This window comes from Cupressus sempervirens, chromosome 9, assembly GCF_028749045.1.
Source record: "Cupressus sempervirens isolate cs-2001-9-10 chromosome 9, ASM2874904v1, whole genome shotgun sequence".
Lineage (NCBI taxonomy): Eukaryota > Viridiplantae > Streptophyta > Pinopsida > Cupressales > Cupressaceae > Cupressus > Cupressus sempervirens.
This window is the reverse complement of record NC_143126.1, coordinates 434872469-434944557: the sequence shown is the minus strand read 5'-3', so window position 1 is coordinate 434944557 and position 72089 is coordinate 434872469. Positions and strand designations below refer to the sequence as shown.

At 34.7% G+C, this 72089-nt stretch overlaps 1 protein-coding gene across 1 annotated transcript; it reads right to left on the bottom strand.

Moving 5' to 3' along the window:
- Window positions 1-23252: 23252 nt before the first annotated feature.
- LOC149539159 (nucleolar-like protein) lies at window positions 23253-67637 on the bottom strand. Its single transcript, XM_089800489.1, has 4 exons — window positions 67209-67637; window positions 66845-67068; window positions 23917-24038; window positions 23253-23793 (listed from the first exon to the last, which is right to left on the bottom strand). The coding sequence occupies exons 1-4, from the start codon at window positions 67331-67333 to the stop codon at window positions 23689-23691; spliced, it is 576 nt and encodes a 191-aa protein (XP_089656615.1). The 5' UTR covers window positions 67334-67637; the 3' UTR covers window positions 23253-23688.
- Window positions 67638-72089: the final 4452 nt, after the last annotated feature.

The following is a 72089-nucleotide window of genomic DNA, read 5'->3' as shown; positions in this document are numbered from 1 at the left end:
CAAATAATGAACTAGAATTGGTAATCGAGATACTATTTAATGAAGCAAAGGACAAAGGATTTGAAAGATTTGGAACATATGAAGAGAATTATAAGAAAGTAATTATGGAAGAAAAGATAAAGAAGCAAGAAACAAATTATAGAATGAAATCACGTGAGATAAACATGATCAGCAAAAGAACAAGCCAAAAGAACATGAAGTCAAACTGATGGAAGATCATAAGAAAGTACACTAAGACAAGTGGTAGAAACATAATTAGTTATGAGGCAACCAACAAGAAAACTAGAAAAAAATATTGAGCAGTTGGTACAGGGAAGAAGTATGGAAGTATTGGAGACATATCAAACTACAAATTTGGAAAGTAGAGTGAAGAAGAAAAGTTAGTATTTGAAGAAGCTAGTGTATTCTATACACAAATTTTCATATTATCCAAGTAAGTTAGAAGGAAAATTTCCAACAAAATTGTACAATGGAATCCTAGTCAAGTGGCAGAATGCAAATAAACTAGAAAAAGATAGGTTAGAGAGAATATTGCATTTAGTAAAGCCAAATCTATCAATTGAAGAGATAAATAAACTACTGAACAAACATGAGAAGAAATTTTCAGTCAACTATTGAAAGGCCAAAATCATTGCAGGTGTGGTTAAAGATGTTGAAGAAGATAGTAAAAGAATGTGGAATATCATCTTTCATATCACAGGTACTACTATAGGGGAAGAACCATTGATTGGAATAATCTATGATTTAAATGAGAAGCTTAGTGAACATTGACCTTACAGGTGAAGATAGCACTCTAGAGAGTGAGTATGAAGGTATAGTAAGCACAGAATCAGAAGACAAATAGTGAGAAGAAATTGGAGCAAATAAAGAAATAAGTAAAAAGTGTGAAGGAAAGAAGTGTGAGATGCTTAAGGAGTAAGCAAGGAACAAGGAAGGAAAGTTGAAGCAAAAACAAAAGATATTGATAAAGCTACTGTATTGGAGTAATGACCTCTAAGCAGGAACAAGGTAAAAAAGTGAGAAGTATATGAAGACGGCATTAATATTTAGAAGAGCATGTTGCAAGAACATTGCAAGATATGACACAAATCACTGAAGCTAGGAGAAATCAATGCTAGAGCTAAATTTAAGATATTAAAGAGACCATGTGTTGAATTACATCATGAAGATGGGAAGCTTTATGAAAGAAGACTACAAGAAGGGTGAACCCACAATAATAGGTTCCACTTTTATGGGACGAAGGAAATTGAAAAAAATTGCAAATTTCACATGTATTTATCATATGTTGGCCTGAACATATGAATTATGTTCGCACGAACATAATTAAAATATATGTTCGCCTGAACATATTTCATATATATAGGGTATGTTCTGGTGAACATACCTCATAAATATGTTCGCCCGAACATAATTTATGGCAATTTCACTTTCAAAACCGTTGTTTTCCAATTTTACTGTTCAATTTTACAATGAGTGAATTTGATTGGACACCGAAGTGAATGTATTGGATTGGTAGGCCAACCGCATTATTTTTTGTCATCTTCCTCTAGATTCTCGTCATTGTGCTATTTCAGGTATGTTTATATGTTATTATTTGATTTTTTTTTTTTTTTGTGTTTTTTATGTTTTTAAAGCATATTTTCATGTTAATTTAATATTTTTATTATTTACTTATGTTACTTAATTCTATTAATTTTAACATTTATAATTTTTTTGTAAATGTTAGTTATATATTAGACAAATACTAATATAACATTAGAAAACAAATTTAGAAAAAAAATAGTGTTAAACTAGATAAATATTTAAAAAATGTTAATTTAGAATATCAGAACATTAGAAAAAACATTATGTAAAAAATATTAGAAAAAACATTGCATTTAAATATTAGTTTTTATTAGAAAAACATTAGAAAAAATATTACATTTAAATATTAGAAAAACATTAGAAAATATATTTAAAAATATTAGTTTGGAAAATATTAGAAAAATATTAGGAAAAAAATTAGAAAGTATTTTTTTAAATGTTAGTCTTGAAAATTAGAAAATATTTTTTAAAAATTATAAAATATTAAAAAAACAATAGTGTAGAATTATTAGAAAAACATAATACTAAGTGAAATATTTAAAAAACAATAGTGTACTAGTAACATAGAATATTAGAAAATAAAATTTAGAAAAATATTAGTTCTTTTAGAAAAAATATTAGTTTAATTAGAAACAAATTTTTTAGAAAAATATTAGTTTTATTATAAAAAATTAGAAAAATCAAATTTAGAAAAATATTAGTTTTATTAGAAAAATGTTAGAAAAATATTACATTTAAATATTAGAAAAACATTAGAAAATATATTTAAAAATAGTTCGAAAAATATTAGAAAACTATGAGAAAATATTAGAAAAAACATTAGAAAATATTAGAAAAAAATAAGAAAATATTAGAAAATATTTTTAAAATTATTAGTTTTTAAAATTAGAAAATATTAAAAAACAATAGTGTAGAATTATTAGAAAAACATTACTAAGTGAAATATTAAAAAAATGTTAATCTACAATGTTAGAAAAATAAATTAGTATTATAACATTAGGAAATATTAATTAGTAAATTTAACATTAAAGAAAATAAATTAGTATATAACATTACAAAATATTAGAAAAAACATTTTATATTAGAAAAACATTATAAAATATTTGAAAAACTTTACAAAATATTAGAAAAAACATTAAACTTGAAATATTAGAAAAAAATAATAATAATAATTAATGTAGAAAATTAAAAAATATTAGAACGGGCTATTTCTATAACTCTAACACTAACTATAACCCTAAAAAATAACACTAACCACAACCGTAACCCTAACTCTAACTCTAACCCTAACTTGAAAACTCTTTAACCCTAATCTAACCCTGGAGTTTTGTAACTGAAACGAGCTAATGTAACCCTAGAACCATAACCCTAATGTAATCCTAACTAAAAACTAAAACCCTTAGATCTAACTCAAACCCTAGAATCTAAATCAAACCCTAATCATGAACGTTAATCTAATTGAAAACCCTAATCTAATCGTAAGTCTAGAAATCAAATCGTAACCAAAACCTAATCTAACTCAAACCCTTTAAGCTTTAAATGATGGTTCCCTATATCTAAATCAAACCCTAATCTAAGGTAACCCTAGAAATCAAACCCTAACCAAACCTTAACTCAAACTATAATCTAATCGTAACTAAAAACTAAAACCCTTTAATCTAATCCTAAATGAAAACTCAAACCCTAATCTAATTCAAACCCTAATTTCTAAATGAAATCCTAGAATCAAACCCTAATCTAACACAAACCCTGGAATCTAACTATAACCCTATAAATCAAACCCTAACCAAACTGTAATATAAATCAAAGCCTAATCACATGTATGTACCCTAATCTTTAACTCAAACCCTAATCTAGAAATCAAACCATGTAATAAAACCCTAATCTAATTTCCTAATTGAAAACTCAAACCCTAATATTTACTCAAACCCTAATTTCTTTAAATCAAACCCTAGAATCATGAACCCTAATCTAATTGTAACTCTAGAAATCAAATGCTAACCAAACCCTAATCTTTAACTCAAACCCTTTAATCTAAATTGAAAACCCTTTAAATCAAACCCTAACTCAAACAAAGCAAGTAGTTTGTATGTAACCATAACCCCAACCAAACCCTTTAATCTAGAACTCAGACCCTAATCTAAATTATTTGAACCCTAATCAAACCCTAATCTTTAACTCAAATCCTAATCTTAATCATAACCCTAATCTAACTAGATAACCCTAACCTAACTATAACCATAACTGAAATCCTAATCTTTAAACCCTAACTCAAATTAAAACCCTAATCTAACTCAAGTTACCCTAACTCAAACTGTAATGAAATCCTAATCAAACCTTAATCTAACACAAACCCTAATCTAACACAAACTCTAATCTAACCACGTAAGTTCCCTATAAATCAAACCCTAACCAAACCCTTAGATCTCTATTTATCAAACGCTAGAATCATGAGGTAATCTTTAACTTGAAAACCCTTTAATCTAAATCATTTGAATCATAAACAAACCCTTTATCTAATCCTAACTAAAAACTCAAACCCTAATTTTTATAAAGTTCGAGTGAACCAGGTAATCCTTAAATCAAACCCTAATCTAGAATTGTAGTTCCCTAGATCTAAATCAAACCCTACCCAAAAGTTAGGTAATCTAACTCAAACCCTAATCTAAATCATTTTCAAAACCTAATCAAACCCTAATCTTTAACTCAAATCCCAAACTAGAATCGTAACCCTATTAATTTGTAACAGAGATAACCCTAACCTAACCCTAGAATCATAGCTAAAACCCTAATCTAACCCAAGTTTAGAACTCAAATTGAAAGCCTAATCTAACTCAAACCCTAATGAGAAAACCCTAATTTATTATATCCTAACTTCAAACTCAAACTTTAATTTAAGTTCTCAAACTAGATAATGTAATCCTAACTGAAAACTCAAACCCTTAGATCTAGAAATGAAACCCTTTAATCTAACTCAAACTCTAATGTAAGATTTCAAGTAACTAAGAACTCAAACCCTAATCTTTAACTCAAACTCTAATGTAATCTAGAACTAAAAACTCAAACCCTTTAATCTAAATAAAATCTTAATCAAACCCTAATTTAATTTATTAAACCCTAATCTAACTCAAATCCTAACGAGAAAACCCTAATTTATTATATCCTAACTTCAAACTCAAACCCTAATCCAAGTTCTCAAACTAGAGAATGTAATCCTAACTGAAAACTCAAACCCTTAGATCTAGAAATGAAACCCTTTAATCTAACTCAAGCTCTAATGTAAGATTTTAGGTAACTAAAAACTCAAACCCTAATCTTTAACTCAAACTCTAATGTAATCTTAAACTAAAAACTCAAACCCTTTAATCTAAATGAAATCCTAATCAAACCCTGGTCTAACTCATTGAACCCTAATCTAACCATTTAACCCTAGAAATCAAACCTAACTCTAACTCTAACTCTCATGTATGATCACATAAATTTTATTGATACATGTTACAGATTATCTAGACATGTGATGTACGTGATTACATATAGATCTTTTAATTTATATAAAAAATTGTGTGTACTAGACTTCGAGAGATATGTACATTATATACATTATATATAATTTACAATATATATTAGCTCCATCATTGTACAGATATGACTTCACCCAATCAACTTGCTCATCATTTTGAGGGCACTGATGAGGCTCCTATTGTGACTCTTGTTGTGGCTCTTGTTACAACTCATGATGTGGTTCTTGCTGCGGCACCTGATGCAGTTTCTGTCGCAGCTCCTCGTGCAGTTTGTCATGTTGCCCTTGGTGGGGCTCGTGGTGGGGTTCGTGTTATGGCTTGTCATAGGGCTCGTGGTGGGGCTCATGTTGCAACTTGCTATGGCTCCTAGGGTGGCTCTAGGTGGTGTAGGTCCTGGCGTGGCTCCTAGTGCAGCTCCTGTTAGAGGTCCTACACCTGCAGCTCCTACTGGAGGTCCTATTGTGCCACTTCCACACATCGATGTCGATGCATTATTTTCATTTGCAGAATAGGAGGTTGCTAGATTATAGAAGTCTATATTTTCCTTTGATGATGGTCTATATAAAGACATATGTGCTACCATATGTAAGAGTTTACGGGACCTGACTACTAGATTTAGAGCTCAGCATTCATTTATACTTGACATTTAGCTGCCATATCTAGGGAGCTTAAAGATAAGATTTTAGGAGATGCATCTTTTGATGACGTCAAGAGGGTGGTCCCCAAAGAAGTCATCAAATAATATCTCTTTCCATCATATGAGGGTACACAGGGTAGGGTGAGAGGTTATCAAGTTATGCGATGCAAAGATCCTTTCATTGCTAGTATGATCTATCCTCATTTTTTAGCCACACATGGTCATTATCCTAATAACGACCAGATACCTCTTTATTTTGCATAGTAGTTGTATATTGAGTTCTGCATAGGGCTCAATGTCAACTACTTAGACATTTTAGATTATTGTGGACAGGGGCGTGGTTGGATCACAGATCATGACCAGTATCATAGCGCATAGTGTCTGCCACCTCTAGATGTGAGATAGTTTGTTGGATAGACTTCCTCCAGTGACTCCAACACTAGCACCTATTGCAAATAGATTTGGCATTGCTTCCCAGAGGGAAGCAATTGACAGTATTGGACACATTGCATCTGCGGCTACTAGTATCAAATCTAATTCTCTCGGTCATTATATTCACACTCAACAAAGCCATCGAGGTCGACCATCTTCAGAGGCATCTAGTAGCACTTCAAGCACCTCCCATGATGAGCATATAGAGTTGTTGGACTACTAGTACCAGGCGATGTTTGTTCTCTTTTAGGACAACACACACATATGGATGTAGCATTGTATTTTTTGGAGAGCCTATTGTAGAGTATCAGTTATATTTTTGATACACAGGGGATGCCAGTTTACTTAATGATGGACACCATTAGACACCATCAAAGAGTTGTAGTTCTATAGGAACAGACCACACCAATAACAGTCATTAGACAGCATAGCTCATAGCATTCTGCACTAGGCTCATGACACTCTACAAATGACTCGAGCATATGAATTGGAGATGTTAGGTACATAGCTGAAGACCTTGATGATTTTGGTGAGTAGTTACAAGGGCTATCTGAGATTGATACTAGTCCAAGCATGGGATTTTTGTCATACATGGACATTTTATTCCAACCGGCACTGATTCTACACCATTACCCAGCCAGTTACACAATCCACTTCACTCATCATTACTAGCAGTTGGAGATTGTGGTGTTGAGGGTGGTTCAGTAAGTGTCAGAGTTTTAGGAGATGATGCTAGAGTATTAGGACACACTAATGTTTTAGATAGTAGAGGTGCATCGATAGATGATACGATGGAGTCTATTAATCATCCTCCACCTCCAGAGACCCAGGTATGTATGTATATATATATATATATATATATATATATATATATAATTTATTTTAAAATTTAAATATATGAAATTTAAAATTTTAGTTCAAATAGATATTTAATTTAAGAACTATAATAAATCATGTAGGCACAAGTCGCCAAGCACATGATTACGTCTAGTGTTGGGTCAGGGCATGTATGTTAGAGAGATGATTCTATTGAGGCATCCAATAGTGCTCAAGTACAATTTTTAAATAGTTTGTAAATTTATTCATGTTTCAAACTAGATATATGCACTCGTATTTAATTTGAATGTACACACACACACATATGTTTGTGTGTGTATTTGCAAGGCTCGGTTGATGCACCTCGGCCACAGGATGTACAGGAGACTTGATCAGAGGGTCATTTTATTTGTATGTGTCTTGAAGGGTCCCTCTAGTAGTAGTAGATTTATATATTTTTTGATGCATTTATATATTGGAGACTTTGTATATATTCTAGAGACTTACATACACGTGCATTTTAGTACCTCGATGGCATATACATGTTACACTATTTATTTGACTATTTAGTACTTCAATCGTTGGATGGTCACATGTATGTGACTTTTTATATTTTGCTACATACATGTTTATTCAAGACTTATAGTTTTCATATGTATGCATTTCAGTAGAGATATTAGATGTATCTACGTTTATTCTTGAGACGTACATGTATGTGTATTTTTTTGTATTTTAGTATAACATTCTTCATGAATTAGATTATAAATTTTATATTTTAGATTTTATTGTGATCATTATAAGATAATCAAATTAACTTCTCTTTACCTACTTCAATAGTTAAATATTCAAAGAAGTTCCAAATTGTTCTATGAACCTAATTTATAATTTTGAAAAATAATAATAATGTATAGGGTGATTGAATTGAATTAATATAGGTGCTTAAAACTACCAAATTAACCCAAATGATTTAGATTAAAAATTTAAAACATTATATTTATTTGTAATCATTATAAAATAAACAATTAGTAGGACTAAAGATACATATTTGGTAAATCAGTTAGTAGGAATAAAGATACAAATTTGCTAAATCAATTAGTAGGACTAGAAAGATACATATTTGTTAAATTATCAATTAGTAGGGCTAAAGATAAATATTAGTTTTATGTGGATAAAAATATGCTAACTAGGTAAGCCAATACATTTTTTAAAAAAAATTTACAAAATATAATATTAATAAACTAAGAGTATGACCCTATAATAAACTAACATTAATATATAGTTTGTTAATAAATTAATGACAACTAAGAGTATGATTTTACAATTTTAAAAACACATTTAATTCAAGATAAAATTCAATAGTTTGAAAAGAAGTTGATAAAAGAATTGAGATAACATATTAAATTATCTTTGATACATATCTATCTAATGATTGTGTAAGTTCCAACTAACTTACATAGATCAAGTCTATTTAGATCAAGTTATTATTAAATTTCATCGATGGTAATTAATAGTATTAACTTATATAGTTTTTTAAAAAACTAATGATAACTAAGAGTGTGATCGTACAATTAAAAACACATTTAATTCAAGATGAAATTCAATAGTTTGAAAAGAAGTTGATATTTTAGAATTCTAACATATTAAATTATCTTTGATACATATCTATCTAATGATTGTGTAAGTTCCAACTAACTTGTATTGCCTATTTATATCAAGTTGTTATTATTAAATTCATCCATGATAACTAATACTATTAATTTATATAGTTTTTTAATAAACTAATGATAACTAAGAGTATGATCGTACAATTAAAAACACATTTAATTCAAGATGAAACTCAATAGTTTGAAAAGAAGTTGATATTTAAGAATTCTAACATATTAAATTATTTTTTATACATATCTATCTAATGATTGTGTAAGTTCCAACTAACTTTTATTGCCTACTTATATCAAGTTGTTATTATTAAATTCATCCATAGTAATTAATATTATTAATTTATATAGTTTTTTAATAAACTAATGATAACTAAGAGTATGATCGTACAATTAAAAACACATTTAATTCAAGATGAAATTCAATAGTTTGAAAAGAAGTTGATATTTAAGAATTCTAACATATTAAATTGTCTTTGATACATATCTATCTAATGATTGTGTAAGTTCCAACTAACTTGTATTGCCTATTTATATCAAGTTTTTATTATTAAATTCATCCATGGTAATTAATATTATTAAAATGTATACATTTAAAAACACATTAATAAAATAATAAACTAAGAGTTATGACCCTGTATATTAAACTAACTTTAAATTAATTCAAATTATTATAAAATAAATCTCAAAGTTCAGTTCAACCATGATGTACACTTATAACATGTAGTATCTTCTCATGATCTTCACTGTCTAGTCTCCACTTGCGATGTACATGCTTGAATTTGACTGGATGTAGACAAAGCTCGGTAGCAATGACCAGGTGGTTGCATTGTAAAACCTTGTTGTCAAGTTGATAATAAACAAAGTGTATTCCATGTTGAACTATTTTGTCTTGCTTCAAATATGTTTCCTCTATCACAACAGAACCTACACCACAAATTTAAATATTTTAAAATTTGATAGATATAAAGTTACCTAGATATATATAAATTCATGTATGTACATGCACACATGTATGTATAATACCTATGGCGAACAACATTTTATCACTTTCTTTAGGATCATATAACTTTGTCCTCTCTGCATTACATTGCAATAAATAATAACTGACACCTTCATGGTTTCCAGGCTCAACAAACACTTTTAAGACATCTCCTGCATAACAAGTATGCATACATGTGTACAGTATATATAAGATAGTTCAAATTGATTATTAAATAACAAGTTGAGATTAATTTTTATGATACTTACCCACTATTACCAATTCAAAGATATGATTATAATCATCAGAAATCAATGGAATATCATCAAAAGTTTCATCATCTTTATCAAACGTATCGATAACATCAAGTGGTACCGAAATCCATGCACCTGTATATCCATGTGTTTGATTGATGCATTTTTTATAGTCTTCATCAATGCAACCATCACAAAAACATAAGTATTCTCTTGTCTTCAATGTCCAATTGCAATTATTTGTACTCATGACTAAATGTATGGAACGTGTCTTTTCTATCCTCTTGCAACCATGCATGTTTTTTCTATTAACACCTGAAAGTTTATTAAATTGAAAATATGGACAAATTAAATTTAAACTTCAACAAATTGAAAGATAAAACTTAATAATAAAATTTAATAGCTTAATTACATAAAATTTAAATAGATGTACACATCCATACCTGTTATCTCCCAAAAGACTCTATATGGTACCTGTTGACTCGTTGTTGATGATGTCCCGACCTCATCTAATGCAAAATGTGTTTTACATCATTCAAAAATATTTTGTGCATCATTTACATGAACTCCCTCATAATTCATTTGATACTTTTGCAGAGAACATTTGATGCAAGCTCCAACACCATCATGTTCACCTTTTCCATGGCCACTCTCAAAGAAATTTTGCATGTGTTTTATATTCTCATTGCGATGATATCTACATAATGCATAAAATGGTCTAGATGATTTAAACTGTGTGACACATCCATCAGACCAAACATAATATTTATCAACATTTATTTCTCTTTCTTTCAAATAAGAAAAGAACATATTAAAGCAATGTTCTACATGGTGAATGTCATGTTCTTTATCATCACTTACATAAAAATGATATTCCTTTTTAATTACTCGTGTTTGAACTATACTCTAAACACCATCCAAATCTAACTGTGCATGTCTATAACAAACATGTACCATAAATAGTGACTTGCTTAGAAAAGAAATAATCTGATTGAATTTCTTTCTAATGAACAAAGGAATAGTTCTCTACAAAATCAACAACTGATACAATCGTTCCGAGTGGGAAATTATCTCTCAAAGTTTGAAATTTTTGTGCTTGCCACTTTGCAAAAAATACGTGACAAATATAAGGTTGAATCAAATTCTAAAATTTGTCTATAAATGTTACAATAGGTAACTCCTCTTCAACATATTCCAACCTTTTTGTCTCTTTCCCCAACTTTGTTTCATTCTTCACATACTTGTAACTTTTGCAATTCAATGTTTTTGTTATATCAATATTTTCAATTTCCAAAGGAAATAGAGCCAATTCACCACATGTTTCACATAATCCTTCGATACAATTTATTTGACCAGCTGGATCATCTATTTTGTCACATAGAATGGATGATATAAACTCACTTCTCCTACTAGGAGTAGCATGAAAACCATATGTGTCTTCTAAAAACTTTCAAAATACCTGATAGTGGAGATCAAACTCAATATGATGACTACAACAACATGTTTCAAACACTTTGTTTGACCTCACAAAGTATGGCTTCAATTTTTCAAACAACGTTGCCTAACTTTTACATTAGGATTTTCACTACAAAACGACACATATAACTCATGTGTTGTGTCCAACAAATGTTTAGTATGATGTTCATATTGACCAGATGCAATCCTATGCCTGATAACATCTCTACTGTTTAATGAAGTACGAGTGTTATCAATCCAAAATGATATGACTAAAAATTTTAATACCTCTTCAATCTTGTTAGAATGAGGTGCTCTACACATGATTGCCCAATTGCCCTCCATAGTATTGTAATCCAGAATTAATCTTCTCTTAACATATTCTCTCATTGTTTTCCTGCTAAAACCCATTTTAGACGAAATTGAAGATATTTTTCTATTTTGGGTCATATTCTTATGTACAATAGACATCAACATCACTTTTCTTGCCATGGACTTATCTTTAGTTCGAGAGTGTTTTCGTATGTTTCTCAAACCTTGTTTAACATTTTCAATCGCATTAGTTTGCATTTTAGAAAATCTTCTCTTCTTTGATGTTTTGTCTACACCTAACAATTTCAATGCCTCTAGCAACTTCTTTTGTGTAAGCAAAAGTGAAAGCAACTAAGCTTGTTCAAGTGTTTCAGTGTTATCAAATTTAGTCATAATTTCTCTTATCTTCTTATTCATTGACCTTTTCTTAGACAAACTTAAGGGTTGAGTAGTAGCTGCAAGTCTTCTCAACCTATCCACATCCGTTTTAAGTAAATAATCTAAATTTTTATGAGAAATACCTTTTTTTACAAATTGGGCAATATTTATGAGTTTGTCCATACCAGTTCTTGCACCTGATCCTAACCTTTCTCTGATCTTTGTTACTAGAATTTCTATAGGGAACAATCTTGAGCCTTCTCCAACATTCATTTTTTGAGATTCTACAGGGAAAGATTCTAACCCTTCTTCGACTTCTATTATTTGAAACTCTGTAGGGAGTGATCTTGAACCTTCTTCAACATTCATTGTTTGAGATTCCATAGGGAGTGTTCCTGACCTTTCTCCCATATGCACTTCTTCTACTTCTATTGAGCCTTCTTCAATATTTCGTTCCCCTTGTTGATTGTCTACAACAAATTTATAAATAAATCAAATTAGATAATAAAAAAATAAGATTGAAACATAATTAAATTCAAGACCATAAATGATTAATATTATATATAATTAAAGACCTTGTTTAATTTGATGATAACGTGCCATAGTCTTCTGAAGATTTATTTGTTCTGCTTCATCAAATCTCTTCCTTGCATATTTGTTTTGCCTTCCTTTCTTGTTTCCCATTAAAAAATCATAAAAATAAAAAATTTACCATTGCCTTGATAAATTTCACGCACTAACTATATAAAAATGTCACAATAAAAAAACGCATGGCTTCACTATTGAAAAATTGACCTCTCTACAAGTGACGTCAGCATGTTTTTTAATTTTTTCCCATGCTCAGGCGAAAATGTCAAATCAAGTTTCCGACAGACAAAAAACTTAGACCCACAAGTTCGCCCAAACATACATTCACGCAAACACCTTTTACATGTTCAAGCGAACATCATGTTTATGTTCATACGAACATTCAAATTTACAAAATTTCCACCTTCTTTTCTATAAAAAAATTAAAATTAAAATTGGCTCTTTTGACACCAAAATTTGAAAATGAATGATCTCCTACTATAAAAAAAATGTCAATTTGTACTGCTTGGAGCATTCTGACGACTATAATTGTAATACATATTATATTAATTAAGACTTTCAAATATGAGTTCAACTCATTATAGGTTCATTACCAATTGAACATCAACTGACTTCGACACTTTGGGAAAATTAGTAAATTAGGTCAAAAAATTGAAAAATATCTAAGAAATAGGTTATTGAGATAGCTTTCTATTCAAAAAAATTATATTTTTGATAAATTGAGTTCAAGTTATCTATGTCAAAATGAACATATGTCTGAATTACGATCGGTGTCAGTTTAAAACTTCATAAACTATACAATATTCAACCAAATTGAATCAAACCAAATGCATCCTCTAGATGTTAATGTTAAAAATCCAATGCCGAAAGAATTACCTCATTATCTTTTCTAGAAAAAAAGTTATGTGTGTCAAGTGGACTGTCACTCTTTAAAAATATTGAATTTTAATATGTACCACTTTTTGAGGGAGAAGAAAAAATTGACTTAAATAATTATTTTTTAAATTAAATGATATGGTTACAAAGTAGGAACAGAGTACTAGAAATCACTAGTTTATGTCATCTTGAAATTATTCATAGTTTTAGAGATATAGTCACCCAAATCTAAGGTTTGTTTCAAAAATATTGATTTCGGTGTCAAAATTGATCAAAAAGTGGAACCCATTATTGTGGGATCACCAAAAAATAGAAGATTTACTAAGAAGAATGGAGGACAAGCAAAGAAAGAAGATAGTTAAGAGAATGTTGAATGCATTATCTCAACTACTACCAAAAATCAAAGTTGATAAGGAGATAGGAAGTGGAAGACAGTTGTAGACATTTTTTGGAAATAAAAGAAGATGATCAATCTACGGAGGAGGAATTGATTGCAAAGTTACAATAAAGAATCGATAAGGACAGATTGACTAGAGTGATTAACTTCTTATCAGAAAAATAGAACAACTTGAATAATGCAATAGCAGAAGGATTAAAAGATATGCAGACAATTCTAATGATGACAAGTGACATTGATGAGAATTCTTACAAGTTATCATTCTATATGAATCTCGTGCAATAGAAAATGGAGTTGAATGAAGTACTCTTGGATGAATTATTCACGGGAACAACTACAAATACACTTGAGAAGATAATCAAGGTCAAAGGTCACATCACAAGTATATCAAATTTACAAGACAAATAGAATTCCACAATGGTGAGTATAACAAGTGCAATGAAATACATAGATTTTGCGAAGTAAAGGATGCAGTAATAATGATGTCTTTGGCACTTTGTCAGAGGGGGAGAAGTTTGGAGAAGTTGGGTGAAGTTTAGGAGAAGTTTGGCAATCAAAGCAGGAAATATGAAGGTTATGATGAAAGGGAAGAAAACAGCAAAAAGAAAGCAATTAGGAGTGTTAAGGTGAACTCGTACAAACAGAGTACTAACATTATTTCTATACACAGAGTTTTTCCACCAATGTCAAAGGGGGAGATTGTTACTAAGGACAAAACCCTATATACTCTTGTTGGCATGGTTTTGCTAATGTTGTCATTGTTGGTCAAGACTTCATGTTATGTTGTATAATGAGATTGTTAGTGGAGTAATAAATGTTATTGGTAACATATCAAAACATAGCATATCAATGAACCTAAAGATGGAAAAGAGATCAAGAGAAGTGTGTGGAAAATTCTAGAACAAGAAGCCCTAATTAGATTATTAACTGGAAAAAATAAAGAGAGAATGGAGAAAGGAAGAGGAAATGCAGTATTATTGTAAGCAATTATTGGCAAAGAGACAATGAGCTATCAAAAGGGGAACAATGGGTTATCAAAAGAGGATTAGTGAGTTAATGTAGTGGACCTATCGAGCAAGAGAAAAGCAAGTACATGTCAATTTCTTATTGTCTATACCTAATTAGTTGATCAACAATATTATAAAATCCTTTAACAAGGTAGTCTTTAACGAGACTTTTGAAGTCCTATTTTGAACTCATTATAACATTGCATTAGTAGGACTAAATCTCTTAACAAAGTAGCATTTAATAGGATTCTTGATACTCTTATCAAGGTATTAGACAATTTTAACCAAAGTGTAGTCATTTAGAAGATGCCATTATTGTAAGGCTCTTAACCAGGCACCTTGTTACTACAGTTCTTGGCAACATGTCCAAGTTTTGTACAAACAATACACCTCTTTATAGTGTCTCTCTTCCTCATGTGATTTTTACACAATTTGCTCCAATGTGTACAAATTCACCACAGTAGTGACATCTACAACGTGTGTCGTAATCCCAACCAAATATTATTTTCACAATTTGTTATGTTGGGTTCCACTTCTTGGTCTTGCATTCTGAAGATTTTTGTCCTTGTTTGTTGCAATTGAAACACTTTCCCTCAAACTTAGTTTTCTCTTTGTATTCACTTCCTCTGTGTCCTGGCTTGTTGCAACTGTAACACTTTCCACTGAATTTTGATTTACCATTGCTCCAACATTTGTTTGATGTATGACCTATCTTTCCACAATGATGGCAAGTAGGTCTTTTATTCTTTTGAGCTCTGTTGGGACTCAAAATTGAAGCCCTAATTTTGAGTACCATTCTAAAAATCAAGCCCTATAAGTGCATTTCAATGCATGTGTAATTGGCTATATGTTTAAGGCCTAAGAGGTGTTTAATGTTTCTAACACCTTGTATTTAGCATATCCATGTGTTCTATGGAGATAATTTTCCATTCTGAGTCATTCTGTGAAGTTTTGTTTTGAGAAATGTTCAGATCTGCATTTTTGCCTGAGTGTCAAACAACAATAGGAGGCCTAGTTTTCAATTGAATATCTCACACCCAGTAATGTTTCATTACTCACCACTTTGGGAATGTTTAGTATGCATATCAAAGAACCTATGTTTCAAATTTTAAGTCATTTTGACATGTTTTGACTAGGTTTTAAATCCCACAAAGTCAGTTGTTTATTGTTGTCATGTTGATGTAAATTGTTTAGAATTCTAGGAGGCCATGTTTGACCAGTTATTACTTTGACCCAGTTGACTAAAATGAGAAAATTCCTTTTGCATTGCATCCTAGAGGTCAAATACTTGTTATGTTTCAATTTTGAGCTTATGTTGAATCTGTTTGATCATTTTTCAAATGTGATTCCATGTGCAATTTCTAAAGTTTTACGAGTGTCAAGAAGTGCAGATTGATCGGTACCCCAGTTCGGAATGTCATAAATTTGAATATGTGATAGGTGAGATCAAAGGTATAGTATCGTTGTCTTTCTACTCTAAAAATTCTTTAAGTGTGTCAGTTTGCAAGTCTTGACAAATCTATCTATACACTTTCCCTGGTCCATTCTATTTGTGAAAATCACTTTTATGCTAGTGTTTCTAGTTCTGCAAATCCAAGTAACCCACTTTGGCTGCTCGCCATTTTTGCCCTATTATTTGTCATGAGCCTAAATCATAGATTTATACTCTCCTCATGATAGTGATCAATTTGACCTATTTTCAAAGCCAAAATCGAACGTGATTTATTGTTTTCTTACATGCTTGCTTGCAAGCAGTTCTAAGAAGGCAACTTTGACAGTCATTATCTTTTGACCCAAATGTCCTCGTGAGACAAGATCTAACACGGTAATAGAATGCAGAACAAAGAGTTAGCATGTTGAACCTTAAGACTCGGTCAGGTGTTTTGGTCAGTTTTTAAGACTAGTCAAAGGACCCCTGGGCACAAAAATGATAAGTTGTAGAGAAGTTAGAAAATGAATTTTAAAGCATTATTCAGTGATTGAATTCGATCCTAATTAGTGCCAAGTGTTCATTAGATCAGTTCGAGGTATCAGTTGTTTGAAACAAAAAAAATTTAGTCATACCCACTTTGGGACCTAACTAATTTTGTCAGATTAGTGAGTTGTCAGAGATTGAAGGTGTTTCTGAAGGAGGTTATAACAATTCTTTTCATTCTGATGTTTTGGCATTATCATTGCAAATTAGATTGATATATGGTATCAATAAAAGACATAAAAGGAGATGATTCTTAGTTTGGCATTTTGCTTCCTTTTACGCCATCATGCACTAGAGATCATCTTTTATATAAAAGGTTGTGAGCAAAAGGGTTTTATATCATTCTTATTATTTTAAAAACAAGATGGTGCCAAGTTTGATAATGATATTTGAGATGGGGATGCTCAAATTTTGAGGTCTCCAATACCAAAGAGAGCTAGATTGTAAAGAGGTAGTGGTACAAATGAAAAGCATTAGCAAGCCCAAGCCCGTGGCATCCCCATCTCCTATGGCGCCAACACCCCAGGAGACCAACCATTGTGCAAGTTTTAAATTTGAGTAAGAGTGCATAGCATTATATCATTGTTTATGAAAGACATTTTATCAATTTGAAAATGTAGCAGAATCTTCTAATTATAAGTCGCCTTCATCAAATTTAAATGTGTGTTGGGGAATGTTGGGAGCACCATTTTTTGTTTTACACTAGAAGTGGCAGATTGGATCTCTTGAACCGTTAGAGCTTTTGCATTTGATTGGATTCAATGTTTAGTTGAAGGTCACTCAGTTGTGGCAGAGAGGAGTCAGAAAGCATTGAATTTGCAAAAGTGGTAGTTGTGCAAGGCGTTGATTATGGAGTAGTCCATGGCGTAAAAAAAAGGGGGGGCTGATGCAATTTGAAGGAGATGTCATTAGCATTTCTTGAAAGTAGAGCATGCAATGAGTTCCTTACATCTATGCTACACCTGAATGGAGCCTGATAAGAGGGAGATGTCAGTCTACTCGGAAGATCTTATTCTTCATTTTCTTTTCTTCAGCGGCATTTTCAAGATGGTTTCTCCTTTCAACCATGTAGTCACATGCACCCTTGGACCCAGTCAAGCTCGGATGCTGGTGAGTGGGATGTAAATCTTTGATGTTTAAAGGCAGCAGCAATAAGCAGGAAAATGGTCTACGGCACATTCAAAGTGAAGATGTGAAGGGGTCTTACGCTGCGCAAGGGAAACTCAGCTGCGGCAGGAAGGAAAGAAAACATGTGTCAAGCAGCGTCCACAAGGAAGACTTAACATACTCCAGTCTGAAATGTAGGAGGATGGATATGCTACAAGTTTAAAAGAAACCATAGCATGGGAGGGCACGCAAGAGCATTTTATGTTGATATTCGCTCAATCTTAGTCCCACATTCACCAACAAGCGAATGATTATAGTGTTTATATTCAAAAACACGAAGTGTCTAAAAGAGTTATAGTCTTTTGGAAGATGCATGTTTCAAACTCATGTGTGGCCTATGGCCAGTTTTAGAAGTACGCAATGAAAGTTTGACCGTTCACACACATGACGAGATGCTGATGTGGATCCACCCGACAAGTTGTAATTAGACACGTGGCAACCAAGGACCATCTAGAAAGTGACACATGGTAGAGGCTTTTGGGCTTGGCACGGATTTTGAGGTGGCCACATCAGCAAGGAGCAACAAGTGGTGCGACATCGCTGTTGCTAGTGACGTAGCGGACCCAAGATTTCCTGGTGACATAGCGACACAATCAAGAGCCACCACATGGCAAAGGGCCCATTCAAATGTGGCAAAACAAGGACCAATATGGTGGTGCCACGTGGCACCCGAGTGGCAGAAGTACTAACAGAATATGTGATCGGGCAAGAATGGGCAAATTAGAATGTGACACATGTCACAGCATGGTCAAACCACCACATGGCAAAGGGCCCATTCAAATGTGGCAAAACAAGGACCAATATGGTGGTGCCAGGTGGCACCCGAGTGGCAGAAGTACTAACAGAATATGTGATCGGGCAAGAATGGGCAAATTAGAATGTGACACGTCACAGCATGGTCAAACCTAGTTTGACCCAGATGGAAAGTGAGGGAAATTTTTCAAAATGCAAATTTTCAAATATTTTATTATTTTCCTTCAAAAAATCACGTACAAACATATTTTAAATCACGAAAGTTCTTTCATAGAGTTTTAACTTTGACATAAATTTAAATATTTGCTAAAATGCAGTCTTTAAGGTCATAACAGGAACTTGGTTTTCAATTTGATCCTTTGGGCATTTCCAATAAATAAACATAGGACTATTATATATCATCAAAACCGGGAGAGAACGAACTTTCTATTTTTGGAGATTGTTTTTGTACAGGAAGTAGTGTGTTAGAGTTATTCAAGGTTTTGTACCAGATGCTCATCTTTCAACCTCGTTCAGTTAGAGTAGTTCAGATTTGATTTCAGATGAAATGATGAACTAGGTGAATGCTAAAGGTAGTAAAAATGCAATTAGGAATGAATTTCCTCACCTCCAAGTTAGTTTTAATAATGATTTATCAACATTTTAGATGCATGTCTGATGGTTCTTTTTAGAATAGGGTTTCTCGTCAGTTAGAGGAGATGTTTGCAGTTGGTTACAGAACAATGATGAGATTCTGTTTTGATTTCAGCTATAGAAAAATGAGAGATGCTTTGCAACAGAAGGCAATGAAGACTCAAGTGGACACATGTCGCTTCCAAATCAGATCCGAGATTACATTCCTTTCCTATATCTTTCTCTTTCTCATCCATTTTAAGGGTTGGTAGTTTTCACTGTGAGACCATAGATTCTAGTGTTTGATATGTTCCAGTTTTGAACATTTTTCACTACTGTGATACCATTTCCTTCAGCATTTTCTCTTGTAATGAATAGCAAGTAATAAGAATACAAATAGTTCTAATCTGTTAGGTAGTTTTATGATTCAATTTTATGCATCTTATTATATTTGTTTCAAGGAAATAAATAAAAGTGCAGCAGCAAGTTAATCTACTATCTGAGTTTGGTCTCTTGTTCATGCTATTTGTGATCTTTTGTGATATATGTACAAGGTGCATATTGTCGAGTTGCAATATGTTTCAGATCGTATATGTTGATATTGTTTGCTTGTGATTCAAGAAGTCATGTAAATGCTTAGTTTATCATCATAGGGTTGTAGATCTCATGAAGGGATAGGTCGAGTATGAGATTCAAAAAGATGCAGATGTTTGATTCACAAGGTGAATGGATAGATCAGGAAGTCCTGATATATGGGATATGTCAATGACTTTCAAGAATGTGTGTTAGGGGTTTGTGGGATTGCCCAATAGATAAGGCACTGATCAACTACAGGATCAAAGTGTTATGTTGTTCATGTGTTGGTTTTGCTGAAAATCAACATCATTAATCAAATATCTTTTCCCTTTAATGTTGAAGGAACTGAAAATGACGCCCTCACTCAACTTATCGATTGCTTAGGTCATGTTAGATTCTTATCTCTGATATTTGCATAAGTACAGAAGATATAAGGGTTCTATCTGCTTTGTTTTAGATTCAGTTGTATGCTTTTTAGAACACTAGTACCATATGAAGAATCTAATAGGTCCACCCGCCTAGGTTTTGCAGAGCCTGAAATAGAAGAAGGGTCTAGCCTTATAGTTGGCCCGGTGTCTGAAAGGATATGTTGTAGATGTGAAATAGCTGCCCCTAGATGTATTATGTTCTCATCAGGATAATTTGAAACCATGACATTTCAAAACACCAACAAACTCCTTGCTGAGATGATTCACCTTCATCTATATGTCCTAATCCAATTTTACCTTTATGTCTATATTGATTTTGCTCATTCAATTGATTCATGCTTTCTTGAGATTTCATTATCTCATTGGTTTGTTTTTCAATGTTGAGATCATTCTGCAGTCTTTCATTCTTTGTTCTTAAGTTCATAAGCTCTTGATTTGCATCATTGAGTTGATCAATAAAATTTGTTTGTTGAAGGGATAGCTGATGGATTTCATTGTCCTTTTTTTCTATCTTTTTAGTAAACAATCACCTCTACTTTGGCTTTGTCCATTTGTTCCAAGTTTTCACACATCCTAACTGATTGAATTTCTTGCTCTCTTTTCAATTTTTTGACTTCTTCTTGAAGAGTGAGATTCTTATCAAGTAGGTCTTTGATTGCTTCATCAACTTCATTTGAACTTTTCTCCTAGCACAAGTCTTCATTTCTTTCATCACTGTAGAAATTGTCATTTAACTGTACTGCTAGTTCCTTCTTTGCAAGGATTAAGAGAGATGCTCTTTTGCTTTCTTGAGTTGTCCAATGGCCAATTTCAAATCCAACTTCTCATTCTCAATAGCTTTTTCTAGCCTGTATACCTCCATTGTCTCTAATCACATGGTTTATTAGGTAGTCCTTTTTTAATTTTTTTAAAGTTTAGTTTAGAATTCGTATCTAGTAGAATTAGGGTGGAGATCCCAATCCCCTCTTTAAGTCATAATTATCTAAATATAAGGATGTTGTTCCAACTAAAAATTTCCAATTGTTGCCAAGGGGTAGTCAAAATGTTGTACTCTATTTAATAGTTGAGTTTATTAGGCTTTCGATTCTATGTAGGGAACCGATTCTCATCTTGTTACTGTTTTCAAATTCATAATCTATTTCTATTTTTATTATAATGCACTTCAAACCTTGTACCGTTTATTAAAAAAAAAATATTAACTAATCATTTCATGTTTATAGATTGCTCTAATTATAAAAATAAGTGTTGCGTTGAAATTGTTTTGTGATTTTGTTATAGTTGTCTAAGATGCTATTATCAATGATGTGATAAGAACACACTACGATAGCTTCTGATTAGCTTCTGATCTAACTATATAACCCTGTCATTTAAAATTTCATTAAAGTTTCAAAAAGAACATGTTTAAAAACTATCTTTAAGGCTTATGGGATTTTCACTTTATATTGGCAGTTAAGCAATTTTATCAGTAGTCAAAACATTTAAAAGTCAATATGCTCATATATTTCAAATATTGTATAGGATGTAGAATCTTCTGAACTTTAAGAACGACTTAATCGTCCAAGTAAATCATTGAACATAAATCATAAGGCACAACGTCCAATAGCAAGTGAAAACTATTTTACTTAATCAAATCGACCAAGTGTAGAAATGAAGCTTGTCATCGTACAAAAGTCTAATTTCTAGACAGTAACATGTTAGTTTCTTGTACACCATCATCATCCTTTCAATCAATATCAATGCATAAATTAGTCTCTTCTTCAAGAGGTTTGACAAAAACAGAAATACCACGTACTTCAAACAGTAATCAATCATCACTCCTGCCAAATGAACATGGACATAGGTAACCCCAGTTACACCCCAACCCTTCGCATATAGATCAGCTCCATCCTCACCTCATCCACATGTATGCTTTTAGATCAATTCCACTCACATCTTGTCCATATGTATACAATTCACTGGAAAATTCACCATGTAAAAATTATCTCAAGTCTTAAAACTCGCAAATTGGTAAAAACAAAACAGACCCATTTTTTTACCCGAAGACTCCACAATAGCTCAAAATTACTGCCTCAATATTGGGCTAGTTTTCAGCATGGCCTCGCTACAAGTTCATCCATACAACATGCAGAAACTCACCCACAAATGAATAACTAGGCTCCAGTTGCACCTCGTGGATTTTTTAAGTGTGAAATTAGTAATAGGATGCCACCTCTCCGTATGTATACATTCATTAAATGCTTGAAAGTATCTGGGAGTAGTGTAGTACCTTGCTGGTCAATATAAGATGAGTCAAGTTGTTTGTGCACCTTAGGTCAATCTGTTTGACTGCCAGCCTTCTAAAAGTTATGATTGAACTGTTAAGTTATTAGTAGAATGTCTGAAATATAGGTGTTAACCAGATCCTTCTCAAAATATAAAGATGGGTTAAACCCAGCCACACTCTTATATAAACTCACATATCAACAGGTGTCAAATAACTTGATATGGCATCAATTATGTAACTAACTATTTATTAGATGGTCATGGTCATTTGCCAACCTTTGAGCTAATATTTGAATGGCATAAGCCCTGCAGTCTCGAGATTGTAAGCTTTGTAGAAATTCAGATTTTGTCAGCCCCTCAAAATTATTACAAGCATTTAAATGAGTTCATAAGCATATCCTCATCAAAACACTTTGCATCTAGTATAATTATAAATGTTTATAGACATTAATAATTGCACAAAACTAATTTACCTGAGGTAAAGCAGATTTGATAGTTGCAAGTTAAAGCTTGTTTCAGCTAATAAACGGACAAAAGCTTGTTAGTGATGCACACAAAAATGACAATAAAAATTTGAAAAATATGTAGGGGTTCAAACACTGAATCCTATATCTTGTTGGTAATTGATGAACTAAGAAATTGGACAACCATATCACAGCCAATCGTGAAGATCTCAGTTTAACAAGACTGGGCAATTCCATATCTGACAAATATATGGTTCCAATTACACCATTCATTTCTCTGATACCCTACCAATACAAATGGAATCAAGTTGAGAGATACATTACACGTGACAACCATTGTGGTTGGGGTTGACTCACTCATGATGCCTCCAAATGTCAAAATTTTCCTAAGAATCACTTGAAGATCATCTCAAGAAAGAGGTTGAATAGATCAAAGACAAACTTTACTGACAGACATGTCCCACAAAGTGGATAATCATCTATTGGTAGCATCCTGGGACCTACCAAATAGAATGAACATTAAATATCAAATATTTGCATGGCGGTATGCTCGCTGCTTAGGGAACATACAACTTTCCATTCGCATTAAATCTTTTGCACAGTTTCTCGAGAGCTGCCAGTGAGTGTTGCATTGCATTTAGCTTCATGTCCCTTGACATGGCCTGCAAAAATATAAAATCATAACTTAATGAAGTTTATCGGGGGAAGGAAACAATATAGAAGGCCAAAACATTAAAAACCAGAAGCATTCCATGTCGAGGACATCTTGTTATCCGGCATTATACCTTGTAGTCATTCCCATACTTTGAGATCAACCTACTAACATAGACACGTTGCATGGTTGTGAGTGTTTGTAAAGGTGCAGTTTTCCCATCCCTTCGTCTCTTTCCAAGTGCAGATTTTAAATCTGGAGAGTACAAGTATTTATCAAAGCAACAACACCATAAAAACTTTAGAAAGCAACAAACTAACAATTTGTAAGCATTGTATTTCATTCAATAGTTTCCCACAGCATAAAAACAGCTGAATAAAAGCTGAAGCAAGACAAGAAGAGGAATAACAAGCTACTAATACAACTAAAACCATTTTCGCAATGGAGATAACAGATCATTTCCACTGCATAATAAAACAACTGAATAAAAGCTGAAGTGGGAAAGGAACGGAAATAGCAGGCTACTAATACAAGTAAAACCATTCTTGTTATAGAAATTTCCTTTTTTGTCATAGAAATTTCAGATCAAATATAGAAAAATCTCATCCTACTTAACCAAGCAATATATTTTTTTTAATTCCATACTAACATAATCAATTATAAGACAGCTAGATCCAGTCATTTGATAATGGAGGACAGAATTCCAAATGCTGTCACAGTTCCCCGAATAAATGAAAAGAGACTCAAATACCTACTTATGGAAGGGTTACCAAAATCTATTCGGAACCTAGTAAGTGACTTTAATCTTACCATTGTCCAAGATACAATCTTATAAGCCCTATGACATGATACCACTAAATTGAGGGATAAAGACTACTCTAAAAAAGACAGGAATAAATGAACATTTCCTCCTAGAGATGACCATGAAGAACATTGAACAGAAAATTTATGCAACAGTGCAACGAAAATTGGGCGCACGTACATGTTTGTAAGCAAGAAAAGCCTCAAAAGAAAGATTTGTGTTTCAAGTGCAAAGAGAAATGGAAGCCAAGATCTAAGTCGCCAATTCAGGTTCGCACTCAGATTCAGATTTGAGGGTATAGTTTGCATGATTGGTCAAATAAAATTGGGGGTTGGGTTCGTTGGTAGTACAAAAACATGTGTTTGTCTGTCTGTGTGTACATTTAATTATTATATTAATATACAATTATATGAAACATAAATTTATACATGATTTATTAAAAATGAATATGTAGATTAATTAATAATTTTTCTAAAATATGAAACATGTTAATACAAAATATTCAGATATAACTATTAAGCATATCGTGTTCCAAATTGTACCTAAAAAACTATTTGCTTTCCCAAGGGTGGGCATAAATGAGCTGGTGCAAGGATAGGGTGCATAGGAATCCCATTGAATGGGCGTATGATGGGATTAGCACGTATTCCTAGAAATTAGGTGCATTTTCTAAGAAATAGATGCATTATGTCAGTGAACACAGTCTATCAATACGATTAAGACCAAATCCTAGCCTAAAACAAATACCAGGAATTAGCTGACTTCTCTCTACCAGAATTGATTTAAAAGTTTCTGTAGCTAATTTCCAAGCACACGATATGTCACCTGAAGACCAGAAGACAAACTTTATAAATAGAAATTCAAAAATGTTTCAAAAATCTTGGCTGGTTCTCCCAGGTTTCTCTGGACAAACATACAAATCAAATACAAGATCCTACATGCACCCACAATTTGCCATCTACAAACCCAAACCCTTGTATCCTCAAGATCTAGAAGTAAATTGTCCAGCCAATATCAACAGTAAAAAAATTAATATATCAAATTGATACCTCTCCAGAAAACCCATTAAGGTTCCTCTGGCCAATAAGGAAGTGTCTTTGTAGTACATTGTAAAGATGTGTATCATGCTCCTAGTTCTCATCTTAATATATAAGTTCTCGCTTTAACATCAACAGTATACCTGTGACATTATTCAAATGAAGGATATAAGGATGACCAACGAGCAAGGATTAGTTCAAGCCCTCGCCTTGAAAGACGTGGATAATATTGACATTGCTTAGGGACAAGCAAATTTGGGAGGGGTAAATTGTCGTGCCCCACCTAAGGTTAATACAAATCACAGCCTTTATAAAACAAATCACAACTTTTATAGAACTGTAGAAACTACAATCCCAACCTTTCTTAAATAATAACCTGGGTGATTGGAATCGATAGGAGGGCAATCCAATGTCGAGGACATATTATTCTAAGCAGGACCACTAGCTTGAAAGAGGATAACAAATAATATGATGAGCCAACCTGGGAAACTCAGTATAGTATAAGGCTTACTCAGAATGACAACAAACAAAATATGTTGTGATTATAAAAAGAGGGAGACTACGGCTGGGTAAACATAATGAAATGTCCAGCTTTAGCTAAGAATATTAATTAATTACTCCAGAGTAGCAATTGAAAAGAAAGAGGGGGCAATTACAACAGATACGTATTTTTAAAGCTAAAAGACCTTGTCTGTCCACCATGATGGAATTTATGGACAGAAACACCACTTAAAAGAGGAATCAAGTGCAGGAAAGAGAAGCATTTTAAGACAAACAAGGGCAGAATCTAATCCAATATTATCGATCAAGACATCAAGGGAACTAATCTGAAAAGCATCAGTGCTCATAAGAGAAGACCAGCACATCATTTATCAATGATCGGGATCAGATCAGGAATTGTTATCGATTATAAGCATTAGCAGTCCTGTTCATTGTGGTTTGGATGAAAATGTGTTTAATACATATCTTTATTATATGCAGCAAGATAAGTTTTAAATGCACAATTCCTTACATTTATAGGCAACAATTCAAATCATGTATGTGATACATAACACCAGCCATATTAGATATAAGCAATTATCTGGAATTCACGTCTATTCATCAAATGGCAGCAATCAATCATGGCAAGCTAGAGGATATACAAGGAGGGAGAAACTAATACAAGCTTCCTCACTGAGTACACTGCCTCATGATGGATGGCGGAAGGCACATGAGGCCGAGAGGGATGGTATATGTACTCTTGGGCCTATGGTAAAGGATCGCTTCAAGCTATTGTCGGTTCCCCTCCAACATTTGCATGGATTGATTGTTGGGATGGATTCAAGAGTGTCTCAATCATAGGGAAGCGAATAAGGTGGCCAGAATAGGTACACAACCTCATAAAGGATGAATGGTGGAAGGCCACATGCAGCCAGTCGGGGTGGTATATCTGCTCTTGGGCCAAGGGTAGAGGGGATCACTTCAGGCACCTTATCATGTTCCTTCGTTAATTTTTAACCAGAATTTAAGATAAAGAGCACAAAACAAATAATGAACACAAAACAAAGAACACAAGTATCCTGGGACATCCCTCCAACTAGAGAGTGAAAAATCGAGTCTCAATAATATCAGTTTTATTAATAGATATTCAGCAGTCTGAATTACAGTTCACACAAAACTAGCTTGGACGTATAAACTTCTCTTCCTCTGCGAGCCAAGAACCCTTCAAGGTTGGACTCTATTTATATACAAACCACTGACTCTTCATTGTCTTGAAACCAAGGGTTTGCATGTCAATTGAAGAAAGTGCTGCAATAAACAAAGAGTCTTCCATGAGATATGAAAAGACTGTCGTTAAAAGTGAAAACGTCTACCAATATAGAAATACATCAACACTGACTATGTTGCTTTAATTTCAACAGCATACGAAGCAGCGATACAAAACATAGATGAGTTAACATTCATTTATTCAATCTAAATTTAGGAAAGAAAGATAGCTGCTGATGTGATAACATCAACACTCCCTCTTGCTAGGGAGGTATCTTTCCAGATATCCCTGTCATTGAATATCTCAACATGGGTGCCCACAATGGGTACATCATGGAGTCACACACTTGACATCCACCATGGCTATTCCCATGTGTGGAAAGAAATATATACACAAGTGTCCATCACAAAATTGTTCAACATGATGTCCTCATGAAGTCTCTCAACATGATATCCACCATGGCTACTCACTTGAATGGAAAGAGCAGCATCTCTTCAAGGGTTTTCACCTCATATTTCTCCATCTCAGAGAAATATGTATTATAGCAACATCTCTCAAGGGCTTTTCACCTCATATTTCTGTCTCAGAGAAATATGCATTTCAGTAACATCTCCCAAGGTCTTTCACCTCATATTTCTCCGTCTCAGAGAAATATGCATTTTAGCACATAGTAAGGATCACTGGTGTTCACTCTCCCCCTGAGCAAGAGCAGCATTCTTCACAACCCCAAGCTTGTCTCAAAAAATCTACAAATTTCACCTAAGAGAGGCTTGATGAGAATGTCAATTGTTCATTCATCAGTGCAAATTTGAAAGTGAATCAAAGTTGACTCAAATGATTGACCAAACAATCCTGCAAGGAGCTTTTGAAGCCATACTGCTACACATGCTGCAATATATTATGCTACTGCAGTGCTTTGTGGCACAAATGTATGCTTCCTGCCACACAAGGAAATCACGGCACTCTCCAAACTCAAACAACATCCAGATGTGATTTTGCTATCAGTTACACTCCCCCTCTTGATCCCTGCATAGTGACTATACTTGTCAAATCAGTACAGATTCGTCAACTGCAGTAACTCCTTGTAAAGGCACAACATAATACTTTTCACAGCAAGGCCATACACTCAACAAATGCCTTCACGAATTCATAGACAGCTTGAACCACATAATATTAAAGTGTCAGGCTTCAGGATAGCACGGCTGTTCTGGGAGATCGGATTCAAACTTGCTATTACTATAGAGTCAAGTCCATAGTCATTCTTGATCAATCAAACAAACCATCCATCTATTACAGTCGGCAGCCGGCCGGCCACTGGAAAGGAGTTCATAGGGCCCTGTCCGTATGGTGTTTACCATCCGCCTGCCCTGCCTTTCCATAGTTGTAGGGTGTTATCCTTTCTGTCGAGAGAGAAGGCAGGTGGGAGCAGGCCCCTATCAAATCAACCAACCTTTTTGGACTATTCTATAGCTATAGATGGGTCAATTGAGATATTGATGCACTCAACTGCCCCCATATATTTAGTGGTTGACTGCATCAATGCTATTACTCAGCAATAGACTCATTTCAGCAACCGACTTCGCAACCCCCTATCTAATCATGGGTGATGGGTAACTGTATTCCATTCATGATCAGGGGCCAGATAGATATATAGGCGATTGATCATAGTTTGATTTCTGCGATCTCCTCCCCCAGCTAGTTGCAGGTAGGCCTATTAAATATATACCTTCAGGAGAAGTAAATATATATATGACTCTCTCTATTCTTATATATACATATTAAGGTTATAATATTAGATAAGTCATAATGTTTATGATATCAAAATTCAGATTTAAGTTTGCATATTTATATATATTAAGGTTATTAATATTATATAAGTCATAATGTTTATGATATCAAAATTCAGATATATTTTTTGTGTGTCTATGTGTATATATATGTGCACAGTTATAATCAATTTGGAGATCGATTTAAATGATTGATTAAGATGTGTTGATAAAAAAGTTAAACAACTTGTATACATGCCCACATAGGGACATGAACCTGTAGAGTCATGACCCTACGGGGCATGTACCCTTTCACATAAGTACTTGATATAATATTTGCCAATGGGACTGGGCATCAATTACAATCAGCAATACTCAGTCTACATTGGGAGATCTCACGGCCTCAAATATAATACGATCTGATCAACATAACTTGTCTGATCCATATTCTTTATCTGACAGTTATATACAGCAGTAACAAATCAAATCAGAACTGTCTGATCTCATACATTGAATCAGACATCAGACATTCAGCCTAAGATTCATATATCAGACATCCAGTCTGAGATTTATATATCAGACATTTCTGACATCTTCAGTTAAACAACAGTAATTAGAGAAATTAGAATCTCTATCAGAGGTCCTATATACAATAACATGGTATCAGAGCCATCCTGATAGAGAAACTCATTCTTAAGAATTATTAAATCTCAGAATTATCAAAATCAGACTTTCTATATAACCTTAATTCAAAATGGTGAATCATGTAAGACTAGATGATAGGCTTGAAAGAGCCTCAAATTTTACATCATGGAAAATCACAGTAATGATTGTACTATGTGAAATGGAGTTAGACGAGTTAATAGAGGAAAATAAATCTATGCCAGAAAATGACCCAGACAAAACAACTTGGAAAAGATGCAATAACAAAGCCATGAAGATCATCATAGATTCAGTTAAAGATCACATTCTTCCATCTATAGCAAATCTTAAAACAGTCTTTGGGATGTTCTCTACTATAAAGCATATTTTCAAAATTAATAACACAAGCAGATTGCTAACATTGAAGCAAGATTTACTATACATCAAGATGAATAATGGAGAAACTATTACGTCGTATCTCCTAATAATCTCAGAATTGAAAGATCAACTTGCGACCATTGGAAATCAAGTAGATGACGAAGAACTCAAGATTATAGCACTAAAAAGACTACCACTCTCTTAGAGAAATTTATTCGTGGACTGAGTTCTCAACCAGAACTTCCTAAGTTTGAACTACTCAAAAATGAATGCACTCAAGAAGAGTCAAGATTAATTACAAGAGGAATCATTTCAAATCAAGAGGGAGAAATTCAAGCTCTTCAAATCAGTACCAATAATAAGGGAAAAAGAAAGAGAATTCATCAAAATAACAAGGATTTAAACAAATCATACAAGAAAAGAGACTGGTCCAAAGTACAATGCTTCAAATGTGACAAATTCGGTCACACTCATTACATCTGTCCGGAATGGGAGAAAATTCAAGCAGCCCTAGTGGAAGTTAAGGATGAAAAGAATGAAGACCTTGCATTTTAAGTTGTTGAACAAAGAGACATAGTGGATAAATTCAAATGAGAATCCCAAAGTGAGGAATCAGAGGGAGAGTGATACATTTCCAAAGTTTATGACATATGCAATGTTGTACTCAGACCTAAAGATAAATCAGTTATCTGTAAATTCAGTTTTTCTCATCAATATAAGCATATTGAATCAGAGATACAATCGATCGAGATGTTATCAAACTAAATTACATTAGTACAAATGAGCAAACAGCAGATGTTCTTACCAAACCTCTTGCTAAGGTTAAATTGGAATACTTCCAAGGAAAACTTGGTATCGTCAAAATGTAATTTTTGAATATTGAACTTGAGTTTCAATTTTATGTGTGTTTATGCTTCTAATTAAATAGTTGTGTGATGAAAGGTGACAATCTTTCATAGACATATATATTTAGAAGGTAATCTTTGTGAGGTGACAATCTTACAAATGATAGGCCTGTTATCATAACATTTTATATTTCTTTTGTTTCGGATATGCCGAAAGTCATTGACAACGAACATACTATGATCACTTTAGTTATTGGTCTAAAAAGCCAGAGATCATAATATATGTTGTGATGGTGTTCATAACATTGTGATTATAGTTATTTGACAAGTCACTAGTTCAGAGTGTTAAAGTAAGATAATCTGTTGTTTTTATGAATATCATTATCTTTGATATTTTGTTAAAGAGTTTATGAGATCTTATTGATATTTTCACTTCTCCCTTGCTAAGAGGGAGTGTTAAATATATAGCTTCAGGAGAAGTATATATATATGACTCTCTCTATTCTTACACGCGCGCGCATATATTAAGGTTATTAATATTAGAAAAGTCATAATGTTTATGATATCAAAATTCAGATATGTGTATGTGTGCGCACGTGTGCGTGCATGCACGCAAAGTTATAATCAATTTGGAGATTGATTTAAATGATCGATTAAGATGTGTTGATTAAAGTTAAACAACTTGTATTGTATACATGCCCACATAGGGACATGAACCTACATGGCCATTGGCCACATAGAATCATGACCCTATGGGGCATCTACCCTTTCACATAAGTACTTAATATCATATCTGCTGATGGGACTGGGCATCAATTACAATCGGCAATACTCAGTCTACATCAGGAGATCTCACAGCCTCAAATATAATACAATCTGATCAATACCTTGTCTGATCCATATTCTTTGTCTGACAGTTATATACAGCAGTAACAAATCAAATCAAAACTGTCTGACCTCATACATTGAATCAGACATCAGACATTCAGTCTGAGATTTATATATAAGACATCCAGTCTAAGATTTATATATCAGATATTTCTGATATCTTCAGTTAAGCAACAGTAATTAGAGAAATTAGAATCTCTATATACAATAACAAGGCCTATAATAGGGGGAGGAACTACATGCACTCTCAACAGTGCGCTCAATGACCTGGGAACTCTTCAAATATTTGGCTTAGCATTGCTCATGAAATATTTCTTCATACCAAAAAGTTAGCAATGTTTCACCTTATTAAATAATAATTTTCCACCTTTGCAACATAACTTAGATGACAAATATTATACTAATAATTACTGTAAAAAATAAGCTTGATAAAAAATATTTAAACCTATAAGACATGAGTATTGGGCCCCATCTAAACAGAAGATCATTTAAGCCAAGCATGTTCCAAACTATATTTTGCAATAAATGCCAGCTTGTTGAAAATCACGGCTTCTAATCTGCTCAGGCTATATAATCAAAGAAGACTTACCAAAAGTGTGACTGAAACACCTCCAGAAATATAAGCTCTTACATCCCAAATTTTGACCTAATTTAAATTTATTTATAGCCGTTGAATTGAATGGATTTTCTTTCATAATCATGTGAAAAGGTTAGTTAAATATATCCGTTGTATTCATTATGTTAACTGTTTAACGATGATGGTCATTATCCATTGTTTGTCATGTGATGATTAGCAGTTGCTTGATTTCAAAATTATAGGTAATAATTAAATTCCTTATCTACATTAAATGTTATTACGGATTTATCATGAAAATTGTTATTATCGTGTAGAATGTTGCATGGGTGATTGCAGGAGAAGATGAAGGGGAGAAGCATTGCTAAACAGGATCAACGGAATGAGATACTAGTTTAGTCCAATTATCAGGTATGACCTTTAACTGTCTTGGTAAGGACCTAGCGACTTGAACATCAGGATACAATCGATGGACATGCATGAGCTATTAAATAAACATTTAAAATATTAGTTATTTTTAGTTAATTAGAAATAATGCGTATCTCAAATGGCTTTTGATTGACTTTTTCACCACATTACTATAATGTATATTTAATATTTATGTATATGCACATAGATATAGAAATAAAGGTGACACCATAATATTATTTATATAAAAGATTTTATCAAATATGTACATTTAAATGCATGTACAAGAAGATAAAATAATCTTTCAAATAAAACATGTATTTAGATGTAGTTAATAATAGAGACGACCTTGGATAAAATAAATAATATGATGTCACCTCATAAATACATCTACATGCAAGTAGATAAATATATTGTAATTATCCTTGATTTATAACCTTCAAATCTTTTTCCATATTTATTCAAATTCTTGCTAGAAATGGAAATGCACATTTGGCATATTGGCGTTCAAGAACCCAAATTTTTTCTTTTTAAGTTACGGCTTCTTGGAAGCCAAAAGGTCTTTCGAATACTTCTTTAAATTCTGAAGCCGTGAGGGACCATGGAGTCCCATTCCTCTAGATATCTCTCTTATTCCTCACGTTTTTTCCCTCTACATATTTCCTTGCCACGATTTGCCCATTTCATTGAGATCTTTTGCTAAAAGACGTGATTGGTAATCACACTAAGATCTGCGTTTGAAGTTACTTCCATGAAGGAATTGATTAATAGCATCCAGCCACGGCTCCAATACTTCTGAACTTTCCAGGTTATGTGGTTGACTTACCAAATACAATCGATTTATAATATGTTTTTATCAGATACCACTGCATTGTATTTACAACAGTAAGCTACAAATTCTTGAAAAGTCGTACAACATCATTGTTTGATATCATCAGATAGTTCCTCCTTAAGTCAGAACTTTTCATGATAAGTCAAGACCAATTGTTCATTAAATGAGTTCACATCTTTATTTTACTGCTGAATGTTAGAATCAAATGGTATTTATTTTGCACGCCTTAAGATTATATTTCTCGGGTCACAAAAATGTGGTATGTTGAAAATATGTAAAATTCTTATATCAAGTTGAGGATCAACAAACAGAGCTGATTGCTCTGAGATTCAAACAACTAGGACTCACCCGACTATATAGCCAAGGAAGAGGTGAAGAGGTGAGATAGAAATCTGCAATAACATGGAAATAAAAATCAGACATGACATAACAATTCTAAATTATTTGAAAAAGGAAAATCATTTAATACCTCATGCATGTTCATACTTATTGTTCCTCTGTTGTCAAGTCGAGCGGTGGTGATCAGAGCATTGAACCCATCCGAAAACCTTGGCCAAGGTCGTTAAAGGCATGTTTGCCATCTATGACCACTTGATGTCAGTAGTGTCAATTATTCAGATATGTTCGTCCATAACTGTGCGGACATTCTAAACATTGGAATGCTCAAGTGGCTGGGCCTGATTCTGAAGTAAGGAGGGCCTTTCTGTTCAATAGATTGTGTGAGGATGAATATGGTCCGAGGTTGGGATGTTAAGCCTAAGTCAATGTTTCTCCTCTTACCAAAAGCCAAGACTTGCACAACCAATTAAAGACTCACCAGTTACTTCTCACATATTCTTCTTTCTATTTCATGTTATGCATTTACTTTACTTGTATGCAAGAAAAGATAGTAAATCGTTATTTCAATTATTTCAGTAGATTGTTATTTCAGTTATTTCAGTTAATCATTGTTACAGTTATTTCAGTTGATCGTTATTACAGTTATTTCAGTTGAACATTATTACAATTATTTTAGTTTGGTTTTGTTATCTCAGTTAATCATTAGTAGTTAAAATCAGTTAAATGTCTCATGAAAAGGAATTCATGATATTTTGTTTCAATAATTAGTTGTGGAACACTCTTTCTAAATCACTTTTATTTGTTATGAAAATCTGTTTGTTACATATGGTATCAGAGCGCTGGGTTCGACATTGAGCCTGGGGCACATTACTTTCTAATAAACCTGAAAATTCTTAGAATAAATGTACAGGATGCAAGTACGTAAAACACCTCGCAAGAAGGCACGACATCCCATCTTCTTGTACTTGATTAAGAACATGCCAAACTTTGACTACACTTGTTGTTCCATGCCTCGAGACAATGAAACCCTGAAACAGGCTTTGCAACAAATGAAGAGGGAAAGAGTCAGGTGGACTCCTAGTAAAGCAACATATAAAAACAAACTAATTCAAAAATGGAACGCTCGTCAAGACAATTCTCTTACGCACTTCCATAGATCTTGGATGGTGTGGGAGATGTACAAATCTGAAACAAAACTAAACGCTAAGAAGCAAAATTTAGATTCCATAGTGTAAACATCCTCAGAAAAGGAAATTTTTGTAAATAAACGCTGCTATAAATGCAACATAGAAGTATTCAAGTTGATTAAATAAATTGGTTTATTCATATGTTATATCCACTCGCAAAGTCTTTTAATTTGTTGAAGTCATGTTTATACACACACACAAATTGACATAAGAATCTTGCAATTTCCAGGTTAAACCAGTAAACAAACAAAATGAGCAGCGATGAGAACATTGCAGGCATGACATGGTCCGTGAAAATAACCCACAATCATCCACTGATTTATTGCTTCAGATTTTGCAAAAAACGCAACTAAAGTTGGATAATATGGAAAAAAGAATGAATGAGATGGCAGCCCAGATTGGGCAGGACCAAGAGGAAATGCAATCCTCACCTACTCCCAAAACAGAAACAAAAGCCTGTAAACACGACAAGAAAACCTCTCAAGCTTCACCCACCCAAACCGAAAAAACAAAAGAAACAAGAAATAGTTAGTGATCTATCCACAAATATTAAGAAGATCAAACCACCCAAATTTGCTAGTTCTGAATCTGGAGAGGATGCAAAAGCCTAATTAACCGAAATGGAACAGTACTTTGAAATTATGAACTTCTCAGAAACGTCAAAAGTAGTTTGGGGAATATATCAATTTACTAGAGAAGCTGTTACATGGTGGGAAAACACCAAGGTTGAACTAAACATTAAAACCACCGAGATTACTTGGGAAAAATATGTAACCATTTTTAGGAGTCGTTGGTTACCCCAAACCTTTTATGACCAAAAGTTGCTAGATTTTCAAAATATTAAGCAAAGAGATATGACTATACATAAGCATTGGGAGAAATTCACCCAATTACTGAAGTATGTACAACCATACCAACAAGATAGGAACTTGAAGGTGAGGAAATTCATCATGGGACTGAATAGTAGAATAGGAGTGATAGTTGATGTTCTCACTCCTCGAACCATGGAAGAAGCTCTAGAAAAGGTTATCCAACAGGAATATAAAATCAAGAGAGATGATTCCATCTGGGATAATAAAAGAAAAATAAACTGGAGTATAGAAAGTACAGATACGGGATCTCAAAAGAAACAGTTTAAGAATTATAAATTTAGCAAATCAGAAACAAAAGGGAATGGAATCAAGGATTTTAAAAGTAATTTCAATACAAATAAGAATAATAAGGGCAGTGAAAAGAAGGGGCCACCTTCACAGGATGTTTCACTTGTGGAAATCATTATGCTAATAAATGCCCTATTAAGATCAATACCAATCAGCCAACCAACCACCCCATCCACAACAGTAGCATGTTTATCAACAAAGGATCCACGCAGCCTTTGACAATCGACAAGCCAAACAACAAATATGCCTAATTGAAACTCCAAAGTAAAATCTACGGGAACCCTGTTACCATCTTAATTGATACTGGAGCTTTTGAATGTTTTATATCACCTAAATTATTAAGTAGGTTTCCAAAGAGATCTAGTTTTATGGCAAAACCATGGACAGTCGAGTATGCAAAACAATGAAAGGCTAAGGTAGAGCAGTGTCTGTTTAAAGCTCAAGTTGATTTTCCAAATTTCTACAATGAATTGAATTTATATGTGGCACCACTTGGGTCTTACGACATTATTATAGGCATTAATTGGCTCAGCAAGTGTAAGGCCAAGCTTGACTGTCTTGCTAAAATTGTAGATTGTTTGGATGACCAAGGCAAACCGGTAAACATAAAAGGGGTTATACATGAAATTAAATCAAAATAAATATCCGCCATGCAACTTAAGAAATGTGGAAGAAAAGGTTGTAAGATCTCTGCAGTAAGGATTGAAAATTTGAGGGATGCCCCAAATGAAATGAAGGAAAATTTGAAGGATTTCTTCGAAAGGAAGTACCCTTATCTAAAGAAATATCAGGATGTATTTCCTGAAGAACTTCTTGGGTTACTTCCATTGCGAGTTTTTTACTTCACTATAGAATTAACACCAGGAGCAAAACCAATTTCTCGAACCCCTTACAGGATGACAACAACAGAATTAATGAAGTTGAAATAATAGTTGCATGGTACGCTAAATAAGAAACTAATCCGGCCCAGTGTTTCACCGTGGGGAGCCCCAGTATTGTTTGTTAGGAAGGACAGAACTATGAGATTATGCATAGATTACAAAATGCTCAATAAGGTTACTATCAAGAATAGATACCCACTTCCTAGAATTAACTACCTCTTTGATCATAATGAAAGGTGCTACAGTATTTTCAAAGATTGATTTGAGGTCAGGACATCACCAGCTTCGTATTAAGGATAAAGATATTCGCAAAACTGCATTTTGAACTAAATATGGGCATTATGATTCACAGTGTTACCTTTCGGATTAACCAATGCACCAGCAGCTTTTATGAATTTGATGAATAGGATATTTCAAGATTGTTTAGTTAAATTTGTATTGGTTTTTATAGACGATATCCTAATTTGTTCAAAAAATGAGAAGGAACATAAAGAGCATCTAGAAAAGGTTTTACAAAGACTAAGAGAACATAAATTATACGGAAAATTATCTAAGTGCGCTTTTTATCAAAAGGAAATTCAATATTTAGGACATATTATATCAACTCAAGGAATAGTTGTAGATCTGTCAAAAATCAAGGCAATTAAGGAATGGCCTATACTTAAAAATGTGACAAAAGTCAAAAGTTTCATGGCATTGGTAGGTATCTATAAGAAGTTTGTCAAAAAAATTTCCAAGATAGCTTATCCGATCGCATCACTCCAGAGAAAGGAAAGGAAGTTTGTATGGACTGAAAAATGTCAATCAACTTATGAATGTTTGAAGGAAAAGCTAACTACTGCACCCATTCTAACAATTCCTGATCCACAAGAGAAATTTGTAGTCATAACGAATGTCATCAGGGGAAGGAGTTGGAGGAGTACTAGTGCAGGATGAGCAGGTAATTGCATATGAGTCAAGGAAGTTAAAGAATTACAAGCAGAATTACGCCCCTCATGATCTAGAATTAGCCGCTATAGTACATGCCCTCCAAATGTGGAGACATTACTTGATTGGGAAACCTTTTGATCTTCGATCCGACCACCACGGCCTAAAATACATTTTTACCCAACCCAACCTTAATGCTAGATAAAGGGGATGGCTGGAATTTCTAGCAAACTATGAATTTGACATTAATTACATCGGGCAAGGAAAACAAAGTGGCAAATGTCTTAAGCAAAAGGAGACACATTTTCGCAATGACTATTATAAATTTTAGATTAAAAGATCAGATTTTACGTCTAGAGCATGATCAATTTTATGCAGAGATCAGCCAAGCTCTCATCAGAGACCCACAAGATCCCAGGTATTTAGAATTTAAGATAGAAGAGGATGGATTGTTAAGATATCATGACAGGATTTATACACCCAACAAAATTGAACTTCGAAGAATGATTCTGGAAGAATCTCATTCAACTCCATATTCAAAACACCCTGGAGTGACTAAAATGTTGTCCGATATAAAACCTTTATATTTTTGGAAAGGAATGAGAAGGGAAATTACAGAATTTGTGGTAGGATGCCTAGAATGCCAAAGAGTAAAAGCAGAACATCGTTACCCAGCTGGCCTTTTGCACCCAAATGAGATACCAAAATGGAAATGGCAAATAATTTCCATGGATTTTGTACACGAGTTACCTATGACACGGAATAGACACAACATCATTCTAATAGTAGTAGATAGATTGACAAAAGTTGCTCATTTTATACTAGGAAATCTAACCGATGGAGCACCAAAAATCACTCATAAATTCATGAAGGATATTTTCAGAGCACATGGAGTTCCAAAGAAAATTATCTCAGATAGGGATGCTAAGATAACTTCCAGATTTTGACAAACATTATTTTCAGCATTAGGGACTAAGCTAAACATCAGTTCAGCTTATCATCTCGAGACTGATGGTCAAACAGATAGAGTAAACCAAGTTTTAGAAGATATTTTAAGAGTTTACTGTATGGATCGACAATACCAATGGGAAACATATTTACATTAGGTTTACTATTTGCTTATAACAATTCCTATCAATCCACCATTAAAATGGCACCCTTTGAAGTTCTATATGGCCACAAATGTAAAACCCATGTGAGCTAGAATCGATCGAAGGGTAGAATTATTGTTGGACCCAAAATGCTTAAGGAAATGGAAGAACAGGTAATCCAAATTCATCAGAGATTGAAAGAAGCCAATGATAGACAAAAAAGTTATGCAGATGCAAAAAGAACACCTAGAGAATTCTCAGTGACATAAAAGGTGCTATTAAGAGTAAAACCTTAGAAGAGTACCATCAAGTTCGGTAAGAATGGCGAGTTGGCCCCAAGGTATGTGGGACCCTTTGAAATATTGGAAATTATGAACTTAGGAGCCTGAAGAATTGCCCTACCACCAGCTCTTGCAAAGATGCATGACATCTTTCATGTGTCATACCTTAAGAAATACATAACTCATCATGATCATATAATTGATTGGAACCTATTACAGGTACAAGAACAAGGGGTAGTGGAAATAAAACCACTCAAAATACTCAAGGTGCGTAAGCTACGCTTACGAAATCGAGATGTGACTCAATGCAAGGTTCAGTGGGATCAGCATGCTAAGGATAATGCTACTTGGGAAGATTATCATGAAATTTTCCAAAAATACCCTCATCTTTTCTCCAAGGCTAGAGCCTGAACTTTTACTTTCTAATTCTTTTCACTAATGTAATGCTCTAAGTAGATATCAATAATCATCTAGGACGATGAAAAACTTAAGAGGGAGGATATGTTACATCCCAAATTTTGACCTAATTTAAATTTATTTATAGCGGTTGAATTGAATGGATTTTCTTTCATAATCATGTGAAAAAGGTAGTTAAATATACCCGTTGTATTCATTATGTTAACTATTTAATAATGATGGTCGTTATCCATTGTTTGTCATGTGATGATTAGCAGTTGCTTGATTTCAGAATTATGGTTAATAATTAAATTCCTTATCTACATTAGATGTTATCATTGATTTATCATGGAACTTGTTATTATCGTGGAAAATGTTGCACGGGTGATTGCAGGAGAAAATGAAGGGGAGAAGTATTGCTAAATGGGATCAACGGAATGGGATAGTAGTTTAGTCCAATTATCAGATATGACATTTAACTGTCTTGGTAAAGACCTAGCAACTTGAACATCAGGATACAATCGATGGACATGCATGAGCTATTAAATAATCATTTAAAATATTAGTTATTTTTAATTAATTAAAAATAATGCATACCTCAAATGGCTTTTGATTGACTTTTTCACCACATCACTATAATGTATATTTATGTACATGCACATTGATATAGAAATAAAGGTGACACCATAATATTATTTATATACAAGATTTTGTCAAATATGTACATTTAAATATATGTACAAGAAGATAAAATAATCTTCCAAATAAAGCATGCATTTACATATACTTAATAATAGATATGACCTTGGATAAAATAAATAATATGATGCCACCTCATAAATACATCTATGTGCAAATAGATAAATATATTGTAATTATCCTTGATTTATAAACTTCAAATCTTTTTGCATATTTATTAAAATTCTTGCTAGAAACGGAAATGCACATTTGGCATATTAGCGTTCAAGAAGCCAAGGCTTTTCTTTTTAAGTTATGGCTTCTTGGAAGCCAAAAGGTTTTCCGAATACTTCTTTAAATTATGAAGTCATGAGAGAACATGGAGTCTCATTCCACACGATATCTCTCTGCATTATTCCTCACGTTCTTTCCCTCTACATATTTCCTTGCCACAATTTGCCCATTTCATTGAATACTTTTTCTGAAAGACGTGATTGATAATCAAACTGAGATATGCATTTGAAGTTATTTTTGTGAAGGAACTGATTAATAGCGTCCAGCCAAGGCTCCAATACTTCTGAACTTACCGGGTTATGTGGTTGACTTACCATATCCAATCGATTTATAATATGGTTTTATCAGATACCACCGCATTGTATTTACAGCAATAAGCTACAGATTCTTGAAAAGCCATACAACATCCTTGTTTGATATCATCGAATAGTTCCTTCTTAAGTCAAAACTTTTCATGATAAGTCAAGACCAATTGTTCATGATATGATTTCACATCTTTATTTTTACTGCTGAATGTCAGAATCAACTGGTATTTATTTTGCAAGTCTTGAGATTATATTTCTCAGGTCACAAAAATGTGATATGTTGAAAACATGTAATATTCTTTTATCAAATTGAGGATCAACAGACAGAGTTGATTGCTCTGAGATTCAAACACCTGGGACTCACCCGTATGTATAGCCAAAAAAGGGTCAGTTTTCAACTCTCCCAAGAGACCCCTAAACTAATATTGTGTTACCAGGCCTAATAGAGCTAATTAGGACAAATTTGCAAAGCAACTACCAATGAATGGAGTATTTTGACATGGCCAATGGATTAGACACCTTCTACCATGTTTATCAACACGAGATTTTGGGTCCCCCATTTATCAATTCCTCACTACAGCATCAAATGGATTGTTCAGCAACCAAGCACATAAGGGATGCTTGGTTAAGGCTCAATTGGAGAAATAGCGAGTAGTAAGTTCTGGGTCTAAATATTTGGAATCATAATGACACTGGTTCAACTTGCGTCACCCTAAGGGCCGACAAACTCCCACAGTGGCAAAGCAAATTAGAGCCCCATTTTGGTGAAACCCTGATTTTTTGAGGGTTCTAAAGCTAAATTGATAATGCCTTCGTTATCAACAAACAGAGTAATCAGTCTTGCAGGTGACATTTGCATATCCCCAAGCATCCGATGAAGCCAAACCTCTATGTAGAGTAAAGAGAAACTGTCTGTTGCTTCTTACCGGTCCATGCGACTACACCGGATCCCAAAATGGACACGAATCCAAAAGTTGACTTGTAATCATCAACAAAGCCTGCCCAATCTGAATCTGTGAACCCACTAAGTCAAGGATTAGAACTTTGAGAGTAAAGAAGTCCATAATCTGAAGTGCCCTTCACATAACAAAGAACACGCTTTGCGGCCATCCAATGATCAGCCTTAGGAGCTGTCATAAAGTGTGACATGTAGCTGACTGCGAAGCTGATATCAGGCCTAGTAGCAGAGAGGTAAATGAGGTTGCCTACTAGTTGCATGTATGTAGTATCATCAACAAAAGGAGAATCAGACTTGGCGGATAACTTGAGACCTTTCTCCATAGGTGTAGATGCAAGCTTGCAATCCTGCATACGGAATTTGTCTAAAAGAGCCCTCACATATTTGGACTGAGGGATGAATATACCAGAAGACTATTGTTGAACCTCAACACCTAGGCAATAATGCATGAGCCGAAGGTTAGTCATATCAAAATACCAGCATAAATTTTGTTTGATTCCCTGAATCAAAGATGCCGAACTATTAGTGATGATCAAATCATCCACATAAATACAAGAAGGATGATGTCACTGTCAATAGTTTTAATGTACAAATTTGAGTCTAGAGAACTCTTGAAGCTTTGATCACTAAGGTACTTATCAATTTTTATGTACCATGTCCGAGGGGCCTGCTTCAAACCATAGAGAGTTTTTACCAATCTGAGAACCTTATGGTCTTTGCTAGCAACCTTGAAACCAAGAGGTTGCGTCATAGAGATCACCATTCAGGAAAGCACTCTTGACGTCCATCTGATGGACCTTCCTACCAAACTACGTTGCCATGTCTGGGACTAATCTAAAGTTGCTCATCTTTGCAATAGGAGAAAATGTCATCTCATAATCAATGCCCTGACGCTAAGACAAGCCCTTCACAACTAAACAAGCTTTGTGCTTATCCAAAGTACCATCTGATTTGTATTTGATTTTGTAAACCCATTTGCAGCCAATGGGTTTCTTCCTCAGTGGAAGATGAGATAGAACCCAAGTGCTATTTTTTAGCAAGCTCTGGTGTACAAACGTCATGGCTTATTCGCACTCCGGAATTCCTTTAGCCTCAAAATATGTTTGAGGTTCAAATACACTGTAAATGTTGGCTAATAGAGCAAAGTCAACAAACTCTATATGTTTGCTCTTTTTTTAGTAGCTCTCCCATCAATGAGTTCATCATCACGAAGATCAACAAGTGCCTTAGCCCACCACTTAGGCCGAAAAGTAGAATGACCAACATTAGTATCAGGAGATGCTTGGTGATCAGGTTCCTCATCAGAAGAATTTGGATCAAACTCGGGTCAAGCATCTACAAATCGAGGTGTTCTTGCAAGAGAAGCTGGAGGTGTCTATACAAGGATCACTGGTATAATTGGAGCTGCAAAAGCTATTGGAGCCCTCCTATCAAGTGGAACTAATGGAAGCCTAACTCCCAAATAATGAGCCTTTATAAGCTGGTCTGCTAGATCAAGAACAAGAGAAACAAGCATGAAAAGACCTCGTTGCTCATCAAAGACTACATCACGACTATAGATGAGACGAGCTCAACATCGATTAGGCGGTAGGCTTTGCGAAGACTATTGTATCCAACAAGCATGAATTTCTAACTCTTGGCATCCAACTTGGTGCGTGACGCCTCAAGGATCCAAATAAAAACAAGGAAGCTAAAAACCTTTAAGTGACTAATTCTGGGCTTAGGACCTGGCCAAGGCTCTTTCAGAGATTTACCTTTGACTGCCACTATGAGTGACTGGTTCAATAGATAAACTGCAATGTTAAACTGCTTCTACCCAAAACTTCTTCGGGACAAATCTATTGTTTTGTTCCAACATTCAACTACATTGTTCTATTGTGGCATGTAGGGTGTGGTTAATTGGCGTTTAATGCCATGAGTATCTAAGAAGCTAGATAAATCATTAGAACAAAATTCCCCCTCCTCATTGTCTAATCTAAGAGTAATAATAGATTTCCCAGACTCCTTTTCAACTAAAGGTTTAAACTTTAGAAATACAAGAAATCCATCTGATTTCTTTTTAAGGAAATACACCCACATTTTTCTACTAAAATTGTCAATAAACAACAAAAAATACCTGGACCCAAGAACAGGAGTGGCCATAGGGCCTCAGATATCGGCATGAACAAGCCGAAGTACCTGAGAAGCGTGCTATAAATCGCTAGTTCGGAAAGGTGTGCGATGTTGCTTACCAACCTAGTATGCATCACAAACTCCAAGCTGTTGACTCTGAATCTCTAGCAATCCAAGAACAAGCTCATCCTACCCAAGCTGTGAGAGTTTATGCACATTTAAGTGCCCATACAACTGATGCCAAAGTGTGCTAACAAGAAAACAGCCGGGCAGCCATAGCTAAGTCCCAAAAATCACCAAAATCAGTAAGTCAAAAAAAACCATGATCCTAAAGACCCACTACAATAGTAGACTAAGTCGCCTGATCAATGATGGTACAATAATGTGAACTGAAGGTGGCATCCAAGTGTGGAGAATGTCGCAGTAACTAAATGAGAATAGATTTAGTTCCATCCCTAGAACAGTACACATCGAGGAAAATGAGACTCCTCCCAGCAGACTAAATTTGAATGTTGCCTTTGCTGAAAACTGTGTACTCTTCTCTTCCACCAAAAATAACCGAATCAGAATAAGGCTAGTAATCAGTAAACCAATCTCTGCGGTGAGTGAAGTGACGAGAGGCTCCTAAATCAATGTACCAAGCAAACGACGTGACATGATATGCAGGTCTTTTAGCCACGAAGTCATAAAAGACAGATTCTATCTACTCAATATGCTCTACACTGTTCGCTTTGGGCTGTGAACCTGATTGCTTAGATTGGGCAGCTAAGTGTTTCCGACATTCAACCTTCGTGTGCCCAAACTTGTGGCAGTAGTTGCATTGAATGTTCTTCTTTCGGAAACTATCTGATGCTGGAGCAGCATACTTCTACTGAGATGGTTGCTGAAACTTGCCTTAATCCTTCTAAAAGGACTTAGCGGCAAAGGCTTGCTCTGTAGAGGTGGAGCTAGAGTTGATACCGAACTGTTGTTTACATCGATCTTGCAGGAGCAAAAGTGTTTAGAGTTCAGTGAACTTCAAATCAACACCAGAAGATGTGATGTTGAGAGTCTCGATAAAATGCTCGTAGGACTTTGGTAAACTTCGAAGAGTAATAACCACAATGTCCTCTTCCTCCATCTTGCAACCGATGGCAAGCAACTGATCACGAATTTCCTGAATCCTATTCAAGTGTGCCTAGAGCAAGGTTTGCTCATTCATGACAATAGAAAACAAAGTGTTCTTCAAAAAGAAAGCTTTGCATTTGTTAGAGGTTTCTGATCACGGATTTCTTGAATCCACCGAAATGTTGTTTCCATTGATCTTGCTGGAGCAGAAGTGTGCAAAGATCAGTGAACTTCAAATCAACACCAAAAGATGTGATGTTGAGAGTCTCGATAAAATGCTCGTAGGACTTTGGTAATCTTTTAAAAGTGGTAACCACAATGTCCTCTTCCTCCATCTTACAACTGATGGCAAGCAACTATTCACGGATTTCCTAAATCCTATTCAGGTGTGTCTGGAGGGAGGTTTGTTCATCCATGACAATAGAAAATAGAGTGTTCTTCAAAAAGAAAGCTCTGCTTTTGTCAAAAGTCTCATGAAGACCTTTGAGATGTGTCCAGCTCTCAACAACTATCTTGTCGGATGGAATCTGAGAGAATTGATCATCAACCATGGATAATTTGAGAAGGATCACTGCCTTTCGATTATTCAGATCCCAAGTATCCTGATCAGTACTAGGAGCAATCAAGCGCTTCGTAACACCCAGAACAAGTTAATTGGTGTTCCAATATTCAAAAATTGCTAGGATCTGCTACATCCAACTGTCATAATTTTGACCATTGAATTTCAAGTTGTGCTCGAGCAAAATGCCTGTCAAAGATGTCGTGGCACATTTTCCAATGAAAAATGTGAAAATCTATGAAGGCGCGTTCTTCGAGGCAAAAAATATAAGACCTAGAAAATTTGGAGAGTGACCCAAAATAAATGGATGACAACCCAATTGAGCTCTTGAAAGACACACCAAGAATCAACAATCAGGAAAAAAATTCGTGGTTAAAAACTAGGATTTCGAAGAAACCCCTAGTCAGTGGCTACGGAGGTTGATAGTAGTAGAAAAATTGTGCTTTAGAAGGCAAAAAACTACCAAACTTTAAGCAGGGAGAGGCGTTTAAAAGCAAAGAATGCAAAAACAACACCAAGCCTCCCGTTTGGATTAGATTGTGTGCTCGCGTGCTTATATGGGCGTGTAATTGGGAAAAACGGACGCGCAATTTGCAAACACAGTAAGAGGAATGACGCACAATTTACAGTGAAAAGACTATCCCAAGAAAATGCAGACGCAAGCAGCTGTTTAGCCAAAGAGATCAGACACAATATGAGGTCGCTGGAAGGCAGCAAAAAATTGTCATACGCGAGCCAAAGGAAACCGCAATTTCTATTGGTTGCAAGCAAGAAAAAAAAAGACCCGTGACTTTGGCTATGGATGTCGTGTTTTGAAGCCTTTAATGCCGCGATTTGGCAGAGATCCTCCACAAACCCTAGGACACAAAAACCTTGTTCGAAAATTAGAGGTTTTTTTATATGACGAAGCAAGGATCACAAAAAAATAATTTTGAAAATGGTTCTAATAATTTCGAAGAAGAAATTATGATTTCTGAAAAAAATTTAAGAAACAGTCTCTGATACCATTTTACAAAGTAATTGGAAAATATTTGCTTGTTATTAACAGAGACCGAGAGGTCATTTATATACAAAAGAATGGAACAATGTTTCCTTACGAAACAATCGTAAAGAATAGAAACATTCTATTCTAGTTGAAAGAAAGCTTAAAGCTATAGCTAACTAAAGCTAACTAAATATTACAAATATTCTAATATTTACAACAGTTTACAAATAGATTACCATTAACTAACAACAGACGATCATCTATTATCGTAATAAGAGCAACCTTCAAAAACACTATTATAACTCCCTTACCACTTCACCTTATGAATTGAAACCAAATACAATAGAGAGCTATAACAAAGCACTATCAAACCATGTCAATTGTCTAATGCGCCAATCCACGGAGTCAGACAATACGGAAAAACACAAGAAAATGCACAGAATTCACTATTTGTTAATACAAACACTCCTCCACTTGTTTGCCAATAACCAATCTGACTTTACTCAGCCACAAGTCTATATATAACTATCCCAACGGTCACAACCAACTTTTGAATTCAAATGGATCATTGGGAAGGATTTTACAATTTTGCACTAAAAGTTTTCAATGTTGCATAACCAACACTGACAACGTTTACAACTTTTTACATCTTAAAGAGCAACTTTGTGTTTTATCTCTTTCAAGGGACCCAAAATAACTCAAGACTATGCTAAACATCCTAAGATATCTAAAACTATGAAATTCATCAAAATGCACCCTTTGACCAACCTTTGACCCAAGGTTTATAAAAACACCTAGTGCCAAGTGGCCTTACAAAATGGGCCTTTAAGTTGTAACAAATGGATCCAATGATCCTTATTACATTTTTATTCCAAAGCATCCTAATCTAGTGCATTCTAGGAGGGGTGCTCCTGCACCATGCTGACTCTTCATTGTCTTGAAACCAAGGGTTTCTCGTGTTAATTGAAGAGATTATCATGACTAAAGAAGCCTTCCGTGAGAAATGAAAAGATTGCCATTACAAGTGAAAGTATTTGCCAATATAGAAATACATCCACGATGGCTGTGTTGCTTCAACTTCAACAACATATGAAGCAGCAATACAAAGCAGAGATGACTTCAACAACCAATTTTTTTTTTGAATTTAGGAAAGAAAGATGGCTCTCGATGCTATAACATCAATACCCTTATACTGAACCCAAATAATAAATTGTATATGTTATATGATTAAGATGCTTATGTATATATATTCTTTATGTAAAAATTGAAGCAGTTGCAATAGAGCACCTTCATACCAAAGATATCCTGTTATGGATTCTTTGAGCTTGATGCCTCTCCATTTTTTTGGGTGCTGCCCAACTAAGAGTGTTTACAGTCATGCTTGTGTTCGAGTTGTGGAGTTAAATGATTGATTAATAGACTCCAAGTTATTCAAGTGTTGTCGCTTTGTTAATTCATGTTGTCCAAATTGTTTCCTTTTGTTTTCGAGCTGGAGTAATGTCTGTATCAATTGTCTTACCTCCACTCTTGCTGAACATGTGACTTTTCACAACATTGTTGGTGATGCAGTAGTGTTCTTTGATGACATGGCAGCTGAATCATATCACTTTGGTATGTTTTAATAGTTCACGTGTATTAATGTTGTTGGGACCTATATGGTCAAGACGGTTCATCTCTTATGAGGTTGTTGAGCATTGAGCTTCATAATGGCTTCAGGAGTAATGTTTGGCTCCATGGGAATTCAGAGGGTTCATGTAACAACGGTCCTTTGATCTTCCGCAAGAAATGCCTTAGTTTGCATTGTAACAAGGAAAATAATGAGGTGGAGAATATTGTGCATTCTTGTGTTCAGTATTTTTGATTAAATGAAAATTACAGTAAGGTTGCGTTAAGATGATCATTCTTTCGAGAGTGTGTGTGTAAAGAAATATTTAGACTGTTGTGTGTGTGTTCGTACTTTTTGTTATGTATATCATAGGAATTTATTATTTATTGTGAGTTCAGGAGATAGTGATTATTTTGTTTCCACAATCAAGGAGTTGTTGCTATATAGAAAGTATCTCGGGCAACTTTTGAATAACTAATGAGGTATTCACTAATTTTGTAATTGTTTCAGAGAACTCAATAAAGACATTATATTTTGTGGGCTGGGTTTTCCACCCTCAAGCGAAGGGTTTTCCCAAGATAACTCTTTAACTGTTCTCTAATCATTTGTGTTCTGAGTTTTTTTGTTTTTTATGCATTTCGGTTCACAATTTTAACATGGTATCAGAGAAGGTCTAAGGAAACAATCCCAAACAAGAATCCTCAAGCTTTTCTATTATCTCTGCTCTACTTCCAGTTTGTTTGTTTCAGCTCTCTACAATGGTGAACAGGCTGAAAGTTGAAGATAGATTGGACGGATCATCCAACTTCACTTCATGGAAATTTAAAATCCTAATTGTGCTCAAAGAAAACAATATTCTCAATTATGTGTAGTCTGATGTAGCTGGGCCTACAGATGACACTGAGAAAACGCAATGGAGAAAGACGAGAAAGATCTTGACTTATTCTATTAAGGATGATTTGGTAACTATCATTTCCAAGTTGAATTCAGTCAAGGAGATGTTTGAATGTCTTTAAAATATGTATAAATTCAACAAAACTAGCATAGCTCTAGCATTGAGACGCCAATTGTTACTCATTAAGATGTTTAGAGATGAATCTGTTGTATCCTACTTCATAGAGATTTCAGAATTAAAGAATCAGCTCAAAGCTATTGGAGACACTGTTGTGGACAAAGATCTTGTTATGTTTTCCATGAATGGCCTTCCTCACTCATGGGAATCCTTCATTCAGGGTATCAGTGGAATAGCTGAACTTCCTAACTTTGGTTGATTAAGAGCTGATTGCATTGAGGAGGAATGCAGGGTAGAAGCTAGAGATACTGGGCCTAAAACTCGCCACAAAGATGATAATGTACTTGTTGCCTGCACTTCTAAAGGGAAAGGGATGAAAGCTAACTTCAAGAGGTTCAGAGATAAGACTTCTGACTCAGTTCCTGAACTCAAGAAAAAGAAGAGGGATCTATCTAGAATTCAGTGTTTCAGATGTGACAAATTTGGTCATTTTGATAGAGATGGTAACCCTAGACTCAAACATCAAGTTGCTATTACTGATGTTGAAAATGCTTCTCCACCTAGAGAGTCAAGTGAAAATTTAGAAAGATGATTGTTTATTTATGCTATTTCTAGATATGTTCCTACTAAGAGTAATACGTGGCTTATTAATACTGGAGCCTCTCGTCATATTACATGTTCTTGTGAGCATCTCTCTAACTTGAAAGAAAAAGAGTCTCATTTACAAGTTATCACTGATGATGATGCTTCTTACTCTATGAAGGATGCTAGTTCTACTTCATTTCAGCTAGATTCAGGAGTTCCTCTTCGTCTGAGTGATGTTCTATTTGTTCCTAGAAAAAAAAGGAATCTGATTTCCATATCAGCTTTGGAAGGCAACAGTTATTTGCTGATGGAAAAGTCCTCGCATTGAAGTAGAATTCAAGCATTAAGTCAACATGTAAGATTGGCACTCATGACATCATTTATAGACTTTCATCTCATTCTATTATATTCCTTGCACATGATTCAACAAGTTCATGTGAGCTATCGCACAATAGATTTGCTCATCTAAAATTCAGAACCTTGTCTTCCATGGAGAAGGTTGCAGTTGGCCTTCCCAAGCTGAATCTAGATTATTGGGGCGTCCACAAAGGGCATGCTCTAGGTAAGAACATTAAACATTCATTTTATAGTAGTGAAAGTACAGCAAAAGATATCCTGAGTTAATTCATTCTGATTTTTGTGATCCTATGCCAGTTGCCTAATTTAAGTGGTTTTCGGTATCATGTTACTTTCATTGATGACTTCTCTCATAAATCATGAGATTTATTTTCTTAAATATAAAGTATTTGATGAAGTGTTAATTTTCTTAGATTTAAAGAATTTGATGAAGTGTTGTCCAGATTTAAAGAATTTGATGAAGTGTTGTCCAGATTTAAAAAATTTAAAGCTCTTGTTAAAAAATTGTCATATAAGAAGGTAAAGGTTTTAAGATCTGATAATGGGGGTAAATATACATCTAGTATATTTCATAAAATTGTATTGAAGTGTTGGCAAGAGTGACAGGATATGCATGGTATGTTGTCATTGATGGTAACTACTTTGATTTACTCTTGACCATGTTACAGTTAAGATAGTTCATTGACGGCAACTACTTTAATTTACTCTTGACCATGTTACAGTTAAGATAGTTTACAGAAGGACAATGCGTATTGTTATCTAAGTACCCAAGGCAAAGTACAAGTCAGTCAGATATATCAGTTTGGATCAGACAGGTTTTGGAGAGTTAAAGGATGCGATTGCAAAGCATAAATATAGACATACTATTATGTCTAATACAATCATCACAGATCCTGAAGTCCTGACATACATGAGATATTCACTATTGAATATTAGGTTGACAGTGTTTAAGCAGAACAGGAAAATTCAGTATAACTATTTCTCTTACACTTGGTAAATCAATTTTGGATACCAGTGTGGTGATTGCTTAGGATAAACGAGATTAGAGGATACTTGTGTCGGTTAGCAAGATTTGAATTTGAATTTTGATCTTGCTTTGTCACAAAGACTTCTGCATGTTTCATCATTTTGTTTCGGCCAACAGAGTTATAGTTTTTGAGTTGTGATCTTATATTAAGATCATTTTTTGATTGCAAAGAAGAGAGACATGGATGACATATATAGAAGAAGATAATAATGCGAATGTGGTGATCAGTGGCTATGTCTGATTTACAGATTTATCTTTAGAGCTTCATTGGAACTCTATAAGCATCGTTGATGCTACCAATCGGTTCAGTATAGGACTTTTAAGTCCATTTTGGTTATGTAATCGGTTGTGTGCCTTGATGTATTTTGGAGTGTGTAATTAAGCAGTGTGCTCCAGGCTGTAGGCATGAATACAAGTGCACTACCCTTTTGTACTTATGTCTTTCACCAGGCACTTATTGGTGCAGTAGTGAGTTATTTGTGGGTATCATCCCCACCAGGATTTTTCCCTTAACTGGGTTTTCCTTGACAACAAATTGCAGTGTTATGATGTTCATATTATGTATCTTGTTTGGTTTAATTGCATTTGTTTTCAGTATTCAGTTGTGGTTTGGATTAAAGAACTGCAAGAATACTGCTAGACCAATTCACCCCCTCTTGGTGTTTGATTGCATTTGCTTTCAGTATTTGGAATGAAGAAGTATAAGAATACTGTTACACCACCTCAGTTTGGTATAGGCAGATTTATGTTTGGAGCTTCATTTGAACTGTATCAGCATTGTTAATGCCATCAATCAGTTCGATATACGGCTGTAAGTCCATTTTGGTTGTGTAAACGGTTGTATGCCTTCATGTATTTTGGATTGTGTAATTGGGTAGTGTGCTCTAGGCCGTGGGCCTGAATACAACGGCATTCCCCTTTTGTACTTATGTCTTTAACCAAGCACTTACTGCTGCAATAGTGAGTTATTTGCAGTGTCATCCCCACCGGGGGTTTTCCCTTAACCAGGTTGTCCTCGACAACAACTCATGGTGTTATGATGTTCATATTGTATGCCTTGTCTAGTTTAATTGCATTTGTTTTCATTATTAAGTTGCGGTTTGAATTAAAGAAGTATAAGAATACTACTACACTGATTCACCTCCCCTCAGTGCTTCCTAATCCTAAAATGAAGCTGGAATTGAGAGGGAATTCTGTGTCCCTTATAGCCCTCAACAAAACGGTATAGCTGAAAGAAAGATAATATTTATAGTTAAGGCAAGAAAGGTCATCATTCATGATTAAGGTCTTCACACATTCTTATAGGCAGAAGCCTGTAGGACAGTGGTATATGTTAAGAATCGTAATCCACATCATATTTTAGATAATATGACACCTGGAGAAGCAGAATCATCTTCGAATTTTTAGATGTCCAGTGTGTATTCATGTTCCAAAAGATAAGAAAAAGTTGGAACCTTCAGGAAAGAAAGGCATTTTTGTTGGGTATAGTGAGTCTTCAAAAGCATACAAAAGTTACAATCCAAGTCAAAAGCAGATTGAAATCAGTAGAGATGTCTCTTGTGAAGATGTAGCTTGCAAATTTGACAAGAAATTGATATGGCTATCCCGGATTCCCCTTCAAAGATTAAGAGGGAGACTATAGAAGATTTTGCTGATTGTGTTGATCATGTTGATCCTATAGATAGTTCTGCTGGTCCAAGTAAGGTTTCAGCTAATAAGAAGAGACTGTTGTAGGCCAGGCATACTATGCAAGAGGCTGAAAAATATGCAGCCCCATGTAGCACCTTTAGGGAAACTAAAAGACCTCATAAGTTTGCAAGATATGTTGTTTTGATGAATCACATTATACCATTTGAGGTTCTGAGCCTTCAAGTTTTGAGGAGGCCTTGCCACGGCAAATATGGAACGTTGTCATGATGGAGGAGCACCCCCCCATAATCAAGAATAATGTGTGGAACATTGTTTCTAGGCCCAAAGGTAAATATGTTCTTTCCTCTGTATGGTTGTTCATAATTAAACATGCAACTGACCAGAGTGTAGAAAATTATAAAACTAGATTTGTAGTTAGAGGTTTACACAAAAGGAAGGTGTAGACAATGAAGAAACTTTTGCACGTATAGCATGTTACACTTCTATCTGAACTATTAAAGTTGTTGCAGTAGTTAAAAGATGGGAACTTCATCAAATAAATCTGAAGACAGCACTCTTGATTGACGTTATTGAAGAAAAGGATTATATTGAGCAGACACAGGGTTTTGTAATACATAATAAGGATTCATATGTGTGCAGATTGAAAAAGGTCTTTTATGGCCTTAAGCAAGCTCCATGTGCTTGGAATGAGAAAATTGATCATTACTTATTGGGCTTGGGCTCCCTAAAGAATGATGCTGATCCAAATTTATATTTCAAAGTTATTGATGATAAAATCTTAATCTTAGTACTTTACATTGATGATTTGTTTCTCATTGGTGAAGCTGGTCTCATTATTAAATGTAAGGAGTTGCTTCTGAATTTGAAATGAAAGACCTTGGTCTTGTGCACTACTTTCTTGCACTTAAGGTATGGCAAAGACCCGGATCCGGAGCTGGGTGTGATCCAAGTCCAAGTCTGGTCTAGGTTCACCTATAGGTTTGTCCAGGGTTTGGCCCGGTGCCCATGCCAAACCCACAAAACCAGCCAAAACAAGTTCATTTCATCCCATATTTTCTTTATTTCTACCATTTGCTATCTTCATTAATGCTGTTTGGACAAGGCAAAACAGTTTTAGCACTCTCTGGACTGTCTTCTGCAAATCTTAATTAAAAAACAGATCAGATGTCATTTCCCCTTTTCAAAATAATTAAAATTAATAAATTTTGCTACAACCAGAGGGGTCAATAAAGTGAAGTTTTAAGAAAATGGCTAAATATTTGGAAGCCAATGGATTATTAAATGTTGAATATTATTAAAAAATATCTTATTCACCCCTATTGGATGTGAGTTAGGGTTACGCACTCTTTTAATGAGGTTTGGAGGCATTTTGGACTTGATTTTTTCTCATTGCTCTGTTGTTCTTCAGAGATTGCTAAATCTGTGGAGGAGACCCAAAAACGGGAGCTTGAGAATCTTCTATGTAAACTCTTTGCAGATCTAGAATTCCCATTTTGTAAGCCGTGATGCTGCCAAAAATTTCAGTAGAAATGTATACTGTCAGATTTATCAATAATATGTGAAGCTGTGGAGTTTTTGGCATTGTTTCGGGTATACCCTATTTAGGTATTTTTTGAAAAATTTGCATGATCTTTTGAAATGCTGATTGTTTGATTTAAAAATCTGAATAGAGGCTTTAAATCTGATATAAAAACCAGAAAGGAGACATTGCAGTGGTCTCAGAGCTCAGATCTTGCCAGCCTAAGGGTTTGTAGAAGTTTGCATGCAACCAAGTGAAAGAGAAAAGAGATATTTGCAACGAGAAAAGAATTTAAAAAAATTGATCAAACCTTCAATTGGAGATAAAAGTAAAAAATCCATGGAAGGGACAAGAATGGCTGATGCAGATGAGATGGTAAAAAAATTCTTCTGCACATCCAGGACACTCAAAAGCAAACAATGGATAGTTTGGCAAAAACTAGGGAGGCTCTGTGGTTATTGACAGAAAAATCCGAGTTGTATCTACTGATGAGAGGGAGCACTTCAGAGAAGCCAAGGAATTTGAAATCCACACCCTCTAAATCAACAAAAACTAATTCCTTACCAGCAGATGAGCCACTAGTACCAAATCCATCCCTTAATCCTATGGAAGAGGTTACAGGAAACTTGATTGCATTGAGGGCTACTTGCAATAGCTTAGATGATGACTTTCGTAGTTCAGTGTCTTTCAAAGAATGTGGACATGCTGAACACTTTGATGCCCAAAAAGAGTATAGGAGGGAGCAGGACGTAAGTGGAAGAGAACTCAAAAATAAAATAAGCAAATTTGCAGCACCTACTTTTGATGGAACAAGCAAAATTTCTGCTAAAGCATGGTTACAAAAATTGCAGACCTTCTTCACACTTAACCCCATGAAGGAGAGTGATGTCGTTCAATTTGCAACCCTAGACTTGGAAGATGCAACCTATGATTGGCGGTATCATGGAATGACTACTCGAGGTCATGACCAGGTAACTACATTTGATGAGTTTAGTCAAAGATAGATAAATAGATTTGATCTCAAGAATGATGAAGAGTATTTTAAAGAATTGTCAACGTTGAGACAAACCAAATCTATTAATGAGTATGTAGAAGAATTTCAAAAAGTGGCTGTTATGGTACCTGATATTAATGAAAAAGGATTGTTTATCTTTTTCTTGATGGTTTGGAAGATTCTGTTAAGGGTTTGGTTAAGGCTTTCTCATCCTCAACCTTACAGGAAGCTATAAAAAGAAGTTTGCAGCTGGAAACTTGTGTGCCAATGAAACCAGTCACAAATCAAAAAACTCCAAACCTTTGGCAAGATAAGGGAAACTTTCAAAAAAAAGACTTCTCCAACACCACCACCAAAGAATGTGACAAATGCAGCAAAAAAGACGGTAAATGAAGAGACTAGGACTGAACTACAAAAGAAAAAGCTTTGCTTTACTTGTAGAGAGCCATGGATTCCAGGACACAGGTGTTTGGGGAAAGCTCAAGTGCACTATATTGAGATTGCTTCAGAATCTGATTCGGATGAGCATGAGGAATTTCATGACGTTAAGAAGGTAGAAGAAGAAGAAAAAGAAAAAGAAATCAAAAGGGATGGCACTTTGGCAGCATTATCAAGAGTCCCAAGATACCATCCCTTTCGAATTCAAGGGGTACTAGCAAGGCAAAGGATGACAATTCTTCTTGATAGTGGAGCAAATCACAACTTTATAGATGAGGGATTTGTCATGAAGAGAGGACTTAAAGCAGAACATTTTGAGGGATTCAATGTTACTGTAGTTGATGGATTCACTATGCCTTGCACACGAGTAGTGAAACAACTCAGGATGACTTTAGGGGATTATGAGCTATGTGATGACTTCTATGTTGTTGACATTGGGGAAACAAATCTTGAATTGGATGTTCAATGGTTGCACTCTATTGGAGGCTATTCATGAACCATCACACTATGGAGTTCAAATTCCATTCCAACGGTAAAGAAGTTTTATTGAGAGGCTTATCAAATGGAGCACCAAGAGTGGTCACCACAAAGAGGATGGAGAGGAATTTCCGAAGAAGACAAATAGCATGGGCAGCAAGAGTCATAATCCACCCAACAAGCTCTTCAAAGAATCAAGGTAATTTCCATTTTGAAATTCAAAATATTCTTGATGGGCGTAATATAGTTTTCAATGATTTTGCCCCTAGGATTACAGCCAGATAGAGGTTTTGAGCATGTTATAGAGTTAGAACAGGGTGCCAAACCAGTTATAACTACTCCATACTGCCATCCAAGGAGTTATAAGGAGGAAATAGAAAAGACTATTAAGGAAATCTTGGACATGGGATTTATAGGGCCTAGCTCTAGTCCATTTGCATCATCTATGGCACTTGTTAAGAAAAAGGATGGTACAATGAGAATGTGTATAGACTACAAGGCTCTAAACAACAAGACCATCAAGAATACGTATCCCATACCATGCATAGATGATGAGTTACATGGTGCTGTATACTTTTCAAAATTGACTTAAGATTAAGTTACCATCAAATCCATATGAGGAAGAAAGATGTCGAAAAAATTGCTTTCAAATGTCAATATGGGCACTTTGAATTTCTTGTTATGCCATTTGGCCTCACTAATGCACCAGCAACATTTGTATGAATAAGGTATTCAACAAGCATCTTCAAAAATTTGTTTTGGTGCTCTTTGATGATATCTTAATTTACAATAAAACATGGAAAGAGCATCTAGAGCACATAGATACTATTTTGGGAATCTTGGAGCAGCAATCCATCTATGCTAAGTTATCGAAATGTTGGTTTGATTTAATTGAGATCCTATACTTGGAACATATTATAAGCTCTAAAGGGGTACAAGTTGATCAACAAAAAATTTAGGCAATTTTGGATTGGCCTCCACCTACCAATCTTACATAGTTGAGAGGTTTCTTCGGTTATGTAGCTACCATAGGAGGTTTGCCAAAGGATTTTCTCAACTTGCTGCACCCTTGACTGATTTGACAAAGAAAGGATCCTTTATTTGGACAGAAGATACACAAAAAATATTTGATAAGCTTAAGGAGGTTATGAGTTCATGCCCTGTGCCTGCAATTCCATATTTCTCTATACTTTTTGTTGTTGAATGTGATGCTTCTGAGAAGGTATAGGGACTGTCCTAACTCAAAGGGGACATCCAATAGCATTTGTGAGTAGGAAATTAAATCAATCGGAGAAAGGTTATTCCATCTATGATAAGGAAATGTTGGCAATCATGCGTGCACTTTATAAGTTTAGACAATATTTGGTATGTGGAAGATTCATTCTAAAGACAGACCATAATAGTCTCAAGTAGTTCTTGAACCAAAGGGTTTGAATGATCGTAAAAAAAATGGGTGAGCAAATTGCAAGCTTATGATTTTGATATTGAATATCTAAAAGGAAAGAATAATGTAGTTGTTGATGCTCTCTCAAAGAAGCCTACTTTGTGTTCTTTAACATCTACTTCTATTGATCAGAAAGTCTCCATAACTTCAGAATATGCTAAAGATCCCTTTGCTACCAGGATTTTAGATAAGTTAGTGGATGATAATGGGTATAAGGTTGTTGATGAGCTGATTTATTACAAGAACCAAATGTTCTTAGTGCCAGGATTAAAAGTTAAGGAAAAGATATTGAGGGTCTTTCACAACACACCATTAGCTGGTCATCAAGGATATTTCAAGACATACAGGCAACTTCAAGAGTGCTTTACATGGAAGGGTATGTAGGAGGATGTCCTCAAACACATTATGGAATGCATGGTATGCCAACAAAATAAGAGTGAACAGATTTTTCCTGCAGGGTTGATGCAACCACTTCCTACTCCTAAACAAAAATGGGAAATTATTTCCATGGACTTCATCATTGGGTTGCTCAAGGCTCAAGGTAAGGATTGCATATATGTGGTGGTAGATAGACTAAGTAAGTATGCACATTTCTTTCCCATCTGATGCAGAGGACTTGGGTATCCTAGGGTTTCCTCACTCCAAATGCTCCTTTGCTATCTCTAACAATCCAATGGTTTAGATTCTCTTCTTAATTAGGATCTCCAAGATCCTTTGGATCAACTTCTCCTTCAAGGTATAGCTGATCTTTGTAAAACTCCAAGCTTACAAGGTTGAACTAGTCCAACTAGTCCTCAAATACCTAGTCCTCTTTGTTAGACTCTCCTCCTAGAATGCCCAATCATTTGCCTAGGATCTCTCCACATACTCCCTTAGACACTTACTAGTCTATTCCACCATTTATAGTCCTACTGAACCTTCACCCACACTATTAGACCCTTCTCCAACTTAATTAGTTTCAAATTCCCTAGGAGACCTAATTGCTCCAAGGCCTATTAGGCCTATTTTCATTGTTTGATGATAAAAATCCCAATTTCTCCAAATGACCCTACACAAGACCTTGAGAATCTCTAAGGTACTTGTGAATACTGTTAGATTTCAAAATCTTGACTTCCAATTGCACCCATAACCCTAATTTCAATCAGGCCCTAATTTTAAGCCTATTAATTAGACCTGTAGACCAGTGAGCACAAACAATTGTCAAAATGGCCCTCAACCTTTATTTCTACTCCTTCCACCTCCAGGTCCTGTCAGGGGACTATCTAGGGCTTCTACTAATACCTTTCAACCTTTTCCACAAGGCTATGGGAGCACTATTGTCCCTGTCTTGGCTTACCTGTTCTCAACAGTCAGCCATAGGGCTTCCAATTTGGCCAAGATAAACCATTGCAAAAACAAAGACATTATGTACAAACTCTAACCCTAATTCCCCATGGTTTTAGTCAATTCCAATGGTGGGCTCTTAGGTTAGAGCCATTTCTTGCCAAACAACACTACGACTACCCTGTGCAAACAGCAAGCTTTAAAAACTTCTAACTCTACACCCCTGCAACTTGAAAGCAAAATACTTAAATGAAAGTTAGTGAAATTCTCTACATTTCCATGAATCCAGATCTACCACACCAATCCATACAGTTCGTACAATCACAAGAAAACAGTACAGTTTAGCCACAAATGTCCCTACAAAATTACAAAAACCTATATTTGCAATCCAATTTTCCATTAACCTTCTCCAAGCATCAAATCCATGCTTATATCCCAAGCATGGGTGGTTATAACCAATCTAACCAAAAGTTGCTCCATTGTTGCAAAAGTTGTCAAAGTTGCTTAAGCAACTTTTCAAAATTGCTTCGCAACGTTTTGCACAATGAGCATTTTAGCCTATTTTGACAACTTGATGGTTGAGTGTGAGCATCTTGATTCTAGAAAACATCCATAGAGTCCTAAATTACCCCTCAAACTCATCCTACCCCAAAATAACAATATTCCTCTATTCTAAGCCAAAATGGCAACTTTTAGCAACGTTTTCCCCTAGTGAGCATTATAGACTCTTACAATATATGGTTGATCCACCATACATAGATCAAAACCCATTGTAATTTATTCCACAAATCCAAAAACATCAAAAAGCATAAAAAAGAAAGGTGCCCTACACCACCATCACATCTGATTTCAAGGCATCACAAGTGGCAAAACCATTCTTCAAGGAAATTTTCAAGTTACATGGCTTCCCTAGAAACATAGTCAGTGATAGAGTTAGTAGGATCCTTAGCTCTTTTTGGAAGGAACTCTTTCATTTGTCAGGAACAAAACTCACTCCCAGTACCACTTATCATCCTCAAACAAATGGACAAAGAGAGATAGTTATTAAATGAATAGAGGGATATTTGAGGAACTATGTTTCAAACCAACAACATGCTTGGGTAAAATGGTAGCATCTAGGGGAGTATTGTTACAATACCTCTCATCACATGTCTATTGGTATGCTTCCTTTCCGTGCTCTCCATGGTTATGATGCCCTTTCCTTTGTTGTTCTAGTACTTTCAGATAGCAAAGTACCTGCGGCAAATGATTTCATAAAGCAAAGCCAAGACATACTAAAGTCTCTCAAGGATAATCTACACCGTGCAAAATATCAACAAAAGTTATATGCTGATATGAAAAGAACGGAAAAGAAAAAAAAGATCTTTTGAGGTAGGAGACTTGGTATTTGTTAGGTTGCAGTCATATAAGCAAAGCACCTTGAAGAGGAGTGTGGCAGAGAAGCTCCAACCAAAGTTCTATCGGCCTTATAAGATCATCAAGAAGATAGGAGAGATAGCTTATGAGTTAGAGCTTCAACCCAACAGCAAAATACATAATGTTTTCATGTTTCTTGCCTAAAGAAGGTTATGGGACAACAAATCATAGTATCAACAGAGTTACCATCTCTTAATGATGAAGGGAAATTAGTTTTAATACCAAAGGAGGTGTAGTGCCTCTCGTGTTTGCAATCTGTACCTTGTTGTATTTTGATTTGAGAGATATTTGTACTCATGCTATTTGTATTTTGTGATGACCTGAGGGTCGTATGTTATATTCGGATTCGATATCATAGATGTTAGATCTTTATGTTATTCAGTTGATCATATTTGCATGTTGATGCCATTTTGAGATGACAGTATGTTTTATGATGATATGTGGTTATCCGGTATTTGGACATTTCTAATTACGTTATATGTTGGATTTATTGCTATGGTGATTTACTACATTCTTGTTTTATTATGCATTGTGCGAACGTGAGTGATGTAAATGGATTATTTCAGTATAATCGAATAAATGGTTAAATTAGGTATTTAATGCATTTACTATTTTGGCTATGTTATTAAATTATATCCCTAGCAATGGCACTCGGAGATAGTGATTCAACTGTTCATTATTACCAATGTTGTCCTCGTATGGTCAATGTATCCTTATTTAATTGTTTTAATTAAACCTTCTGGTGATTTGATTTAAATCCGGAATCATTTGCCTTATGTGACTAGACCAGTGAAAGTGTCTGTGTATTTAGTGGTTCACATTGTCACGAAAATTGTTAAGGAAATTTCTGTGATTTTGGGTTTTCGAGCTTAAGTTTTTATTGGATTTAATTTCTAGCAGCTTTGCCACAGATGAATTCTTATTTCTAGGAATAGCTTGTTTTCGTTTGGGTCAATTCGGAGTCTAACTAGTTTAACTGGTTATTTACCCTAATTGAATATTCACTCGAAAAGTGAATAAGTATTGAAAAAGGAATTTAATTCCTCACTTCACTTTTGCAATTTGAAAAATTGAGAGCTTTTTCTGAAGGATCGGTTTTATGTTCATTGTGAGAGCTACGAGCGTGGGATCTTTGCGAGGATAGACTCATTGGATCCAGCTCGGGGAGGCCTTACTTTGCCGTCATTTCAGCTGTATCTGCGGATTATTTATTTTACCTAGCTGTTTTCCATTTTAGCCATTTTGGCTATCAAGTAGGGCTCTTTCATTTTCTTGTTTCAGCTTAGTTCTTGTATCTATTTCTAATAGTTGTTTATTAGGAGGCTGAGAACTAGTGTTCCCCTCCATTTTTGTTTGTTGGCTCTGCCCGGTTGGTTAGGTATGAACGTCTTCCCTATTTTTGGGATGAGGGTTTGGGATTTCGAGTCATTATGTTGACCGTCTTTGCATACAATGTCCAAACCCAAATTTTATTAGATTTTCGTGACTTTTGTGCTCAAAGACCAAATGGGTTTTCATTTCTAAGTTTTCGAGTTTTGGGGTTTCTACCTCGATTTGTGTGTCACCCAATTCTCTTAAGTTTTCTTGGCATGATGTTAATCGTGGACCTAAATCATCCTCAGGGTGACAGATCATTATTGCACTTTTATGTTGCATTGGGATGTGTGCCACATCTGTTCTCCTGAGTTGTTCGGTTGAGTGTTTTATTGCTTTTTGTTCTCATCCAGCCCTGTGTTTTGATATTCGTGACAGTGGTGCGCCCACTCACAAGCACATGTGCATGCATCTATCAGGTGACTTACGAGGCCCGAACTCCCGGTGGTAATGCGGTAGAGTTATATCTTTAGGGTTGAGTTGGGAATATGCATGCCTTTGGGCGCTCATCGTTGGATGAGTATGGGTAGAGTAGGGTAGCTTCGTGGAGGGGCTTTTGTTGCATCCCTAGTGACCATGCCCAGGTTGATAGGTAGAAGGCTTAACTAAATGATAATTAAATAAAATATTGGGTGGTAATGAAACTTAAGATAATAAAATGTGTGAGCACCCGATTAAGTTTGAGGACACAATGCGTGAGCCTTCCGTTGGGAAGAGAGATCAGCACCCCGCTAGCTTGGGCTACATGATGCCATGCTATTTCCCCTCTAGCCGAGTCCCTACATAGTTACCCATTGAGTGTCTGACCAAGACCTGTTGTACTTGCATTGTCTCATGATCTTGGTTGCAATCCTCCTACTGTTTGGCGTGAGTATTAGCCATGGATGTTTGCTTTATGTGAGTGTGGTTGAATCATTATCCCCATCAGCACGACAGAAGTAAACCTATGGGTTTCACATGGTTGGGAGGTGTAGCTACCTTAACCACTGCTGGGGACCAATGTACAAAGATGGTCTTTTATTCCAATGCGACCGTTGTTTGTTGTGTCACTTGGTACTTCGGGTTTTGGAGTATATTATCTTGTGATTTATGCTTTCATTGGAATGCTTGTACATGATGTTAGATGATGTTAGTTTATTTGACGCATTCTTGTATTATGATATTAACATATGTTAGATGATGAGATCGATTAGTTGGAATATCTTACACTTTACTTTTAGCATGTTAGATATCCTTAGTCTTATGATGGAGTACATTTTAGTAGTAACGTCTTCATAAGACAGCTTTGACGATTTGGTCGATAGTTTGGGATATTACGTGCAAGGGATGGCTAAGACCTACGAGGTCTCATGATGCTATTATGGTTGGGAGGAACCACGCATGAGTTTGGTTATTCTTGTATATTGCGATATTATTTCTGCATACTGCAATGTTGCTTCAGTACATTCTTTTACTGCTATATTTCAGATGGTAGGATGTAGTTTCTTCTAGCAGTTACGGTATCGAGTGTCCTTCCCTCGATTTGTGGATCCGATACTCCCCAATGTGGAGGAAATTCTTTTTCCTAGCTTCTTCTTCAAGTTTTTTGGCTTGCTGATTTGAAACCTCTCACGAGATTGTACTTCTTCACGCAAGCGTTCTGAATCTTCGCATGGTCTACTAAGTTTCTCCAAGCGGCTTATAGAGTTTCCTCGTACGGAACTCCACACCAGTTTTAGGTGCTTTGAGGTGTTTTTGCTGCTGGGCCATACACTTCCTCACACGAAGGGCTAGTTTCTCGCATAGTATGTTGTGTTTCCTTGCATACGAAAGTACTTCCTTGCGCAAAAATCTGTCAGTTGCATTTCCTTGCACGAAAAAAAAGGGGTATCTCTACTGGTTTTCGGGAAACGCAATTTGGTGTTTTGAATACCTTTTGGGCTAACTTAAATTACCATGCCTTGACAAATCTGAGATTCTTAGTTTGGTTGTCATCTTGTGTTTTCGTTTTCTCTGTTTGAGTGTGTGGAGGTTCGTCGGTTGCCAGGATTGTGTTGAGTCTTTCGTTGCGATCTTTGTGATCCTCATATGTTAAGTGTTGCATACATCCATACTTGTTTTTAAAAAAAATAATCTTGACTTGTTTTGAATCCTTGTTCCAAGGATCTTCGGGCAGGGCATTACAGAAGGTGTTGGATACAAGAGAAAGAAGATTGAGAAATAGGAGCATCACAAAGCATCTGATCAAATGGAAGGGATTACCATTGGAGGATGCAACTTGGGAAGGAACACATATTCTTGAGCATCCTAGCCTTCATTGTTTGAGGACAAACAATATTTGGGAGGGAGGACTTGTCATGTCCCCTTTTCAAAATAATTAAAATTAATAAATTTTGCTACAACCAGCAAGGTCAAAAGAGTAAAGATTTGGTAAAATGGCTAATATTTGGAAGCCAATGAATTATTAAATGTTAAATATTATTTAAAAATATCTTATTCACCCCTCTTGGACGTGAGTTGTGATCATGCACTCGAAGGCATTTTGGACTCATTCTTGGACTTGATTTTTGCTCATTGCCTTGTTGTTCTTCAAAGGCTGCTAAACATGTGGAGAAGGAGACCCAAAGATGGGAGTTTGCAGGTTTACAAGAAGCCTAAGGACGGGAGTTTGAGGCTTTTCTATGTGCAATCTCATGCGGGGTTTGCCTTTGTACCAAACAGTGCAAATTTGTGAGTTTTTCGAGTCTGTCGCATGTGTTTTTTTGAAAGAGCTTTGTGTTTCCAGTTGAGCATTTCATATCAGTTTGGGTTGTTGTTGCATTGCAGCCATTTTTCTATTACAATAGTGTTGAATAAGTGCTTTGGGACGTGATCCCATTGCTGTGGTAGATTGATAGTGTTTTTGATGTTTCTGGGCTATTTTGTGTTGTTCTTGGAGCCCGATGAGCATTGTATTTGAACTCCATTTTGGAGATATTGTGTAAACTCTTTGCAGATCTGAAAGTTTCATTTTGTAGGCCATTATGCTGCCAAAAAATTCAGTAGAAATGTCTACTTTCAGATTTATCAATAATATGTGAAGTGGAGTTTTTAGCATTGTTTCAGATATACCCGATTTGGGTATCTTTTGAGAAATTTGCATGATCTTTTGAAATGTTGGTTGTTTGATTTAAAAATCTGATTAGAGGCTTTAAATCTAGTATCAAAATTAGAAAGGGGACATTACATCAGACTCGTATCAGAGCTAAGTTTTCTTGTTCTATTTTAGGTGGTTGGTTGGTTTGTAGTCTCCCCATTTTGAGCACGCGCACACACACACACACACAAATATATATAGGGACACATCCGTATCTGTACCCATACCCAAACAAATGAAATTTGCCATTACCACATACTCAAAATCCATACCCCATACCCATATCGGCAACCCAGATCTAGTATTAATCATTTGACAATAATGCATGATCCAAGTGATCATTTTTCAGATAATTAAACACAACAGGCTTTATCATCTTTAAAACAGCAACTAAGAAACAGTGCAATTGTTTCCTCAGAATGTTCACACTCTTTGACTCGGTACAGCAAGGCTGATATTGAGACATCGGTCAAAGCAGAAGACTATTTTATAAAGTATCGCAGCCGAATCTTTTTCACTATATTTTGTAGCTAATTTTTCAAATTGTATTTTATATATATATATAGCCGTTCCTCACCATCCCCCAGATTTTATAAAACAAATTTTGTTATACCCTGAACTCGCATCTCTGGCCCCCACATCTCACCCTCCAAAAGAATCCTTGAAACGCTGCTTCAAATACATTTACGACTAAAACTCACGTTTATTTAATGCATGGTGCACATGCTGCCTACAGTAGTAAAGCTCCGAAAGGACCTCAGACATAATATTTAAGACCAATTGATTGTAATGTCCTGCCAAGCAACCATTTCATACAAGAAAGGCAAACCCAAGGACATCACAAAAGCAACATTACCTGTGCAATGCAGTTTATCGTAGATTTACCAAACTGAATGCAGCGTTCCGATGTATAAATGTCATCCACAGTAACATGTGTAATTAAATGACCTCCAATATCATAGATTGATCGCAAGTTCAATACATTCCTTTATAGCCTTGATTTTGAGGTGGTGACGCTCTGGGTTCAAATGCTACTTTATCCCGTTAAGATAACAATTCAAAGCTTAGAAACGTTGATTACGTTGAACACTGCGAAAAAACTCTCAAGGAAAAGGTAGTCTCTAAACAGCAAAGAACGCAAAATCCCAATAGCACACCTTTGCGAGCTATGCATGAGGAATTCCAGTACTTAATTTAATGTCTGTTCGAAACTACAAGAGTTCAAACCAAGTTTTAAGGGCTTACATCCATACTAAATACATCATTCCAGATATGATAAAAAAGCAACGGTGTATATAAATTAGCTTGGGCTTTGACTTTTAAAACTCAAGGTTAAAAGAAAACAGCTTTGAACCAGGCAATCATATTAACCAAATTCAGTCTCTAGCATCAACTCCCATCTACTATTTCGGGGATTTAGGGTCTAAGGAAAAAAGTGTCAATCCACTTATTGCACAGTGATGCCTCTTCGAGTTTACGAGTTCACCATCGATTCCAACCGTACAAATGTCCTATATCATTTAACGTAAGGTTTAAGGAAAATACCATCCTCTTCCAAGTCACTCCCACTGTCAATGACTTGAAACTCGGGATCCTTGATTTCTCCATTGGTGTCAACCTGAATGGGCTCGGGGGCAGGAGGCTGCTGCAAACTTTCGCTCTCTACAACCTGCTTTGAACGGCTGAGCGCACCTATCAAATTTGGATTTGAAACCACCCCAAAAGACCGATAGTTCTGCAAAACGCTACCCTCCTCATCCCACTGCCCACTGCAGAAAACACAAAAAAGAACACTCAAATGTAAAATCAACCAACCATTTATTTTGATAAGATTTATGTCGCCGGATATCAAGTCTTCAGCTTGAAACAGAAAATTCGCATAGGAGGAAAAAATGCAACTAATGACTACCTTGTAACTGCCCTGAGCTTCTCTGGAACACTAAATGCGGGCTTGAAAACATGGGGTTTCAGTTTGGGCAGGCCAACCTGAACTTTTGGCCTCGAATTTCTGTATTTTCGCCTTGATCGGGCCATCTGTAGCTACCTCGGATTTCAACTTATTTACTCCGGCGATAAGCAATATCATTCACGATGTATACAAAAGAAAGACTACCTGCTCGTACTACATCTCTTCTCAGCTCTACAATTTTGTGCGTTCTACCGAGATTTTGTGAAAGCGGAGGTGTAAAGCGCGTTCTAGGGCTTTTCCTCGCCCGCGCTAGACTTGAATGACCTCGGTTTTAACTATGCTTAATTAGGGGAAAGGTGGTTATAACTAGCACTTGCACCAGAAAGAGGTGGAAGGGGTAGGCGGACAAAAATTAAGAGATGTAAAATTAGTGGAAAGATTTCTAATTGATAACATATAATCAGATTTGTATACAGAATAGTGGCATATACATATAACTAATTTTTTTAGAGGTTCAAACATTGTACAACATTACAATTCAAGAGTTGATTTAAATAGTACATTTTTTGAAATATTTTTTGCACTATAAATACATTTAAATGAAACATTTGCAATATCATGCAATTAGTCATGTGAGGGTTTTTTCTTTTCGAATTCATTGAATATAATTGCACAATTTCTCAGTTGTAGCCCCTCCATCTCGTACGGACTCTTTGGCTTCACACTTTTCCTCATCAATTCCTAACTTAATAAGAACTATACGAACCTCAATCAATTCCATTTTCATCTTGTATCTGACATAATCTTTTATAAAATAGTTTAGGATTAGAGATTCCATGTGGCATGAAGATTTCTCGATTCATAAAAATAACATACCTTTATCATCCCCTTTGAATTTCAATGAAAAATTCTCTTACAATGATTGTATAATACTAGATTTCTTTTCTACCACCAACTGAATTATGTAGATGGAAATGAATTCTCCTTATGATTGTTTGATTAGAATGATTACATTAAAATCATAAAATATAAAGTCATAGACATGTTATGCAAACTTGTGTTTAGTGGAATCTAAGTGAGAGGGTGATCATGCTTGATATGGAATAAAATTTCAAAATGGCATCCAACATCATTCAACCATGTCAAATGGTTGAAGAACATTATTTTGACCAATGTATTAAAAATAAAACATTAAACAATTTATTTAAATGCCCACGTATCCAGAGTTATGCAATAATTTGTCAAACTATTTCATTTATAAACAAGAGATACAATGCAACATAGTTCCTGGTTGAAGCAGACATATTTTAAAGTAGAAATGAAGATAAAGAGGGTAGGGAATCAGTACAATAAATAGTTGTGGAGAGAAGTGGGAAGAAAAATAGTGAATGGATGAGGGGATCAAGAATCTTTAGATAAGATATGAATACAACGAAAGAGATAAATATATAGATGAATGCAAACACCTAAACATAAGAGTATGAGAGATAGGTAAATTGTAAAATTTTAGGAGTGTTGGTTTTCCATTGGTAGCTTGATCTTGTAGCATTCTAACCTATTAGTTGACAAAGTTTGAAAATGTTAGGACATTTGATGTTGGCAATGATCTTGGTGTGCAACAAGTGTATAAAAAATGGGTGAAAAGTCAATAAAACAAAAACATGGTCTTTTTCACATGCATTTATGTAGTAAATGAGGATGAGGTTAATCTATAGTTCATTGAGAAAAGGATTTTGTTTGTTAGCAAATGTTCTAATGGACAAGTGATAGCTTCAAAGGAAATATGCATCAATTTTCATGAATGTTTGAAATAAAACCTTTGAATTGTCACCAACATGCTTGTTTTATGTCTACAATGGAGAAAGGGATAAATAAGGAGAGAAGGGGTAGAGAAGAGTGGGGGTGGGTGAGGGGAGAGTGTGAGGCGAGGTCCATTAGAGGGAGTGAGAAAGACAGACCGAAGGGGAGATGTCTAGAGATAAAGAAGAGAGGAAGTTAAAAGAAGATGGGAATATAGTAGGAGATTGATAAAGAAGAAGAGATAAAGAGACATTAAACATTATATATATGTAAAGAGTAATTTTTATATTTATGAGTGAAAAATATATATATTTATATCAAACATTATAATAATAACAAATGTAAACAATGCAAAGATAATCTAATGTCAATATGTACATCCCAGATAGAGTAGAGTGCATGTCTTCCACGTTTTGTTAACACAGCTATGGAAAATGTGTTTCACCACACAAATGCACATATAGTTGACCCACTTTATGATTGGCACTGGTGCATTTTAATTATATAAATCTAATGGACAAGTGATAGCTTCAAAGGAAATATGCATCAATTTTCATGAATGTTTTAAATAAAAACTTTGAATTGTCACCAACATGCTTGTTTTATGTCTACAATGGAGAAAGGGATAAATAAGGAGAGAAAGGGTAGAGAAGAATGGGGGTGGATGAGGGGAGGAGAGGGTGTGGGGCTATGGAAAATGTGTTTCACCACACAAATATACAAATAGTTGACCCACTTTATGATTGGCACTGGTATATTATATTAACATTTTTATATTTAAAATACTATATTCAAAATAAATAGAGTGATGAAAAATAATTATTATTACATAAAGTAAATGTAATTAAAATGGTAACATTCAAAAAATACATTTGAAAGTTTCAGGCGATAGTTTCCTACTTAAGATAATTTTTTACATAATTTTAATGTAAAAAGTGATTGCTATAGGAAATAGTATAACACTACATAAAAAGTCCAAGGAAGTGTAGTTAAGTATACAAGTATAAACCAGCAGTGGAAGCCAAAAAGGAAACAAAAATAAAAAATTTAGCAAATTATTTGGTTTCATCACTCTCATGGCTAGCGACCTCATTGGTATTGTCCAGGACATGCGAAATACCTTAATTGAGCATTGAAGTGCAATTGACAACATTAACAAAATATAGATCTAATGATCAAGTAAAACACTTGCATCCATTCAACATAAGTAAAACTTGACTATGATCAAATATAACCATATTAAGAGTCCAAACTCATTCTCCTATGCTCTAAAGCTCTATCCCAATTTCTAAAATATTGTTTGTGTGCATTCAAACTTTATCTGCAGGATCCAGTAATTTTTCTCTTTGGCAGATAAATGTGTACTCTAGTATTACCCCATTAAAAAAATATTGTTTGAGAAATTTAGAGACTAGCAGTATTCTTCAGGATGCTAAAGCATCATTGCAATAGAATTTAAGTTGAGGTTTATGAACTCTTTCCATATAGTGCAAGGAATCAATGCAGTGGGACAAAGACAACTTGTACTTCTATAAATTGAAACACTCCATAGGCAACTTCTTATCTTAATAGAAATGGCAAGATTCATGCAATCACTCATTCTGTTAAATTAAAAATATTTACTTTTAAATTACTTTTAAATACAATTTGTTTCTTGTTTATTAAAACAGCCTTGCTAAACAACTTATCATATTACAGAATATTGATCATCAACATGAATTTCACCCTAGTTCAAATTAGCATAGTGGTTCCTAAATCTCAAGAGTGCTAGTGGTGATCAGAATTGGCTGAGGATACCATGTTACCCCATATTTCAACTAGTTTGATTTAAAACTTTAGCATCAAATTCATTTGTAGGTTGATCAAGACTGCATATTTTACAATTGTCTTTAGGTTGACTAATATATGAGCATAAACAAAGTCATCATTTGAAACTGTGAAAGCCTTGTCATAACTATGAGTAAATTTAATGGTGTCTCGCCATCATAATTTGTCAAATTCGTCCTAAAGCACCAAAGTTGAACTAGTATAGATATCTTGAATAAATCTATCTAAAGAAATGCCAATAGATATCCATTATAAAAATTATTAAAAAAAAATTTACTATCTCTAAAAATATTTGTATTTTCAGGTCTTGATTTTTTTTTACTTAAGTTTTTTATTTTGATTTCTGAAAACAGAATAATTATTTATGTCTCCAAAGTTTCTAATTTTAGCAAACATTTTATGTAGTATTTATTAAATTATTTTTTAAAATATGTCCTGTTTATAAATAATATTAAGATTTTGACATGTAGATGGTTATCAAATTTAACCTAGAAAGGTAAATGTTGACATTAACACACACACATAGCATCCCACTCTACCCTTTCTACCATTGTAGAATATCGATCAACATTAATTAGTTGTAACAGGTTGATGACATCAAATTCTGTCAAGTGTTAAATTGAAAATTTCTTGTGTGTGGTTGCATTTGTACCCAACATCGACTATGTGCATTGGTGTGAATCACAAAAATTATTCAATTTCAAAAGTTATGAAGGTTTATGCAAATCACAATATTAGACCACATGCAGCTGATTTCCAAGATATTAAAGCTTCATTTTTTGTTGGCCAAATCACAAAAGCCATTAAATTAAAGTTTATATTTGTATGCACCCTAAAATGGTCGCCTAGACTATGGGCCCCCATTATTCAATTTATCAATTTATCAAATTTCCTAAATCAATGGTGTGTAATATTTTATTAAATCAATTCAAATCAATTTCCTTGATCAAATTCAATTTTTTTTATTTTTAAGGTTGATCATTTTATCCGAAGTCTTATTTAATTAAAAGAACTTGCTCTCTTTTAATTAAATAAAATAATTCCCCATTTAATTAAAGAAAACCTCTCTTTTAATTAAATAGTTCATCCACATTTAATTAATTAAGAGAAAAACCTCTCTTTTAATTTAATTAAATATTTTACTTTGAAAAATCTAAAAAAATGCTCTGCGAATATGCCGATAGCGAAAATTCAAATCCTTCATTCAGGCTGGAATCGAGGACAGAGGAACAGAAGGAGACATCCTAGGAACTC

Bases quoted from the DNA above. Each gene is read 5' to 3' on its own strand.
- LOC149539159 (XM_089800489.1), bottom strand. From the start codon at position 67,333: ATGGCCCGATCAAGGCGAAAATACAGAAATTCGAGGCCAAAAGTTCAG. The intron at 67,069-67,208 runs GTAGTCATTAGT...TGTTTTCTGCAG, and splicing joins AAGCTCAGGGCAGTTACAAG to TGGGCAGTGGGATGAGGAGG. The intron at 24,039-66,844 runs GTATTTTCCTTA...TGTACTCTCCAG, and splicing joins GAGTGACTTGGAAGAGGATG to ATTTAAAATCTGCACTTGGA.